This window comes from Prionailurus bengalensis, chromosome A3, assembly GCF_016509475.1.
Source record: "Prionailurus bengalensis isolate Pbe53 chromosome A3, Fcat_Pben_1.1_paternal_pri, whole genome shotgun sequence".
NCBI classification, from domain to species: domain Eukaryota; kingdom Metazoa; phylum Chordata; class Mammalia; order Carnivora; family Felidae; genus Prionailurus; species Prionailurus bengalensis.
Window position 1 is genome coordinate 106,820,279 of NC_057354.1, and position 72,089 is coordinate 106,892,367.

Genomic DNA, 72,089 nt, shown 5'->3' on the forward strand with positions numbered 1-72,089 from the left:
TGAGATCATGACCTGAGGCTTAACCAACTGAGCCACCCAGGTGCCCCTTTAATCCTCCTTTTTTAGATGATAAATCTGCATTTCAGAGAGAAATTATGTAACTTTCTTTCAAATAGTAAATAGTACATTTATTCTTAAACAGTAGATAGTAGATTTAGGTTTCCAGAAAGATCTAACTTTACAGTCCATTTTTCCTAATATTCCCTGGAATTTGAATCAAAATGAACGAGGTGAGTTTTAGTTCTTTTCCCACTTCCTATTGGGTTAGAGAACTTTAGTCCATGAACCCGTATTCAAGTTGGCTTTCTCATCAGTGAAATGGAGATAATAGTATCTGTCTTGTTTATATCATAGGACTTTTATAAAGACTGAATGGACAGAAGATGTGAAAATTTTTATTCTTTAAGTATAAAGCCCTTTTGTGAATAATTCTTGAAGTGTACCAACATATGTTGTCATCATAAATAATATACAAAAATATAATAATCGACATTTTTTTCTAAAACTCTACTTCTGGTACTTTCAGAGTTCCAAGGACACAGCAGAACAAATGATATAAATGAGTTATGTTGTTTGCAGGCTATTAACTGTAAGAAGAAAAGTTTCTTTCCAGAATTGATTTTTAGATGTTGGTGATCTGAAATGTGATTACTAATTTTCCAGGTCCTACCTCCCAACCCAGTATTTCTGAGTATTGTACTCTTAAGGAAATTTTCAGGCTGCTTTATGTGCTATTTATTGTTAGGTGAGGACTGACATGAATTATGGTTAGCCACATCCAAGGATGAGTTTGAGGTAGAGCTTGAAATGGACGCAGTGTGGCTCTGTCCCAAAATTCAAACAGTAATGTCAAGACTTGAAAATGTTTGCTTGAGTCTTTGGCCTACATAAAATGTATACTTCTCTTTAGTTTTTTTTTTTTAATAATTTTCAGTTTTAGTGACAAATAATTGACATGCATGGATAAAGATGTGGTTTATATGTACAATGGAATACTACTTGCCTATGAGAAAGAATGAAATCTTGCCATTTGCAGCGATGTAGCTGGAACTAGAAGGTATTATGGTAAGTGAAATAAGTCAGTCAGAGAAAGATATATATTTTCACTCATATGAAATGTGGAACTTGAGAAATGTAAAGACCATGGGGGAAAGGACGAGGGAAAAATAGTTACAGAGATGGAGGGAGGCAAACCATAAGAGGCTTTTAAATACAGAGGACAAACTGAGGGTAGACTGGGGGTAGGGTGGGGAGAGGGGAAAATGGGTGATGGGCATTGAGGAGGGCACTTGTTGGGATGAGCACAGGGTGTTGTAGGTAAGCGATGAACCATGGGAATCTACCTCCAAAACCAAGAGCACACTGTACTTATTGTATGTTAGCCAATTTGACCATAGATTATATTTAAAAAAAGAAATAATTGACATGCATCATTATATAAGTTAAAGGCATACAGCATGTTGGTTTGATTTACATATATTGTAAAATGATTACCACAATTGGTTCAGCTGACATCCATCTTCTCATATAGGTAAAAGAAAAAGAAAAAGAAAAAAGGAAAAAAAGTCTCCTTGTGATGAGAACTCATAAGGTTTACTCTCTTAGCAACTTTGCTGTCTATCATACAGCGGTGTTAGCTGTAGTCCTTATGCTGTTCATCTTAAAATGGGAAGTGCGTGTCTTTTGACAACGTTCCTCCAATTTCCCTCCCTCTCTTTAGTTCTTAATATCAATATTTAGTGTAATTGGTTTTTTTAGGAAGCAACTTTTTAGAATCCTCTCATCACAGGAAGAAGTTCCTTAGCCATTCTAAATGACATCAGAATATATATCTGCAGCTCAAAAAATGAGAAAATCTAATCACAACCCAAAGATTTCTTTAAAAAAAATTTTAATTCTAGTGTACTTAACAAACAGTGTTATATTAGTTTCAGGTGAATGATACAGTGATTCAGCAATTTCACATATTACTTAGTGCTCATCATGATAAGTGTACTCTTAATCCCCTGTATATATTTCACCCATCCCTCACCTCCTTCCCTCTGGTAGCCATCACTTTGTTCTCTATAGTTAAGAGTGTGTTTTGGTTTGTCTCTGTATTTTTTTCTTTGTTTGTTTGTTTCTTAAATTCCACATATGAGGGAATCCTATGGTATTTGTCTTTCTCTGGTTTGTTTCACATAGCATTTTATTGCCCCATCCATGTTGTTGCAAATGGCAAGATCTCATTTTTTATGGCTCAATAATATTCCATTTTGTATATATACCACTTCTTCTTTATTCATCTCTTGATGGACATTTGGGCTGGTTCCATAGTTTAGCTATTGTAAATAATGCTGCATTAAACATAGGGGTGCATATATCCCTTTGAATTAGTGTTTTCATATTTTTAGGGTAAATACCCTGTAATGGAATTATTAGGTCATATGGTAGTTCTATTTTTAATTTTTGAGGAAAACTTCCATACTGTTTTCCACAGTAGCTATACCAGTTTGCATTCCAAACAACAGTGCGTGAGGGTTCTTTTTTCTCCGTATCCTCACCAACACTTATTGTTTTTTTGAATTTTTGATTTGAGCCATTTAGACAGGTGTGAGGTTGTTTTGATTTGCATTTTCCTGATGATGAGGTTGTTGAACATCTTTTCATATGTCTTTTGGCCATCTGTATGTCTTCTTCAGAGAAATGTCTGTTTCTGTCTTCTGCCCATGTTCTGATTGGATTTTTTTTGGTGTTGTTATATAAATTCTTTATATATTTTGGATCTTAACCCTTTATTAGATATGTCATTTGAAAATATCTTCTCCCATTCAGTCTTTTAGTTTTGTTGGTTGTTTCCTTTGCTGAGCAGAAGCTTTTTATTTTGATGTTGTCCCAAAAGTTTAATTTTGCTTGTTTCCCTTGCCTCAGGAGACACATCTAGAAAGATGTTGTTATGGCTGATACCAGGTAAATTACTGCCTGTGCTCTCTTCTAGGATTTTTATGGTTTTAGTCTCACATTTAGGTCCTTAATCCATTTGAGTTTGTTTTTATGTATGGTATAAGTAGGTGGTTCAGTTTCATTCTTTTGTATATAGCTATCCCATTTTCCCAGCACCATTTGTTGAAGAGACTGTCTTTTTCCCACTGCATCTTCTTGCTTCCTTTGTCAAAGATTAATTGACCACATAATTGTGGGTTTATTTCTGGGCTTTCTATTATGTTCAATTGATCTATGTCTATTTTTGTGCCAGTACCATACTGTTTTGATTACTACAGCTTTGTAATGTAACTTGAAGTCTGGAATTTTGATACCTCCAACAATCCAAGAATTTCTGAAGAAGATCTGGAAACTGATGGTTATGTGTAGGCCGCATTGTGTTTAACAAGAAAACATCTTTGAGGAACAATGCGCAGAATCCCTTGTTGTTGTTGTTGTTATTGTTGTTGTTGTTTTATATTTCATAGCAGCTGAGGACATCTTAGAAATCATTTTAACCATAAAGCACAGAGCCTTTGCAAATTAGCAGAAAGAAAATAAAAAGGACAATCAGAAGGGATTGTTCTATACTGATCTATTCAGTCTCCAAATTTATATCCATGAAAAATACTCTGTCTCCTTTTGACAGGTATTCTGCTCTCCTTGGTTTTCCCCATAGTTCTGGCCATGTGGGCATTTGGAAATAGATAAATCAAAAAGAGCTTAAGCACTGAAATGGGTATTTAGTGTTATAACTGCTACAAGTTAAAGGCTGTTATGCAACTACTTTGTAAATACTGGCAACACTCACCTGTGTATTTTTCATCCTGAGTATGTATTTGTTTGATCAGCATGATTTTCAGCTGCTGCCGTTTCCAGGACAAATATGTATATGTAAGGGTGTGTGTAAGGCACTAAACTATTAATGCTCTGGGTTAGTTAATGATAGACAATGTTAGTAATTAAAGTGCTTGTTAAAATACACTCTAGTATTTCAGTATTACATCATTCTTTTGATGTTTATGAACATAATAGTTTCTTAGATTTGTGGAAAATGCAATGGATTGCATGCATTAATTTCACTGGCCGAAGAAAAGACCATTTTCTACTCTCAAACTTCTTCCGTCTGGCGCTGATGACTGAAATTTCTATCCCAGAAGATAAAATAAGATATTCCAGACACAGAAATACAGGTTTTCAAGATGTAGCTCTGGGAATGCCTATGTAATTTCTCACATTTATTCAGTCCAACATGTAAATATCTGTCTTTTGGGCTTTCCCGAGGCTGGGAGAAAGAAAGAATGAGCAGAGAATAATGGAAAAATTCTAAGATTGTGCAGTGTTGCCTACAACTGTTATACTTCTGTCACTAGCAATGTATGCATGAAGAATATTAACTAAATTTCTCAATGCATTAGTAATTCAGTTTTTTACTAAAATGGCCCGGTGTATTGTATACATGCTTTTTTATACATAGACTTAGAATTGAAAGGCAGGCAGTGTGTTTCTATTTCAGAAGTCAAACAGCAACATCCAGCACTGATGTTTTCATAGTTTTTTAGGACTTTAAATATGTTACAAAGCCAAACAAGCAACATCCAGCCCTGAATTCTTTCAGAAATTTAAAGATATTCCACTCTCATTTTTCCTCTAAGTTTCATATGAGAATTTGACCTTTAATCAAACCTATTTTTGCCTGTATGTAATGTGTGTGTGTATGTGTGTGGTCATGGACATATGTGTTTCTTGCCACGTTTAAACTTTGTTCTTTATCTGTCATTTTCAATAGTATGACCATGATGTGACTCAGTATGGTTTTTTTAGTTATTTTCTTGATGGTTATTGAGAGTTGATGTCTAAAATTTTCTCAAATTTAGCAAATTTTTGATATTATTTTCTGAAATATGTATATCTTTGTTCCATTCTCTCTTTACCTTTTAAGGCTTTGGTTATACATATGTTGGACTGTTTGGTATTATCAAATAGGCCCTGAGGTTCTGTTTACATTTTTCTATCTTTCTCTCTTTGTTTTTATTATTATTATTTATTTTTATTTTTATTCATATATTTTTTGTTTATTTATTTTTGACAGAGAGAGAGACAGAGCAGGGGAGGGGCAGAGAGAGAGGGAGAGAATCCCAAGCAGGCTCTGCACTGTCAGCACAGTGCCCGATGCAGGGCTTGAACTCACAAACCGAGTGTCATGACCTGAGCCGAAATCAAGAGTCAGACGCTTAACTGACTGAGCCACCCAGGTGCCCCCTTCTTTGTTTTTTATGTTGAATTATTTCTATTGAGCTGTATTCAAGCTAACTTACTTTTTCATCTACCATTGACATTAAAAAGTTGAGTCCATGTAGGGGAAATTTGAAATTTCAGATACTATGTTTTTCATTCTAGAATTTCATTGAATTTTTAATCATTATTTTTCTCTGCCAAGGTTTCTTATTTTTTTATTCTTTGCAAATATACATTTGCTGGGTTTTTTTGTTGTTTTTTTTGTTTTGTTTTGTTTTGTTTTGTTTTTGATTGAGGAGAGTTATGCAAGCCAGTTTAAAATCTTTGTCTCTTAGTTGCATCTGATTCGCCTTGAGGTTAGTCAGATAATTTTCTCAGGTAATTCTCCTCTCTAGAATGTGTTTCATTTTCCTGGTTATTGGTATGTTGGGTAATTTTGTATCATAGCCTGAACACTGAGAAAATTAAGTTGTGGAGAAAACAGATTCTGTTATTTACCTCAAATGAGTATTATTTCTTTTGTTTTACCAGGCAGTTATCATGTGTGGACGTGAACTGCAAACTGTGTTTTGGGCAGGAGCTCTAAGTCTAAGTCTGACTGTTTTGGTCTTTAGCTGAGCTGCTTTGAATTTGTTTCTTACATGAGTGGTTCTGGGATCAGTAAAAGATGTGGGTATGCAGAACCTGGGGATCCCTTCTCCGTTCCTGTCTTCAGTTTGATTCCTCTATCCTCCGTGACCATGATTTCTCCAGCTACAGCTGTTTCATTCGCACACTTGCCTGCTTTACCTGCTGCGATTGACCTCAGGTTAAAAGCCATGAACATGGGAATTCACTTATGTAATGCTCCTTTCCAACACAGTTTCTTCAGGTTGCTGATTTTTTTTATTATATATCCACATTTTATAGTCATTTTGTGAGGGGGAATTATTCTAGTAGGATTTTACTCCATTTTTACCAGAAGTGAGATCAATAGTTCTGTTTTGTTTATTTGTTTTGTTGAGTTTTTTTTTTTAGAAGTAATGATTAAAATGTTTCTGTTATGTTGAAGGAACAGATGAAGTTTATTTATTATATCTAATTTGCCTTCTGGATAACATAACATAGCCCCTTGAAATCACAGAAAAATGAGCTGATTTCTAATTCTTTCTCTTTCATAAAAATCAAATGTCAGATATCTCTTCAAGTTTAACAAGACTTTTTAGTACTCTGCCATAATATAAATAATGTGCATCTGTCTGATATGAACATTTTTCATAATCTTTTCTCATAATATTACACAGCAATATATTCTACTTTATTTGAAGGATCTTATTTTTTATAATGTTACCCACATCAGTGATATACTTTAGTATTTTACGTATTCCTGGCTTCAGACAACTTGCTGTAATACTTGGCTATGAATGATAAGTGAATGAATTTTACACTGAATGCTATATCTATAGCCCTATTTTAGATTCTCTTAAGTCCTAGGCAAACAACTTCTCTTTCATGTTTTTCCATGTTTTTGTTTCTCCCAGTAAAATACTGTTCTCATTAAATAAGTTATATATAACGAACAATAGATTTTTCACAATGCTAATGAATATGTTATTCAGTACTTTACAAAACATAATACTTTCTATATTTTGGTATTGAAATAGAATCTAGCAAACATCATAAACCAAGCCAGTTAACAATATCGGTACTTTCATGTAACTATAGAACAAAACTCCCAAATAGTGTAACTTTTTTCCAAATACTTTTTTCTTCTTAATCAGTATTTATTTGAGTCTTCTATGAATATTTCCTGAAAGAGAAGGTATTCAGATGCTGATTTTTCCCACTTTATGATTTCACCCAATTTTAATGTAGCATCAAGAACAGGTGTTTTCTCAGTGATATGTGACTTTTGTTTTAATAAGAAATTTCAGAAGAAATATCAAATTTAATAAATTTCTGAACCATCACATTATTTTAAACACGGATGGGAAAAATAATGATTTTTCTTTATAGCCTAGATGCTTATGTTTAAAATATACTGATAATCATAACGGCTTCATGTTATCATTAATTAGAGCAGAGTAGTTACACTATAATTCTCAGCAAAATATGAACTTTACTTGATGACCATGACAATGCTCTTATTAACCATCTTATTTGGAAATAAGATACATCTAAAAAGTAATAGTCAGTTGTTAAATGAGCCTCCTCATCTGGTTCAAAAATAACAGATCCTCAGGGTCAATAGGTTTCTTCATTTCCTAATTTGATTCAGGTTCTATACAATTTTTTTCTTGATTGTGAAAAAGCAATAAAATATACTTCAGTGGAAGAATCCTTAGGCCTGTTATAATCTTCTAAAAGGTAAGAGAAATCTACATCATTGCCTAGATATAACATTTCCAATTTAGTACTCTGTTGGAACTATCTGGAAGAGAGGTGTTTATCTGATTTGGCAACATGTTTTTCCAAATGTCTTGAATTATGCATTTTTTGATGTAATTAGGCCTTTTGGGGGACCTAGAATATTGAAAATAATTGCATTCAATCCATTTTTAAGGATGCTTTTTGCTGAGATCAAAAATGGCAATAAGCAGTGTCAAGGCAAAGTACACATCAGTTGTCAAATATAATTACAATTTTTTGCAGTGTTAAATGAAGATATTGAAGGTAAATGTTATTTATGCCTTTTTATCCCAAATGAATAAAATTAAATTTAGGTGAAATTATATCTAACTATGAGAAAAAAAATCATAAATTGAAAGAAAAGGAACTTAATTTGGGGCTTAACTGCAGAGGCAATATAGATTCATCTTATTAAAGAAGAGTATAGTTTTAAAATGCAGAGAGCTTAACGCTGGGGGAAAACATAAAGGGTGATTATCCATTAACCTGATGTTGGATATATCAGTCAGGGTCTTTTTATGAAGCAGATAGTACAGTAAACAAAGGGCACTGAAAATAATGTAATGAAGTAACTATTTGCAGAGGAGGAAGCTGTTACTAAAACTTGGTAAAAGCTGATTGTAGGAGAGGGACTACTCATGTAGGAGCAGTGACCAAAGATACTGTGCAGCCTGGTCAGACCAAAACAGTGGCCTGACAGAGGGAGGAGACGGAAAACTATAATCTAATCTCTGTCTTCTGCTTTTGCCTTCCATCGGCTGAAACCATTCAGAAGCTGGGGGATGCAGTCCACTGAGGGCACCTCCTGAGACACATGGGTGGAGAAGGGCAGACAGTGGACTGGAGGGGCAAAAGGGCATTGGTACACTTGGGTCACTTTCTTTTGCTAAGATGGATGTGCATTGAACTTTTTCATATTGCAGCTACCCAATGTTTGCATGTTAGCAAAGTTAAAGTTACCACGGCCAAAGTATAAAGGGCGAAGGGGCCACACAAACCACTGACGGAAAAAATTCTGCCTTGGCTATAACACAATAACTGGATCATCTCTGCTCCACTTTTGTTCTGTGAAGCAAAATCCATAGGTTTTGGTGAATTAGAAGTTTTGAGTTCATGTCCTGGCCTTGTCACTTACTAAGTATATCATCTTGGACACTTACTAAACTTCTTATAACTGTAATTTCTAAGGGTAAAATGGTGACAAGGGGTATTAGGAGAATCAAATGTAGCACTGTATCCATATAAATTAAGGTTTATAAGAAATTCTCAATAAATGTTAGATATTATTAAAGATGTAAGACTACCAATAATGCCATGATTTTCCTAACTTCAATCTTGAGGTTTAAAAAAAAAAATAAATTCGTTGCTATATCAAAACTAAGTCAGCTGGTTCCCTAATGAAAATTGTCTATTTGGGAGTGGAGTTCATATCTGATGCCATTTTGGGGGCCACTGTGGAGAAGCTTTGTGATATTTCTAAACTGGTGGCATGTTGTTTTGTGGTTGATAATTGTATTTTTTGGATATACTTGTGTTTTCTAAATATCACACCACTTTAAGATTTCTTTTCAAACTTAGAATGAGTGGTTCATAGGAAAAATATATTTTTTGTCTAGTGGACATTGAAGTAGATAAGGTTCCAACTTTGTTCTAAGCGTGGCAAAGTTGTTTAATTTTTTTCTAATTTAGTATAATTTTAGATTTATACACAAGCTGCAGAATTATAGAGAGATTTCCTATATGTTATTCACTCAGCTCCCCCTAATGTTAAGCATCTTACAGAATGATGCTGGATTTGTCAAAACTAAAAATTAAGAGTGGTATGCTACTGTTTACTAAACTACAGATTTTTTTTTTTTTGAAAATTTTCAGTTTTTCTAGTAATGCCCTTTTTGTTCCAGGATCCAATGTGATATGCTATGTTGCATTTAGGGCAGAGGTTTGTTTGTTTGTTTGTTTGTTTTTGTTTTCCTTTTACTTCTTATTTGTATTTTTGGGGAAATACATACAACTTCAAATATGGAGAACAGGAAATATGCCTTATTAAGCTATTTCAGTTTCAGTTGGGTGGCTGTGTAACAAATTGCCACAAACGTAATGGCTTAAGACAAGAGAAATTTTTATCTGGTTATTCGTAACGTAGGAGTAGGAAGTATGGCATTGGGTCTTACAGGTGTTAATCCAAAATTCCCTTTCTCTCAGAAAGGCACTAAAGCCTCAGTTCATGTTTTAAATAATTAAACAATATGAATAATATTTTTTAGACATAAATTCAAACTGGAAACTGAAACTGAAGGAGAAATGAATAGTTGTATCCATTTTAAAGGGCCTAGGTAATGCTTGTAATAGTGAAATAACTTCTGTTGCTACACTTTCTGTCTAGCCTTTTATAATCTAGATATGATTAATTCTGAATATTTTAATATGGTCAAATACTTCCAATTTAGCTATGTGCTCTAAAAACATCATTGTAGCTGATAGGGGTGCCTGGCTGGCTCAGTCCATTAAAAGTCTGACTCTGGGTTTCAGCTCAGGTCATGATCTCACGGTTCGTAGGTTTGAGCCCTGCTCTCAGCACAGAGCCTGCTTGAGATTCTCTCTTTTCTCTCTCTCTCGCTCTCTGCCCCTCCCCCATCCTCTCTCTTTCTCTCAAAAAAAAATTTTAAGAAAAATAAAAATATCATTATAACTGGAACAAAAGAAAGAAAAGTGAAACAAATTCCTACAAAACAATGGCAACTGAAAACAAACAGACTCTAGTGGCATGTTTTAACTTTTTACTGCCGTGATCTAAATCTGGAAGCAGAGACTACAGTGTTAGAATGGTGCTTAGAGAATTCTAGTTCACTCTTAGTTCACAGACAGGGAACTGACATCTAAGAAGACTAGGTGCTGTCCCCTCAGGTCCATTCCCAATATGCCACCATCTGTTAAACAGGATTGATCCTGAGAAAGCCCCACAGCACAGGGAGGATAGTGACTGAAAACACAAGTTCTGGACAGAACAGGGTTATGTTCCGACTCCTCCACCTGTGTGATTTCTGACCTCCTTTTATCATTAATATTTTAATTTGTGAGGTCCGGATAACAATTGTTTCTTTTTTTAGGTTTGCTAAAGCGTTTAAGCAGTAGGTACGATTGATGAAATTTATCATTTGTGTAAAGCCCTAATAAAAATTCTAAATTAATGCAATATACACAGTAAGTGGTTAGATTGTAGTTAGGCATTCTGACTCTGGAGTCTAAGAAGACTGGTTTTGAACCATTGTTCTTTTATTTAGCTGTGGAAGAAAAAGAGAGAGAGAGAGATAATGATAGTGCCTATCTCATAGTACTCTTACAAGTACTCCATGAGATAACTCCTGGAAAGCAAGAACTCAATGGACCTACACATTTCACCATGTTCCTATTAATAAACATGAAGATGAAGGGGTGTTGACAAAGGTAAATGACGCAATGGGCACAGTCAAAGGCTTGCACACAAATAAAGGCTTAAACTAGGGCAATTCTACATTTGATAGTGTACGTAATGTCAACAATTGTCTTTGAAAAATGAAGTGTTCTTAAGACTTTCTTATTTTTATTTTAGGGGAGGAAAATCAATATAACATATAACAAGAAATACAGTGATGAACAGATACAGCAACTCATAAGTCTTAGGTTTTATGCAATTCAAGTACTGAAGGTAATTTTTAAACATCTCAGATACCACCCAAGTGTTCTGCTTAAAGGATATCTTTTCTTATTACATTTTGCAGAAAGCAAAATGAGACTACTGGGAATAGTGTACAAGAAAAGAATCCTGCCTGATACAGACTGTCAGAATGTCTTTACTAACCTTATACAAGGACATTGCTTTTTTTAGCAAGAATATATTGCTCCAGAAATTTCATAGCTGGAGAATGTTTGAGGGCAGATTATACTAAGTATAGAATAATACTGTCAACATTAACCTAAATAGCTCATTTTAGAACTTGTAAAATAGTACAGCATATGGTGGTGACATCACAAGACTTCGTCTGTGACAATACTATTTGCAGTAATTAAGGTCACCCTATTTTTTTCTGTAGTCTTATAAATTACCATATTAATCGCTATGGAGGAAAAATGCTTTACATTTGGGGGTAATGATGAGTGACAAATGTGAAAATGATTTGACAAAAAGAACTCTCAGGGATAAAACAAACAAATGCCGTTACAGTACTGGAAAATGTTGATATTTGAGAAGTAAGCTCTTGCTCAGTGAAATTTTTTATTCTAGATACTACATAACTAATAACCTGTACCATGTAGCATGCTTACCTATCACTTTAAAAATAGCACACTCTGACACCATTGACCTTAAACTAATTTTGTATTGCTTATTTAATGAAGTCTCACTAACATATAGGAGTACCTTAAATTTTTAGGCAGAAGTAACCTTTAGAAAGCAAAACAGTTTCTAACTGGCTAGATTTAAAAAGGAATTCGAGAGATTTATAGGAAAATGGCTGGACAGAAAGTAGTCATCTTATATCAGTAGAGGTATAACGTAGTTATTCACTCATTAATTTATTCAATAAATATTTGTTAAACTCTTTACAACATGTCATGTATTATGACAGGAAATGTTTTCAGTGTTGAGTGAGAAAGTTTGCCGTTTTGAGAGTTCACAGATTTTGGCCATTTATGGTTCTTGGAAGAAGTTCTTTCTAAGAGACACCAAACATAGGTTCATTTACACCAGAGTAGTGATATTAATGATAGTGGACTTGTTGGGAGTGTCATGACCATTTTTTCTTTAAAAGATAGGTATAAAGATTACTTGGATATAATGACAGGATTTTATTTTTTACTTTGACAATCTGTAAGTTTACGTGCTAAAAAACAAACAAACAGACAAACAATCAGGATGGTATTTTTTGCTTGGTAGTAAGGCAGGATAGATACCTAGGCTGATCTTTCCAGTAAAAGATTAACCAATATGTTGGGTGAATACATTTTTAAATGAATCAAGAGCAGTCAGGCATGTGCAAATAATCAGTGGCTGAATAAATGAATGAAAGGGGAACAAAGAGAGGTGATCTGAGCACTAAAGCCCTACTTTCCTATGAGGAACATTTGTGAAATTAAGTAAAGTTATGATGCAGTTTGTGTGCACGAAGGTATGTAGGAGATAGGAGTGGTGAGTCTAATAAGAAATCCTGTTTCACAAAGCTGGGGAGAACCTTGAGAAAACAAAATAAAATAGTAGAAAAGTGAAAATGTATCAGAAAGTAAAATAAATGTAAACAGACTAATTGTAGCAAAGACAAACTGGATGAAAATACTCATTTCAGATATTCATTTTCATAAGAATTCATATGAATTCATTTTCATGTTCAAAATACCTTAGGATATTAGGTATGCATAGGATAAAGAAAGTTTGGATAAAAACATAGAAAATGTATGCCAGGTGAAACATATACAAAAAAGTTTTGTAGATGTTTAATTTGAAGTAAGATAGACTGTAAGTCAAAAGTCATTCTGGAGATAATATGTTACTACTCAATTTCAATTGACCAAGAAAATATAGCTACTTAAATTTGAATCCAAGAAATATGATAACCTGAAAATATATAAATTTTAACATGCTAGTGCAATTCAGAGAGAAACAAACATATCTACCATATCGTGGGTTCTTAAAAACACCTTTATTAATTTATAGATAAAGCTGCCCCCCAAAATAGGATGTAGAACATTTAAAGCCCAATTAATAAACTTCATCTAATGCGAGGGCTATAAAATATTGTACTCAGCAAGTTAAGAATACAGTTTATTTTCAAACACACAAAGGATATTTAAAAAACGGCCATGTATTAAGCCATGAAAAATTATGTTATTCACAATAAAAATCTCTGATCACAGTGTAAGAACTCAGTCAAGAAGATGACTAGAATAAAACTGATATGTTTGGAAATTAGGAGACATTTCTTTTTTTTTTTTTTTTTTTTTTTTTTTTTTTTTTTTTCTGAAATTTATTGACAAATTGGTTTCCATACAACACCCAGTGCTCATCCCAAAAGGTGCCCTCCCCAATACCCATCACCCACCCTCTCCTCCCTCCCACCCCCCATCAACCCTCAGTTTGTTCTCAGTTTTTAACAGTCTCTTATGCTTTGGCTCTCTCCCATTCTAGCCTCTTTTTTTTTTTTTTTTTCCTTCCCCTCCCCCATGGGTTCCTGTTAAGTTTCTCAGGATCCACATAAGAGTGAGACCATATGGTATCTGTCTTTCTCTGTATGGCTTATTTCACTTAGCATCACACTCTCCAGTTCCATCCACGTTGCTACAAAAGGCCATATTTCATTTTTTCTCATTGCCATGTAATATTCCATTGTGTATATAAACCACAATTTCTTTATCCATTCATCAGTTGATGGACATTTAGGCTCTTTCCATAATTTGGCTATTGTTGAGAGTGCTGCTATGAACATTGGTGTACAAGTGGCCCTATGCATCAGTGCTCCTGTATCCCTTGGATAAATTCCTAGCAGTGCTATTGCTGGGTCATAGGGTAGGTCTATTTTTAATTTTCTGAGGAACCTCCACACTGCTTTCCAGAGCGGCTGCACCAATTTGCATTCCCACCAACAGTGCAAGAGGGTTCCCGTTTCTCCACATCCTCTCCAGCATCTATAGTCTCCTGATTTGTTCATTTTGGCCACTCTGACTGGCGTGAGGTGATACCTGAGTGTGGTTTTGATTTGTATTTCCCTGATAAGGAGCGACGCTGAACATCTTTTCATGTGCCTGTTGGCCATCCGGATGTCTTCTTTAGAGAAGTGTCTATTCATGTTTTCTGCCCATTTCTTCACTGGGTTATTTGTTTTTCGGGTGTGGAGTTTGGTGAGCTCTTTATAGATTTTGGATACTAGCCCTTTGTCCGATATGTCATTTGCAAATATCTTTTCCCATTCCGTTGGTTGCCTTTTAGTTTTGTTGGTTGTTTCCTTTGCTGTGCAGAAGCTTTTTATCTTCATAAGGTCCCAGGAATTCACTTTTGCTTTTAATTCCCTTGCCTTTGGGGATGTGTCGAGTAAGAGATTGCTACGGCTGAGGTCAGAGAGGTCTTTTCCTGCTTTCTCCTCTAAGGTTTTGATGGTTTCCTGTCTCACATTTAGGTCCTTTATCCATTTTGAGTTTATTTTTGTGAATGGTGTGAGAAAGTGGTCTAGTTTCAACCTTCTGCATGTTGCTGTCCAGTTCTCCCAGCACCATTTGTTAAAGAGGCTGTCTTTTTTCCATTGGATGTTCTTTCCTGCTTTGTCAAAGATGAGTTGGCCATACGTTTGTGGGTCTAGTTCTGGGGTTTCTATTCTATTCCATTGGTCTATGTGTCTGTTTTGGTGCCAATACCATGCTGTCTTGATGATGACAGCTTTGTAGTAGAGGCTAAAGTCTGGGATTGTGATGCCTCCTGCTTTGGTCTTCTTCTTCAAAATTCCTTTGGCTATTCGGGGCCTTTTGTGGTTCCATATGAATTTTAGGATTGCTTGTTCTAGTTTCGAGAAGAATGCTGGTGCAATTTTGATTGGGATTGCATTGAATGTGTAGATAGCTTTGGGTAGTATTGACATTTTGACAATATTTATTTTTCCAATCCATGAGCAGGGAATGTCTTTCCATTTCTTTAAATCTTCTTCAATTTCCTTCAGAAGCTTTCTATAGTTTTCAGCATACAGATCCTTTACATCTTTGGTTAGATTTATTCCTAGGTATTTTATGCTTCTTGGTGCAATTGTGAATGGGATCAGTTTCTTTATTTGTCTTTCTGTTGCTTCATTGTTAGTGTATAAGAATGCAACTGATTTCTGTACATTGATTTTGTATCCTGCAACTTTGCTGAATTCCTGTATCAGTTCTAGCAGACTTTTGGTGGAGTCTATCGGATTTTCCATGTATAATATCATGTCATCTGCAAAAAGCGAAAGCTTGACTTCATCTTTGCCAATTTTGATGCCTTTGATTTCCTTTTGTTGTCTGATTGCTGATGCTAGAACTTCCAGCACTATGTTAAACAGCAGCGGTGAGAGTGGGCATCCTTGTCGTGTTCCTGATCTCAGGGAAAAAGCTTTCAGTTTTTCCCCGTTGAGGATGATGTTAGCTGTGGGCTTTTCATAAATGGCTTTTATGATCTTTAAGTATGTTCCTTCTATCCCGACTTTCTCAAGGGTTTTTATTAAGAAAGGGTGCTGGATTTTGTCGAAGGCCTTTTCTGCATCGATTGACAGGATCATATGGTTCTTCTCTCTTTTTTTGTTAATGTGATGTATCACGTTGATTGATTTGCGAATGTTGAACCAGCCCTGCATCCCAGGAATGAATCCCACTTGATCATGGTGAATAATTCTTTTTATATGCCGTTGAATTCGATTTGCTAGTATCTTATTGAGAATTTTTGCATCCATATTCATCAGGGATATTGGCCTGTAGTTCTCTTTTTTTACTGGGTCTCTGTCTGGTTTAGGAATCAAAGTAATACTGGCTTCATAGAATGAGTCTGGAAGTTTTCCTTCCCTTTCTATTTCTTGGAATAGCTTGAGAAGGATAGGTATTATCTCTGCTTTAAACGTCTGGTAGAACTCCCCTGGGAAGCCATCTGGTCCTGGACTCTTATTTGTTGGGAGATTTTTGATAACCGATTCAATTTCTTCGCTGGTTATGGGTCTGTTCAAGCTTTCTATTTCCTCCTGATTGAGTTTTGGAAGCGTGTGGGTGTTCAGGAATTCGTCCATTTCTTCCAGGTTGTCCAATTTGTTGGCATATAAGTTTTCATAGTATTCCCTGATAATTGTTTGTATCTCTGAGGGATTGGTTGTAATCATTCCATTTTCATTCATGATTTTATCTATTTGGGTCATCTCCCTTTTCTTTTTGAGAAGCCTGGCTAGAGGTTTGTCAATTTTGTTTATTTTTTCAAAAAACCAACTCTTGGTTTCGTTGATCTGCTCTACAGTTTTTTTAGTTTCTATATTGTTTATTTCTGCTCTGATCTTTATTATTTCTCTTCTTCTGCTGGGCTTAGGCTGCCTTTGCTGTTCTGCTTCTAGTTCCTTTAGGTGTGCTGTTAGATTTTGTATTTGGGATTTTTCTTGTTTCTTGAGATAGGCCTGGATTGCAATGTATTTTCCTCTCAGGACTGCCTTTGCTGCGTCCCAAAGCGTTTGGATTGTTGTATTTTCATTTTCGTTTGTTTCCATATATTTTTTAATTTCTTCTCTAATTGCCTGGTTGACCCACTCATTCGTTAGTAGGGTGTTCTTTAACCTCCATGCTTTTGGAGGTTTTCCAGACTTTTTCCTGTGGTTGATTTCAAGCTTCATGGCATTGTGGTCTGAAAGTAAGCATGGTATAATTTCAATTCTTGTAAACTTATGAAGGGCTGTTTTGTGACCCAGTATATGATCTATCTTGGAGAATGTTCCATGTGCACTCGAGAAGAAAGTATATTCTGTTGCTTTGGGATGCAGAGTTCTAAATATATCTGTCAAGTCCATCTCATCCAATGTCTCATTCAGGGCCCTTGTTTCTTTATTGACCGTGTGTCTAGATGATCTATCCATTTCTGTAAGTGGTGTATTAAAGTCCCCTGCAATTACCACATTCTTATCAATAAGGTTGCTTATGTTTATGAGTAATTGTTTTATATATTTGGGGGCTCCGGTATTCGGTGCATAGACATTGATAATTGTTAGCTCTTCCTGATGGATAGACCCTGTAACTATTATATAATGTCCTTCTTCATCTCTTGTTACAGCCTTTAATTTAAAGTCTAGTTTGTCTGATATAAGTATGGCTACTCCAGCTTTCTTTTGGCTTCCAGTCGCATGATAAATAGTTCTCCATCCCCTCACTCTCAATCTAAAGGTGTCCTCAGGTCTAAAATGAGTCTCTTGTAGACAGCAAATAGATGGGTCTTGTTTTTTTATCCATTCTGATACCCTATGTCTTTTGGTTGGCGCATTTAATCCATTTACATTCAGTGTTATTATAGAAAGATACGGGTTTAGAGTCATTGTGATGTCTGTATGTTTTATGCTTATAGTGATGTCTCTGGGACTTTGTCTCACAGGGTCCCCCTTAGGATCTCTTGTAGGGCTGGTTTAGTGGTGACAAATTCCTTCAGTTTTTGTTTGTTTGGGAAGACCTTTATCTCTCCTTCTATTCTAAATGACAGACTTGCTGGATAAAGGATTCTTGGCTGCATATTTTTTCTGTCTAGCACCCTGAAAATCTCGTGCCAATTCTTTCTGGCCTGCCAAGTTTCAAAAGAGAGATCAGTCACGAGTCTTATAGGTCTCCCTTTATATGTGAGGGCACGTTTACCCCTTGCTGCTTTCAGAATTTTCTCTTTATCCTTGTATTTTGCCAGTTTCACTATGATATGTCGTGCAGAAGATCGATTCAAGTTACGTCTGAAGGGAGATCTCTGTGCCTCTTGGATTTCAATGCCTTTTTCCTTCCCCAGTTCAGGGAAGTTCTCAGCTATGATTTCTTCAAGTACCCCTTCAGCACCTTTCCCTCTCTCTTCCTCCTCTGGGATACCAATTATGCGTATATTATTTCTTTTTAGTGTATCACTTAATTCTCTAATTTTCCCCTCATACTCCTGGATTTTTTTATCCCTCTTTTTCTCAGCTTCCTCTTTTTCCATAACTTTATCTTCTAGTTCACCTATTCTCTCCTCTGCCTCTTCAAGCCGAGCTGTGGTGGTTTCCATTTTGTTATGCATTTCGTTTAAAGCGTTTTTCAGCTCCTCGTGACTGTTCCTTAGTCCCTTGATCTCTGTAGCAAGAGATTCTCTGCTGTCCTGTATACTGTTTTCAAGCCCAGCGATTAATTTTATGACTATTATTCTAAATTCACTTTCTGTTATATTATTTAAATCCTTTTTGATCAGCTCATTAGCTGTTGTTATTTCCTGGAGATTCTTCTGAGGGGAGTTCTTCCGCTTGGTCATTTTGGATAGTCCCTGGCGTGGTGAGGACCTGCAGGGCACTTCCCCTGTGCTGTGGTGTATACCTGGAGTTGGTGGGCGGGGCCGCAGTCAGACCTGATGTCTGCCCCCAGCCCACCGCTGGGGCCACATTCAGACTGGTGTGTGCCTTCTCTTCCCCTCTCCTAGGGGCGGGATTCACTGTGGGGTGGTGTGGCTCGTCTGGGCTACTTGCACCCTGCCAGGCTTGTGATGCTGGGGATCTGGCGTATTAGCTGGGGTGGGTAGGCAAGGTGCTCGGGGGCAGGAGGGGCAGGCTTAGATCGCTTCTCCTTAGGTGATCCACTTCAGGAGGGGCCCTGTGGCAGCGGGAGGGAGTCAGATCCGCTGCCGGAGGTTTGGCTCCGCAGAAGCGCAGAGTTGGGTGTTTGCGCGGAGCGAGCAAGTTCCCTGGCAGGAACCGGTTCCCTTTGGGATTTCGGCTGGGGGATGGGCGGGGGAAATGGCGCTGGCGAGCGCCTTTGTTCCCCACCAAACTGAGCTCTGTTGTCAGGGGGCTCAGCAGCTCTCCCTCCCTTTGTCCTCCAGCCTTCCCGCTTTCCGAGCAGAGCTGTTAATTTCTGACCTCCCAGACGCTAAGTCGCGCTTGCTGTCGGAACACAGTCCGCCCGGCCCCTCCGCTTTTGCAAGCCCGACTCGGGGGCTCTGCTTGGCCGGCGAGCCGCCCCTCCGCCCCGGCTCCCTCCCGCCAGTCCGTGGAGCGCGCACCGCCTCGCCGCCCTTCCTACCCTCTTCCGTGGGCCTCTCGTCTGCGTTTGGCTCCGGCGACTCTGTTCTGCTAATCCTCTGGCGGTTTTCTGGGTTATTTAGGCAGGTGTAGATGGAATCTAAGTGATCAGCAGGACGTGCGGTGAGCCCAGCGTCCTCCTAAGCCGCCATCTTGCCGCAACCCTCCAGGAGACATTTCTAAATAATGTATACATGGACAAGAATCTAAAAATACAGTAACTAAAATTAAAGTTTGTAATTAAAATTTAGTAACTAAACAGTAACAAAAAGACCAAATACTTTAAAATTATATGTGTGATGCAGCTAAAGTGATACTTAGAAACAAATTAGAGGCTGCATTAGTTTTGTATTGTGGCCATTACAAATTGCTGCAAAGTTAGTGACTTCAACCAATGCAAATTGATTATCTTACAGTTCTGTAGGTCAGAAGTGTGCTGTGGACTCACTGAGCTAAAATTAAGATGTCAGTGAGTTTTCTCATGTTGCATCTTTCTGACCACGCTCCCCTCCCCCCAACCCCTCACCTCTGCCCTCCTGCCCATTCCTGTCTTTCACTTTTAAGAGCTCACGTGATTAGACCTGACCCAGGATAGATACCTTTATCTATCAATCAAACTGTCCGTCTCAGCAACATTGGTTACAAAAAAAGACAGAAGTCCCAAAAAATAGAAGTAAAAAAGTAGACATAACTAGAGAGCATGTAAAAATTAGAAAAAGGATATGAATAGTATTAAGGACTTTATGCCAGCATGTTTGAAAAACTTAGATGAAATGGCAAATCCCTAGAAAAATGTAGCCCATCAACACGGAGTTAAGGTAAAAGAAAAAATCCAAACAATACCCAAATCAAAGGTAGAATTAGATCAGTAGTTAAAAACTATCCTACAAAGTTAATTTTATATACAAATGGTTTTATATCCAGTTCTTCAGTCATTTAAGTAGCAAATAACTTTAGTTGTTCACAGAGTGTTCCAAACAATAGAAAAAAAAATCACGCTAACCAACATATTTTGTAATGCTTCCAAAACTTAGACACAGAAATGTACCAAGGACTGAAGAAGAAAGAAAATTATGAATCACACATATTGAATATATAGATGAGAAAAATTTGGATTAAAATATTGGCAAATTAAACCCAGCCACATGTAGGAAAGTTAATATATCACTACTAAGATCAATTTATCTTCAGCAATGAAAGATTTGCTTGACAGAAAACCATCTATTACCATTTACCAAATTTTAAAAAAAATTAAAGGAGAGTAAATCATGCAATAATTTCAATATATTCAATATGATAAAATAGAGTATGTATTTCTTAACAGATTAATAAGATAAGGTACCTTTCTTAATCTGTTACAAGATATTTACTATAGGGGCACCTGGGTGGCTCAGATGGTTGAGTATCCGACTCCTGATTTCAGCTCAGATTATGATCTCACGGCTTGCAGGTTTGAGCTTTGCGTCAGGCTCTGTGCTGACTGTGTGGAGCCTGCTCGGGACTCTCTGTCTCCCTTGCTCTCTCAAAAATAAATAAATTAATTTAAAAAAAGATATTTATTCTAAACCTACAGAAAACATCATACTCCCCAGTGTTTTTATAAGAAGTAGAGTGCCTGCTATTCCCACTTTTTTTTCAACACAATCTTTTCCTAAATAATAAGAAAAGGAAAAAAAGAATTAAGAATTGGAAAAGATTTCTAACTTCATTATTTCAGATAATGATTATTAAATAGAAAACATCAAAGTGCACTCAGAAAATGCATTAGATTTAATATGAGGGTATGGCAAGTTTGAATACAAAATCAAAGCATAAAAATTAACCGCATTTATATATTCTAGGAAAAATGATCAGTAAGTGAAATTTACCAACCATACCAATAACATTACAAATAAAATGCCACTAATAAATATAATATGTACAAGTTCTTTATGAGAAAATGATAAAACTTAACTTTAAGCTTTCTTTAAAAATCTATATCAATGGCATTATGCTAATGGCAGAAAAACATAATATGGTACTGTTCAATTATTCCCAAGTTGGTCTATAGAATTAATATAATTCTAAGAGAGGTTCTGACACAGTTAGAAGTTCTAACACAAAAGTTATAACTCAGAAACTTGATTTTAAATTTTATGTGGAAGTTGAAATATAAAAATAGACTAAACGCTCCTAGGAAATAATTTGGGATTACTTGCCTTCTCAGATATCTGAAATTATTGTATGGTAATAGTAACTAAGTCAGCATGCTATTGATATCTTTATCTATAAATCTATATCAATATATAAATATATCAGTGTGTTAGTTCACTAACAGAACCATGTATGCTTGAAATAATGATTTATGACAGAGTGGGCATTCTAGATGAATAGAGAAAGGGTGACTTCTTCAACCAATGGTGATTATATATTTAAAAAATAGATTCTAGGTGGAATAAAGACAAATGTGTGGTGATAAATGTTTAAAAACTAGATGTCCTCTCTGAGAAAAAAAAAACAAACAAAAATAACACCAAAAAAACCAATAAAGAATCTCCTATTTTTAGTGTTTGCAAGTTTCTGTGTTGTAAGTATTACCATTGTGGTCAATTTCATGCTCTCAATGTGGTGTCAGTGAGCTCCCCAAATTTCTAAAAATGTAATAATTGGCTCTTGCAAGCCAGTAAAGCTGTCTCAAGAATACCATTGATTATTAAAGGCTTAAATTTGAAGGAAAAGACTTATAGAAGCCAACGCAAAACCTAATGTCTTTAAAATTGGGATAGCTTAAGACTAAAAATAGAAATGATATAAGATTAATAATTCTGATTATGTTAAAAGAGCAACTTTTAGTTATCAAAGGCACCACAAAAATGAAGACAAACTTTTTTCAAGAGATGTTAACAGATTTTTTTTCCAAGAGAATATAAAGAATTCTCAAAACTCAACAAGACATATGAACGAAAACATGAACAGCTATTTCACAGAAGTAGAAACACAAGTGGTTAATGACCATATAAGATTTCCAATGTCATAAAAATCACAGAAATGCAGATTAGCCATCACAGGCACTATTTTACTTCAACAATGACAAAAATTGTAAGTCTGACAATATCGTCTTAAAAAGATGTGAAACAATGAAAACTCTTATCATATAGTAATTGTGAGCATAAACGGAGAAAATATTTTGGGAAATAATTTGAAATGATTTAGTTAAGTTTTTTTTTCAGATCAGAGATTTTTGACAGATATCCATGGACTCTCAAAAGGTATGTGAATAGATTTCAGAGAGTCTATGGTCTTGAAACATTTCATCTTCATTTTCATTAACTTTTAACAGAAAGTTAGCATTTCCTTCAATTATGAATGAAAGAAATGACCTACCAATAGTATTAAGAATACCTAGGTTTTGTCACCATGGAAATTATAGATATAATTATGTCACATTACAGTCATTGCAATATTCCCAAATATGATTTATGCTAATCGTTTCTTTGAAATTTTAGCAGTCATTACAAAAATGTTAGATTTTTTTAAATGAGGCTAAAGAACATATATTACTCTAACACTTATTTAAAAACCATCTTAATTGTATTTTTTTTAACATTTATTTATTTTTGAGAGACAGAGGGAGACAGCACACAAGTGGGGGAGGGGGAGAAAGAGAGGGAGACACAGAATCCGAAGCAGGCTCCAGGCTCCGAGCTGTCAGCCCAGAGCCCAACACGAGGCTCAAACTCACAAACTGTGAGATCATGACCTGAGCCGAAGTCAGACGCTTAACCGACTGAGCCACCCGGGCACCCCATTAATTGTATTTTCAAACAATTGGCTTTAACTCTACATATTTTATTTTACTTATTTAAAATGTGTAAATTGTTTAATTCTTCATAACATTGTTGTGAAAAGGGCAAGAGAGGCTTCTATGAACTACCAAAGGGCTTCATAACATGAAATAGTTTAAGAGTCATGGCAAACGTGTACCAGGAATTTGTACTAGCACTGTTTATGATTGCAAGAACTGGGGACAACTCAAAAATTTATCAGTTGTGAAATGGATACAAAAATTGTTTATTTGTACAATAGCATACGATATTGTAGTGAAAATTATGAGGTAGGGTTTCATTTTTTAACCATATGGGTAACTCTTAGAAATAAAATGCTGAAGGATATAGTTGCAGAAAATGTAATAAAACATTAAATCATACACAGAAACATTAAAAAAATTAATAGTATCTGGTTTAGAGTTTCAAAAACTGTGGCAAAACTCTTTAAAAGTAAATGAGTGGTAAAGTTAATTTAAGATAGTGGGGACATCTGAGCAAGGGGGGAGATGGATGATGGGGAGGGGTATGTAGAGTTCTTCAAATGAAGGCAACACCCTTTATTTAAATAAGTGTTGTGGGTACAGAGCTGTCCATTGTATGAAATAATTAATTGTAACAACATAGCTCTTGTTTTGTCTGTCCTTTATATAGTTACATCAAGTTTACAGAAGGTTGATTAATATTTTTAGAAAAGCAGATACAAGGAGGGCTTTTGTTCTGAACCCTTGATCTTCTCTATGCCACAGATATAGTAGATGGTATGACTTAATAGATACGTAGATGCTTTCCTTACCTTAAAGAGTTGCAATTCGGGGCGCCTGGGTGGCTCAGTCAATTAAGCCTACAACTCTTGGTTTCGGCTCAGGTCATGATCTCATGGTTTTGTGAGTTCCATCCTGCATCAGGCTCTGTGCTGATGACACAGAGCCTGCTTGGGATTCTCTCTCTCTCTCTCTCTCTCTCTCTCTGCCCCTTCCCCACTCACACCGTCTCTGTCTCTGTCAAAAATAAACAAATGAAAAAAAAAGAGTTGCATTCATGAAAATGCTTAGAAAATTAGGAAGAATGCTATTTGAAAAGAGAATATGGCAAATACGAAAAGTCACCCAATGAATGGAAGAATGGCTTAACCGTCTTTACTTTTATCTAAGGATGAACTTTTCATCTACAGGTTGGTTTATTGCTTCTCTGGCTCCTAAAAATATATTAGGAAGGCTTGGTATCTTAAAAAGAATTTGGGGGAACTTTCAAAAACTAGTGTCAAAATAAGTTTCTTTGCGATAGTGGTAGGTTAATTTCATTTGTAAACAAAGGTGAGAATTCTATGAACTTTCATGTATTCTCTTGAATAAATATGACACAAGGTCCAAATTACGTTGAGAAATATAGAAAATAGCAAAGATACATGCCCGGAGCAGACCTTTGAGAATGAAAAGAGGGCAAAGTTTACATATGAATAATTAGTAAAAACTTTGCCAGGTCAATGAGGATGGTGACTGACTCCAAAATGGCTCTGATCCCACATGTCGTAACTTAGAATTTGGAATAATCTTACTTTTCTGCAATACTTACTTTTCTGCATAGGAACCATAGGGAAGTTTCTGATGGACATTTAAAGCAGAGAGTCATAATATGAACCGTCTTTAAGATGGAAATAAAGCAATTGGAAATGTAACGAATTTTTCCTTTTTTTGGTAGATGAAGTAATAATAATAATAATAATATAACAAAAACTCATTAATTATCATGCTTGGGAAAGTCTGAAGACAAAAAGAGTGTTTGTTTTTTTCCAGTGGGAGTAAGTTAATTTTAAGAAAAACAAAGATATATTAGATTTAAGAGTTGTTGTTGTTTAAGTCGGAATGGTAGATCAAAAACACCTGAGATAGATGGCTGTGTGGAGAAATCTAAGAAACATTTATTTCTTCAGAGTTGGATATACTCTTAGAGAATATTTTTAGCAATAGCACTATTTTGTGTTATTTGAAACAGATGTACATCTAAGCATAGTTGTTGGCTTCATGTCATCAAAAATATGGTAAACATGATAATTATATACTCAACCTTAATTCTAGTATGTCCTGCTTTTCATTTTATTAAAATGATTTTGGTATTTCATCCCGTAGTTTATGCAAATTCGCACACACCTGTGGTAAAAATGTTGTCCTTATTTAGTGTTTGAATATAAACAGAATAAAAGAAATACTTCACTCATTGAAAGAAAGGTGTCATTTTCCTAAGGAAAGTGGCATGCCTTATCATTTGCACTAATTATGCACCTTCACATTAAAAGCATATTTCGAGCAGGTAGGTCGTAGGCATTTCTTTTCCTTCTGAAATATTGCAATGATAGTACTTAGGCTGCTGATCTTGAGGCTTTCGTTTTTATAATATACCAGAAACTGCTCTTTTCTCCAAATACCAATAAATTATTTAAAAATTATTACCAATAAAAGTGAACCCATTCAGAATATTGTTCTTGTAATTGTGGAATAAGAGAGGCAAACATTAGAGAACGTAACATGAATAATTCTTAAAGCACGCACAATTCTGTTTATTCTGTTAATATTTTTGTGGTATGGATTACCAAACCTTAAGGAGATTTTTGGTTACCATCAGCATTCTAATTTTTTGTTCAGAGGAACAGGCACAAAGAAAGGGAATAAAGGTTTGCCTAAAGACTGTCAATGTGATGAGGATTGAGACCTGACTACCTTAAACTTAATATTGATCGAAAATCCTTGATCAGAGATGGGAAAATTAAAAAACAACTTTCCTGAAAAGGGAAATAGGAATTGACCTGTAAAGTCAAGAGTTGAATATGAAAGACTCAAATCAGTGTGCTCAAATGATTTGAATCTTGTGTACTAATAGCACATAATAAAATAATTCCTATATAGCACTTACAGCCTTGTCAGTATCTGTGACTCTACATCTAAGACATATTTTAGAATAATGACTTCTAAGGGTCTTGACATTGTCAAGTTTACTAAGGAGTCCATTGTCTGGAGGCAGGCTCTCGGAGTTTGCTGCACTAGCTAACAGATGGACACAATGTCCATAAACAGTGTATAATTGAGATATCCCTTATGTCAATTATAAAACAAAGATTTTAGAAACTGTGATATTGAGCCTTCTTGCCTCTTCTATTGTAAAGAAATATGTGGCAGTACTCCAGAGTCTAAAGATTTGGAAACCCGTCATAGGAAAAAAACCCACAAACAAACCAAAAAAACAATTATAAGTTTATATGTTCTCAGAAAGGACACTGAAAGTCAAGAATCTTTTGAACAAAAACTTTTAAAAAAGAACCAAGTAGGAAACAACTGCCTGGTCTACAAAACTCTAGATTGAACTGTTGCTAGATTATTAGATCTGTAAAGAAAAAATTTCCCTATTTTAGGGTGTACAAATTGTTTGCCCTTTGTCAATAGCATGTCTCAATTTAATCTGACTTGGAGGTTTTCTTAGAATTCTGTCAGCATTTTATCTGTTTGCAGCATGACTACTATAAAGAAATGGTGCTTGGTGGATTGATTCAGAAATATGTTTCCCTAACTCCCATGTGATTTCAAGTCTGGAGACTAGACAGGGACAAAAATTTGAACTCCATGGAAGTCTTTTGAAGTATGTAAGTACTTTGAAGAGAAATAGTCTTGTGATTTTAATCTGCAATAATGTGATTTATAGTTTTTACAAAACTATAAATAGAGGTTTACATTTTAATATTTCCAAACAAAAGCAAGTATAGCACCGATTTCACAAACTTAAGAGCAGCATTTGTCTTTCTCAGATATTACTAACACGTAAATGTCTTTGTTACATGGTGAGATTAATACGGAGGACATAAAAATCAGGACTAAAATTTGTAAAGGACGGAATTGAATCTATGTGGCTGTAACCTTACTGCAATTCTGAGTCAATCCTCTTTTATCATGACATGACTTATGAGGATAAGTCACAATATTTGAAAGTCACAATATTTTTTCTCTGAAAATTATTCTAACTTATTAAAAAAGTCCTAAATAGGCTTTGATTGCATTTATTTGCTTTTCGCCCTTAATTACTCATCAATTTACAGTTTCAGCTCATGTGTTTCAAAGAAAAAAATTTTTAACATTCAAATTTGAGAGACAGAAACGTTTTTTAACATTATTTAAATTTGAGAGACAGAGACTGAGAGGCAGAGGGAGTGGGAGACCAGGCTCCAGGCTCTGAGTTGTCAGCACAGAGCCCTGTGGAGGGCTGGAACTCACAAACTGTGAGATCATGACCTGAGCCAAAGTTGGGTGCCTAACTGACTAAGCCACCCTGGGGCCCCAGTAAAACAACTTCTTTTTAAAAATTTTTTTTTCAACGTTTATTTATTTTTGGGACAGAGAGAGACAGAGCATGAACGGGGGAGGGGCAGAGAGAGAGGGAGACACAGAATCAGAAACAGGCTCCAGGCTCTGAGCCATCAGCCCAGAGCCTGACGCGGGGCTCAAACTCGCAGACCGCGAGATCGTGACTTGGATGAAGTCCGACGCTTAACCGACTGCGCCACCCAGGCGCCCCAGACAACTTCTAAATAAAACATTCCAGGAATGCAGTGCTCAGGGAACAACAACAACAGCAACAACTAAAGTATTTCCATGCACAGTTTATCATTTCACTTTATAAAAGAAGTAGTTGGGTATATTATTTCTATCATAATTTGAGTCTTATGCTCTGAATATCTATTCCTTCTTCCACAATGTCTTTCGGGCTGCTGGGCATATACATTCTTCATTCTTGCTGATGCTCTCACTATATGTCTCATAAGGAAAAAAAAATCATTCATTCTTCATTTAACTTTTTAACCATTATAGACCTCTATTTTAGAGAATAGTCTTTATCCTTAGAAATAAATATAAAAACTCAAATGCTGGGTGTTCTTTGGAGATAAGGTACCTCCTTGATTGGCAAAGGCAATGGATAGTGCTTTTACATTATAATACAGAGGCAAGGCTAATGGCCTTGGCTTTGAGAACTTTATAAAGTAAAAAGTTTAAAAAATAAGATAGGAGAAAGAAGTTCGTTGAAACACTGAACAACCAGTATTACAAATATTGCAAAGTTGCTCTAATATAATTCTGTGCCGGCTTTATCAGGGAAATGCCTTCTAAGCCTGATTATATACTTTCCTTTCTTTTCTAACTCGGGGTAATTAGAGCTAGAGATAGAAATGACAGAGTTGGAGATAAAGACATACTTTTGTGATTTCCCAAAAACTACTTTTTGCAATGAGAGGTGAAATATGTTATTTGTAATACAGATTGAATTTACCCCACCACCAGTGACATAAAAGGACTTACCATTACTAGGGGAGTACATGATCCCCCTCTAGTTCAGGGTGTCTACACTGATCTGCCTTGACAATGTTCACCTTCTGAAGATCTAGTAGAATCTTGCAGAATACCCTCAATTTTCAGGCAAATGCCTTATACATATTTTTTTTTCCAAAGGAGATCCTGGTGCCTGTGTAAGAGAGAGTTGCCTCTTATGTCTTGAATAAGGTGCATAAAGTGATTTATATTGACAATCAGAAATGCAATTGCATCACAGCGTGTTTAAGTGAAATTAACTTAAGGGGCAAAAAACACACAGAGGGAATAATAAGTTAAATTATGTAAGTATAATTATATACAGTATATTAAGCAAGCCTACTTAATCTGTGTACCCTGGGAATGACTATAGGGTGGGGAATCCAGCTTTCCTTCCCTTGGTCTCCATTCTGCCTAAGTGTGAACATCTTGCCAGGCTGAGAGTAGCTCTAGTTGTTCAAAATACATAGATTTTTGTATCAGATGGATTCTCTGATTGGGTATGACAAGTAGGAAAGTTATTCAATTTCAGAAACTCCTGGATGTTATTTGAGAATTGCAATGTTTATTATTTATAAAGCATCAGATGCCTTTGAGAGTCATCATTGTGCAGCAGAGGGTAAGACTGAGCGGTTTACTTGTTCTAAAATATTTTATAGTATTTGTATAAAATATTTCTCCTTACATTTTTTCTCATTTTATATGACTGGGTTAACGTGTAAAGTAAAATACCTCTACCTAGACTCATCTATAGTATATTATGGTTTTTCTTCTTAATGATACCAGCTAGCTCTACAAAAGGACACCTCTGTTTGATGTTAATGGTACTGATTGTTCAGACATGAGAGAGAGAAACTCTATATGTTGACTTTAAAAATTAAAGCCAAACCCAGGTACAGCAGCATAAAGATATTCCTCTGCATAAAGATTGGAAGTTCTGACTAATGCAACTATTTCTAACTAATGAGAAACTCCTTAAAACAAAACAAAACAAAACAAGACAAAACAAAACAAACAAAACAAAACTCCTGGTCCTCTGAACTGCTATCGAAGCCATCTTATCTCTTAATACTAGGTGAATAAAAAAACCTTTAATGGGACAATAATTAATGACCAGAGTAGCAATAAAACCCCAATGGCCATTATTGTCCCACTAAGAGGATATACTGGGTGCTGCTGAAATTACACCGGTGAACAAGACAGGGTCCTCCTGGAAGATATCTTAAAAAGTCTTTTAACAGAAATAAATAGCAGATGTAGACATTTTTGTCAGGGGAAGGGGCAGTGGGGGGTAGGAATGGGGGTTGGAAGAGGAGGCCATTATTCTAACTGCTACGGGTACCGCATCAATTTCTTTTTTAATAAAATCTAAGGTCTGGTTGAATATGTGACATACTGTAGATGTTCAATTAACATTTGATAAGTCAGTATATGAAGTCTAACACAATGTCCTTCAAATGATAAACGTCATAAAACTGTGATCTGAAATTTCACCCAATTATCCACCTTTCTGATTACAGTATTTTTAATACAATAAAGATCTGTAGAGGGCCACCAGTGTCAGAGGTTACAAAACCCTATGGTGACTCCACTCTGTGAAGCAGCTCAGATACCTCACAGTGGATTTGTTCTGTAGGAAATGAAACAGGAAATGACATCACATTTAGCCCACTCAGCAGAAGAGCTTTGTTTTAAGAGGAATGATGCCGGGGGCTGTTTCCATTCTTCTCACCTTTACTGTCTGCCTTAGTTTCTCTTTCCTAGGGGTTTCTTACCTATAGTTTCTTACCATGACTTTTAAAATTATAGAGCATAAAATATTAAAATAAAAATTATGATTATAAAGCATTAAGGTTTCCTATATCAATGGTACTTTATCTAACTTTTCTTTTTAAAATTGAACTTATATACTTCATTTTCCAAACTGCCTGTTTTGGAATCTAACCAGTATCTCTCTCTAACCTGGAAACTCAGTTGGTCTTTGAGGCTGAGTAACCACAAAACCAAAAAAAAAATCTCCTGAGTTCTGTGGTTTGCTAAAGGACTACCGGAGCTGACAGAATAGTTGCAGCAGATAAAATTCTCTCTATGCTTATATTCTCTAAAAAACACTTAGGCCTCCTTTTATTTATTTATTTATAAATGTTATTTATTTATTTATTTCACAATCCATAAAGACAAAGGATTAAATCATTCCCCGGCACACTGTTGTCACCTTTCTGGCAGAGCCCATGCCTTATTTGATCAATTGATTCACTTTTATTTTTATTCCTCACTCCCATTTTCCTCCCTTTATAGCCTGTGACTGTGCTTGATTTGTGCTTTTGTGTTTTTATGTGTCCTTTTAAAATCATTATTACAGTTTTGCCTGTACAGTTTGGCCTATACACATTATAATTTATGTAACATGCAGTATTTTTACCTTTCTCATCAAACACTGGCTTTTTGATAGCTATCCATGTTATAGAGGATACATATAATTATTTGCTTCTAACTGCTAGATAGCATTCTACAGTATATGCCCACTATGCGTTTTGTATTTATTTACCTACATAGAGGTTTATATATTGCCTTCAGCTATATAATTTGAGTAAACATAACAATGAATATCCTTGATAATCTGGTGATTCTAGATTTTTGTGAGGATTTCTTTTTTGATATGAACCCTGTAGTATCATTACTGGGTCAGCAATCTTGACTCAAGTAAGTACTTCCAGGGAACTTTTCAGTCTGTCTGTAATTGCCTACCCTCCCCCCACCCCCCAGCAGTGTGTGAGTGTTTATGCGTCACGTCCTCACCGACATATGGCATTCTAATATTTGCTAATCTGTAAGGTGAAAGTAGTATCTTACTGTTTTAATCTGTATTCCTCTGATTACTAGTGTATTTGAGCGTTCCTCATACTTGAGTATTAACCATTTTGCATTTTCCTTCTGTGGATTGCCATTTAACATCCGCTCCCATTTGTCTGTTATGTTTACTGTTCTCTTTTGTTGATTTCCTGGATAGTTTTATCATAGATACTAATCACTTATGAATCTTAGATGCAAGCTCTGTCTCATTCTTCCAGATTTATATGCTGTACTTGGGAGTTCTACAGTGGCCTTCGCTTAGTAAGACATTGGTTACAGTTTTAAAAAGTTCAAATAAATAAATCTGTCAATATAAGCATCTCATAGTTTACAGTAACTCAAGGGAATAGACTGTGAATAAACGATTGCCCTTGTTTTATGGCTTTGGGAAGTAAAAGCATTTCTCCCCCCATGCCTGTATTCAGTCAAGTACTGTGTGTGTGTGATAGCTTTGGACTGTGTCAACTAAACCTAGCTGGAACTGTGTTTCCCAGAATTCTCTTCTCTTTGGGTTAGGGTTGTCCAAAGAAGAAATTTTATGAGGTTTGGAGGGTAGATGTAAAACAGCAGTCATTTCTGCATTCTAAAGGTCAGTGTTCCTGGAACAGTTCCAGGAACTGCCACACGTTGTAGGATTGTTACTGATTTGCTGGCTCCCTTTGTTGCTTTAGAGGAACATATGTGCCTTCAAGCCTTCTGGCTCTATGGTGTCTTCTTCAGAGCTTCTCCAAAGCGCTGGATCTCCTGATGAATTTCCTTCTTCAACTTCTATGCGATTTGTGTATCGGGCTGTGGTAGAGGATGCCAGCTTTACCTGTGGTCACCTGCATTATCAAGGGTGAAGGGAACTTGAGACAGATGTGGATTCCAGTTGCTTAAAGCTCTTTTACACTTTCACATTTAGATTTTCTTCACAGCTGCCAGCCAAGAAACTTCAGATTCAATACCAGACACAGAAGCAGTAGATTTATATAGACTTCTCCCCCAGTTGCCATAATTACATAAAAGTCTAATCCCCATAATAAGTCCCTTATTCCAAATTACTTGCAGTTTTTTTGGGTTTTTTTTTGCTACTCTGGCCAAATTTTAGTACAATGTATGTACAATAAGGATGGAAATATACACTTTTATGTAAATTTATGAACAAAGAAGTTTACTTATCACTGAATCAGACTTGGCACATAATTTTGAACAGGCAAAATATATGCTTTATTTATGAAGGCAGATAGTTTGGTAGAAAATAGAGTCAACTATGTTAATTAAACTCTTCAGGGGCAATCCTTTTTTTTTTCAATTTCAATTCCGGTAGAGTTAACATACAGTATTATATTAGTTTCAGGTGTACAATATAGTGAGTTAACAAATTTATACGCTTATTTGGTGCTCATCACAATAAGAGAACTATTAATCCCCTTCACCTAGTTCACCCATCCCCGTACCCACCTCCCCTCTGGTAACCATCGGTTTGTTCTCTATGGTTAAAGGTCTATTTTTGGATTTGTCTCTTTTTTTCTTTCTTTGTTTTATGTCTTACATTCCACATCAGAGTAAAATCGTATGGTGTTTGTCTTTCTCTGACTTATTTGACTTAGCATTGTACTCTCTAGATCCATCCGTGTTGTTGCAAATGGCAAGATCTAATCTTTTTTACAGCTGAGTAATATTTCATTGCACATATATACCACCTCTTCTTTATCCGTTCCTCTATGGGTGGACACTTGGGCTGCTTCCTTCCATGTCTTGGCTATTGTAAATGATGCTGCAATAAACATAGAGGTACATAAATATTTTTGAATTAGTGTTTTTGTATTCTTAGGGTAAATATCCAATAGGGTAATTACTGGTTCATATGGTAATTCTATTTTTAATTTTTTGAGGAACCTCCATACTGTTTTCCACAGTGGCTGCACCACTTTGCATTTCCACCAACTGTGCATGAAGGTTCCTTTTTCTCCATATCCTTGCCGACACTTGTTTCTTATGTTTTTTTATTGTAGCTACTCTGACAGGTATGAGATGATATCTCATTGTGGTTTTGATTTGCATTTCAGTGATGATGAATGATGTTGAGCATCTTTCCGTGTGTCTTTTGGCCATCTCTATGTCTTCTTTGAAATAATGTCTGTTCATCTCTTCTGCCCATGTAAGAGCAATCATTTTTTAACCTATCTTGGATAATTGACCACTTTGGGAATCTGTTGAGAAGTGGTGACTTCTTTCTTTTTTTTAGAAAAAAGGTACAATGTTTTGTGTACTAGTTTAGTATGTTCACAGATCTCCTAAAACTGGTCAGTAGATGCCTAAATCACTGAGGGATTATGAATACCAGGGATTATGAACACCAAGGCACACATTGTGTTTCTTGCCAACTTCGTTTGTGCCTGATTAGCTCATTTCTTTAGAATGTGGTTCTAAAATGGATGAGATCAGGGTTGCCTGGGGGGACTCAGTTAAGCATCCAACTTTGGCTCAGGTCATGGTCTCATGGTTCATGAGTTTGAGCTCATCATCGGGCTCTCTGCTGTCAGCACGGAGCCTGCTTTGGATGCTCTGTCCCCCTCTCTCTCTGCCCCTCCCCCACTTGCATTCTTCTCTCTCTTTCTCTCTCAAAAATAAATACATACTAAAAAATAATAAAATAAAGTGGAGGAGATCACATATTCAACCCACATATAGGCCAGATGCCTTAGCACTTCTAACCAACCCAGGTCAGATGTTTTTCACGTGTGTGCTATGCGTCACAAGCAGGATCTAGTGAGAACGTAGGATGTGAACATTTATTTCACATAAATAAATGAAAATTTATTCCTGCTAGCCGTAATGAACCATTGAAATTCCTGCCAATGGGTGTTTGATGGTACTATTTCATACTCCAGGTAACAAACTTTAAATTATGGTCTGAACAATAGTGTCTTGCTTTTGAAGCCAAGAGTTGATGATAAGCAGTTAAGCGGTCCCGTGTTCTTTGATAATGTTCTCCTGTTTATGTTTCTTTTTTTTTAATTTATTAAAAAAATTTTTTTTAACGTTTATTTATTTTTGAGACAGAGAGAGACAGAGCATGAACGGGGGAGGGTCAGAGAGAGGGAGACACAGAATCTGAAACAGGTTCCTGGCTCTGAGCTGTCAGCACAGAGCCCGACGTGGGGCTCGAACTCACGGACCGTGAGATCATGACCTGAGCCGAAGTCGGCCGCTTAACTGACTGAGCCACCCAGGCGCCCCTCTCCTGTTTATGTTTCTGTGTGACTTCCAGAGTCCAGAAATCCAGAAAATTTCCTTCTATCACTGTGGAACAGCAAGCAAACATGGCGAATGGCAAGAGTTTGGTAATAGCAAAATTCGGTTAAGGCAGATTCAAATTTAAATTACTGCTCTTTCAAGCCAAGAACAAATAGACACCAGACATTGATGTGGAGGGAAACACAGCTGATCAAACAGTTTTCTAATAGCTTTTGTTTAGAGTAAAATATTTACATTTAGTTTTTTTTAAATGATGAGCAATCATTTCTAATGAAAAGGTGAATAAATTGCATACTCCTTAATTAATTTTAAAAGAGGCCACATAATATAAGGTTACGAATCAACCTAATAATTCCAATTTCTACTCTCAAGGAAATGAAATGAGATAGAGAGCGATGATATAATCCTGGAAAATATTAAGATCTAAAGAAGAGCTAAGAAAAGCTGATTACATAACCATGACTGTAATTTTCTCAAGGTTTTCATGACATCAGTTACCAGTTCCCACCAGGTTACTTCCTAACCAACAGTAGATTTGGGGAAATAAAGTAAAGAGATTGTTCATTAAAGGATTCAGATTGATTTTTCCCTTTCATAATGTGGCTATGTCAAACACACCAGCTACTTAAGCCCTAACATACTCTGGGTTCTGTGCGTGCCTTATTACTTATACTTTTAAATGCAGAAAATTCAAATCACCTTCTTTTAAGATGCTAGGGGATGAGTCAGAGGGGAAATTGGAGGTGATTTGTAATGGATACAGGTTTCTTTTTGGGTTGGTGAGAAAGTTCTGGAATTAGATAGTGATGGTTGCATAATCTGTTACTAAAAACCATTCAACTCTGTGCTTTAAATGGCGGATGTTATGATATGTCAATTATATCTCAATAAAACCGCCCAAACACCATCATCAAGAAAACTATGTGAAAATAAAATTCCCGCCCAATAAAAACTCAAATTAAGGCCTGTCTCCTTCTCTCAGCATCTGCTTGTTCTGCCCCTACCACCCTGTTAACATCCTCACCCTCCAAATACGATCACTGAGACCTGCCATAGTGTGACCAGTCATCTCTGTTTTCCTGACACTGTCCAATTTTATTATTTATTTATTTATTTATTTATTTATTTATTTATTTATTTTGTCCAATTTTAGTACAGATAATCCTGTGTCCTAGGAAATCTCTGAGTCCCGGGCATACCTGGATGCTTGGTCATCATATTTGTCAACAGGCAGTCCCTTTCTGACTACGGCCTGTGTCTTTTTTATATTCCCCAAAACATTTCCATTTTCTCTATTGTCCATATACTGTGTCTTGCCCTCCTTCCCCTTGAAAGGAGCAGGCAGGACCTTTGTGAGCGCCTGGCCTTGTGCTCCTTAGTTCAGTAGTTTAGCTGAAGCTGTGATTCTTTACATCAGAGCTTTGGCCTGGACTCACTTCAGCATTAGGATACTTGAGTGCATTTAACTAATTTTAAAAAATCCTAAAAAGATAAGAAATGAGAAACATGTCAACTACACTTCAATAAAAAAAAAAAAGAAATGCGAAACATTAGTTTTTCCTTAAAAGAAAATAATCAAAATTCTTTTTATAGCCATTGAAACTCAGTTTTCTTGTTCCTTAAATACGTTTCTGCTTTAGAAATAAAGACTTAATGGAAATGTCTCATTACATATTTTAGGTTGACACAGATCCTGTCAGCACCCACAGCAGTTTGGGTTATGAATACACATTCACTTCTCAGTTCAGGGTCTCAGCACCACACAAAGTCTGAAATACGTTAGGAAAGGCTTAGCCCCAATAGTACTGTAACTCACTTGTGTTTTCCTTTGCTCTGCAAGAATGGAGAAAGGACACAATTCTAGACTGTCACCTCTGATTTGTCCTACGTCCAGAGAAATACGTGGAGACATCCTGTTTTTCTGAGACCTTCAGGACTGTTGCAGTTAATCGAGTCAATACTTACTCTTTGTAATCACTTCTCTTACCTTAATCTTGGTCAGTCCATTGCAGAAGATGAAAGGGAGGGTGTGATGCATCACAATGACTGTGGCATAAGAAGCATCATTGAGTGCTGGAAGCTTTCCATTAATTAGCATATTTAATCTTCACAATTGACCCCAAGAAGCATGGAATAAATTATTATACCGGTAGTACAAAGTAAAGAAAAAGTAATGGTAATTAAAATAATGCTCCTAAGGTCATACCTAGCAGGTGTGGCTGAATCAAATTTCGAGACCAGTTTTGTTTGACCACAAATTCCATGCTCTTTCTGCTGTATTGTGGCTGGGCAGTGAACTACCTGTCTGGGATTTGGAAAAAATATCTACCGCTTTCATAATTAACCTTGCTTCTCTTTGATTAAAATCCTTCTGATAATACCTTTTGCTCTGTGCAATATCTAAATAAAACCCAAACCTAATTGCTTAAACTCGTCCAACACTTGTATAACATAAGGAAGTAGAAATAGCATGGGGCTTCTGAAAGATGCAAGGCTTTTGCTCAAGTGTGGCTCAAAACCAGCCCTAGGAGATTCACAACTGCTGCCCTACCCACTTCTCTGTTTTATTTTTATCCAAAGTGGTTGCCACTTTCTGACTGACCACGTATTTTACGTATTTTCTTACTGTCTTTCTCCTGATTCCAGTATGCAAATTCCACGGGAATAGGGGTTTTGTCCGGTTCCTTGTACTATCTCCAGTGTTTTAGTGCCTGGTACCCAGTGTATATTTTTGAATGAATAAATGAATGAATCCCTCAATAGGACACAAAGGTAAAATATGGTGGAGTTGCATCTCATGGGAAATTAGGGTAGAAAACCCCTTTAAAGTACAGTACATATACAGAGAGACCTGCTGTACCCTACTAAATCCAACAGGTAGTTGTCCCCCCGGCACTGAAAGAGATGTATGTTTCTTTAATTGGACTTGCCTTGCTAAAAGTTCAGTTACCATATTATATTGAAAATGCTTATCTTTAATGACTGAAGTCACAGTAATCACAGGATTTCTGTAGTGGAACACAGATAAATGAAATAAATGCCCCACTAGTATCATCAAGAGAGATGCCCTTTCCTAATCCAGCCAGACATCAATACCAGATGGTAAAATTCCTTTGCCTCCAGCAGACTGAAGTAGAGTGAAGATTCTTGCTGGCTAGGCATGAAATCTGGGCTAGTTAAAAAATCTAGCTTTCGGTCTAGAGTATTGTTTAGTGTTCCGCTGGAATGCCTGCAGCTCTGAGTGAGGTCTGAGAGTTGCTGGCAGTGCCATTTTGCATTTTTCAGAGCTGGGAGGGTGACACTGGCATGACATTTATTTTGCAGTCACTGGGGAATAGTACTGCCCTGAGTGCTTCCAGTTCAGCTAAAAGTCAGGATACATGTGGGAATTAAAAAAAAAAAGAAAAAAAGAAAAAAAAAGATTCGTCCGTCCTTTGGATTTCTATTCATTCTTGAATTTCTTGTGTGGCTTTGGTCTCCCACTGCCAGGTGGGATGACCAGATCATCCGAGTTCATTGTCAGTTTGGGTTTTGTGTATCACACCTGTTTGGCTTGGTATCCAAGAGAGACGTTCCAAGTATTACTTGAAGCCTTATGCTCTGCATTTTTATCATATCATAATGTACTCAGGCAGATGATGGCTTTTGGCAAATAGGAGGACTTTTCTATTTGCAGATCATCCATTCACTTGCCATATGACTAGGGAAAGACATTGAAAATCTATGTCTATTTTAATGTCTGACTTGTTCCAGTGGGAAATAAACCAAAGAAACAAATCCCCAAACTTTTCAGTGCTCTTTAGAATATTGTCTTTAGTCTTAAATATTCCCAGTGGGTTTAAGTAAGGTCCACAGGTATGATGGACATGCCTGAAGCACAGGGAATGTAGGGAGAAGGAAGTGACCAGTCAACCTTGGTTGCCTGGGACTGAAGGTTTTCCCAGGAAGTGGAGCTTGACGGCTAAAAGTAGGAAAGTCTTCAGCAAAACAGAATGGTTCATCACCATAGATGAGAAGTGAGAAGAAAGGAGAGAAAGTAGTGGACATTGTTGTGCCACCCACATGCAATTCTTTTAGTCACTCACTGAGTCAGTCAGTGCTTTCTGAGCATCTGCTGTGAGCCCAAACATGTGCTGAGCTCAGGGCATACAGTGCTAACTAAGCGTCCTGGTGCATAGAGTTTATAGAATCCACTTGTCTAGTGGAGTTTGAAAGGCCAAAACTGAATAGGAACCTAAATGTGTTGTAGTCGAAACCATCCTGCCCTGATTAACAGATGACTCTTACAACTCAGAGGTTTCGAATAGCTGATGCTCCTATGGTGAGGTAGACTCTCAGTTCTAAGAGATGCTCTCTTCACTGCACCAAACTGTCTCCTTCCCTGTCCCCCATGCTGCTTGCATTTCAGACCATGCCAGAGCTCCTCATTATATTCCACCTGTGCCTACCCAGCATCTACATTTACACTCTACCTTCTCTACATCAACTTCTAGGTGTCAGGTTAAATTACAACCCATTACTGAAATGAGAACAATAACTTACAGAGAAATGCTGACTTTGCATAATTACAAACAAAAGAGGGAGAATACCCACATGGAAATATACATGTTGAAATTTTGTGTCTATGCACTCGGGTTAATCCTATATATTTTCGTCTCTAAGACACTTGCCACTTTCTACTTTGTGTCACAATCATTTGCAGGCACACACTGTATCCTCTTGGGAGGGGTCCATAGCCTATCTATATTTTCACCTCTAATCTCAGCACTTTTATTGGTACCTTGAACATAGTAGGTTCTCTGTAAATGGTTGCCAAGAAATAACCACATGAATGGAAACATACATTTCCTCAAAGTCAAAGTCAGTTAGTTTGGGCACTTTCTTTCCTTAGCTCGAGGACAACTGGCTTGACCTTGATTTGAAGCAGTCTCACAAACAGGCTTTTAGCTTACTAAATCCTTGCATGGTTGGGGTTTTTTAAAAGGATTTACTGCCACAGGTACGTTCTATTTATCTTTTCCATTTCAGATAGCTCTTAGTGGTATGGACCAGTATCTGAAGTCTCAGAACATAGGGAAAGAGCTGGTAGAACCTTACTTGGAAGGGGATTTGCCAAGTAAACTTGTTTTTTTTCCACCATGTGCTTGGTGCGTTGTAGGTCTTTAAGAAATTCTTACTGGATGAATATGGTAAATCAGGTAAACATCACACATGTATGAGGTACAAAGAAGGAGAAAGACTCAGCACTTCAGGAGCAGGAGGTGTCTAGTTTAATTCAATCAAAAAGGAAAGTGATTTTCCTCCAAGTGTTGGGAGCACAGGAACTGTGGAGATGGTAACTTCCGTTTGAATTAGAATAAGAGTAGGAATAACTTTCCTCATCCCTAGGAGAAGAGAGTTTGACCCAATCACACATTTAAAGTATATGTTACTTTCTGGGTTGGTTCCATCCATTAGCTGTAGCTCCACTTCAGTGTGGGGTCAGTTCATTAATTCTTACAAAATTCAAGTTTGTTTACAATGCATCTTTCAAGTTAACCAACAAATTATTCTTAGTATCAATCCGAGAGTACCTGTTATTTCTAGGCAACCTGATTTTTTATTGTGTTCATTACTCTCTGGATCTCAAGTTCACCTTGTAACAAGAAGTACTTGACTTTATGATTTCCCTCCCAGCAGGAACCAGAGATCTTCCCCACAGCTGTACTTGAGACCATTCTCAAGGAGTTCTCTTCCCATTTTCTCTACCCGCAGGCTTCCTCTCACTCATCAGACAGATGGCTTAAAGATTGAACTCTCTTTATGCATTCTTTTGCCTTCAGAGACCTTTTCCCATTTAACTCATCCTGGATCCAACTATTCTTTGTAATGTCTTTTTTTTTTCAAATGAAATATCACATTAAAAGTGAGATAGCTCTTGGTTGTTGGCACTGATAAGTAATATTATTACGAATATTTGTCCCTGCTCGGAGTTAGTAGACTAGCACATAGAGCTGATCCTCACTTTGCCACATGCTTCTGATTTAGGCATGCTGCTACCACACTTATAATTAATAATTTCTATCAAAAGACTTGTCAAAGTTCCCATGTAAGCAGACTGCCAATGAACTGAGTTTCTTTTACTAATCCTTGGTAACATAGCAATTAATTCAACTAAGGGAGTACTTTTAAAAATTTTATTTATTGCTCAATAAATTCATTAATATTACTTTGCATAATACATGCTTACTCAGCTAGAAGTAAAATTTCAAATCCATTGACTTGCCAGAACACATGAAATAGTAAGTATAATTCAGAGCACTTGATTGGAGTGTTTTATTAATATTACAACAGACAGAAATTTTGAATGAATGAGTCAGGTATAAATGTATTTCAGCCACCCAAATTATTCCAAAGCAATCCCCTAGAAATAATACTTGTTCATATGCTTTCTTTCTTTCTTTTTTTTTTTAAATTTACCTTTTATTTTATTTGTTAGAGAGAGAGTGAGTGGAGGAGAAGGGCAGAGAGAGAGAGAGAGAGAGAGAGAGAGAGAGAATCTCAAGCAGGCCCCATGCTCAGTGCAGTGCCCAACAAGGGGCTTGATGCAAGGCTCAAAGCTTGATGCATGACCCTAGGATCATGACCTGAGCCGAAATCAAGAGTCAGATGCTCAACCGACTGAGCCATCCAGGCAACCCTGTTCATATGCTTTCTAAATGCCTTGACATTTAAAAACCAAAGGTTATACAAGAATAATTTGATAGTTTTGCCACTTTTCCCCCCCTTAAGCCTCGAATATTCTCATTGTATCTCATTGTTGTAAGAGCCAATATCAATGGTTCAGTTTAAAATGATAACAACTATGGTGGGTGTGTAGCATTTAGTTATGGGGACATAAAAAAATTGATATCAAAGGAATATCAAAAGTCTCCTTGATTGTAATAGTTTTAAGTTCAAAGTGCGATATATTGTCTCATCCTAAGTAAGTAGCCCTTAATAAGTGCTTTTCTTGGTGGTCAAGACCATCACCAAATAGTGTCACAGATAGTGTAATGTGGAGAAGTAAGCATGTATTATGAAACACATACATGCATTGATTTTTATTTCCTTACAGAGCATGTTCAGAGTTGTATATGACTTTTTGGTGCTATGGTATAAGATGAAACATGTCGCATAGGGTTAGGGATGGGATCTTTGTAATTAGATACCCTAAGTTTGGATCTTGGTTCTGCTGCTTACAGGTGTATGTCCTTGGGCAACTCATTTAGCCTATCTGAGCCCTATTTTTTAGGATACAATTATCTCAGATAATTGTGAGGAAGAACAAAATAGATTAGACATATGGATATTTATTATGGTAGGGTCTCAATAGTTTCATCTACCTTTATGAAAATCTATGAAGATAACATATGATGAAGTGATAATTGTAGAGTTTATATTTCTAGTTCTTGAATTGCTCTATTCAAATCTTAATCCTATTAAGATTTTGATATTACATGACAACTTGTTCTTATTTGTCTACAAAAGTCTTGTAAAAACCTTATGTCAGCTCCATCATCCTGATTTCATTATGATCATGGTTCTGAGTCATTTCCCCTGCTACTCTGTTTTATTTCTTTTGTATATTTTAAGATAATTTCCAGCTAAACATCATATGAACCACATCACTGAAATCTAATTAGTAGATCACCTGCTCCAGCAGCATGTGCCTTTATCTCATTACTTCTCCCCTGTGAGCCATATGTCTGCTTCCAGCATCAATCTTTCTGTGTGATTATTGCAGCAAGGAATTTTTTTGGTTTTGTATCAACTGTCTCACCTCCTTGCAAGGCATCTCTGGTCTTAAGTTTCCCAAAGTAGACATCCTGTAGTTGTCTTTTTCAACGCCATGCTGTGAGTATGTTCAAAGTAATACATATCCCATGTACTGATAATTCTATCCCATGTACTGATTTTTTTTTAGTTCACTGATATTAAAAGCTACTAACTACTTAGTGATTGTTGGCTTTATTTGTTTACTCCCTTTGGGCCTTCCCTCACCCCTGCCCCTGGCCTCGGAAACAATTGTATTCCCATCATGCTGAACTTCATGTCCAAAGTTTGGAATGTGCCTTGATGTAATAGGGAGAAGTCAGAAAAGAAACTGGGAAAAGAGTAGGAAGTGAGTTGAAAACATTGACCAGTCTTGTGTTTTGTTGTTTTTTTAAGTTGGATATTATCCAGTTTGAGCACCTAACTTTTCTTCATTTGGAAAAAGCTCTTCTGGGAGAAGTCTTTCAATAATTTAATAAAACCAGGATACCAATTGGTTTGGATAATCTTATCTTAAACAGTCCAGGAATTTAATGTATTGAAATTAAAATTGAAACTTTGCTGTGAATAGTGTGCGCTTTTCTATGTAATCCACGTAATCCACTGTTTTCTTTTAATATTTAACACAACAGAATTGATTCACTCAATATACCTTGGTTTAATGCCTGGTATGTGCTAAGCACTGTTGTAGAAACCGGGAATATAATGATGAACAAGACATACATGATCACTGCCTTTATGCCTCTTCTAGGCTGTTGAGGAAGGCAAACATCAAACAAGGAAACAGAGCAAATAATGGTGAGTGCTGAGAGTGGAACAGGACACCAGAGATTCCTAATCTTGTATAGAGGGCTACCCTGAGAGCACAGCATTCAGACTGATGCCTGGGAAGTGGATAGAACTGATTGGAATTTCACAGAGGTACTATTTCACAAACAGTGGAAGGATGTTAGGATGTAGATATCTTTGAAGTTAGAGGAGAACCACTTCTAGAAGCTATTCATTTTGTAGCCCTCAGCAGATTACTCAAGAAAAATGGAAAACTTACTACTTTTAAAATAATTCCTCCTGACTCCATCAAATCTCGTAATTATATGCTTTCATAACACATTATATCTTCTTTTAAAGTCCTTACGTAATTATAATGTTTCCCAAAATTTTATGAAGAATTTTAAACATACATAAAAGTTGAAACGATTTTACAGTGTGTGCACACATGTTCAAAACGAGGATTCTGCAATTAACATTTGACTCCGTTTGCTTTTTCACATGTCAGTCCATCTATCCATCCCTCTATTCATCAGTTTGTTTTTTTAATGCAATTCAAGATTAGTTGCAGACATTAGTACATTCAACCCCTAAATAATTTCAGCATGCGCACATCATTAACTAGAGTTCAATATTTGCATGTGTCTGAATGTGAATGTATATGTGTGTATAAAAACAAGTATATATTTGTGTATTTTATTTATTGAGAGAGAGAGCGTGTGCACACACAGGTTTGCATGCACTAACAGATGGGGGAGGGGGAGAGGGAGAGAGACAGAGAGACAGAGAGACAGACAGACTCTCACACAGGCTCCATGCCTGGTACAGAGCCTGATGCATGGCCCGATCTCACAACCATGACATGATCTGAGCAGAAATCAAGAGTCAGCTGCTTAACAGACTGAGCCACCCAGGTGCCCCATATTTGTGTATTTTAAGTATACTATACACATGATGAAATGGATGAAACACAGTTATATTATTCAATAAGTCTTGAAAAATGCACACACTCCTGTATGACATAGAACATCATCATCACCTCAAAAAATACCCCCATACCCCTTCCTAGGCTTTTATTTTTTCATTTAGCAAATTGATTTTGAGATTTATTTATGTGTATTACTTGTTTGTTCCTTTCATTTGTCAAGTAATGATCGTTATATGAATAGATAGCAGTCTCTAGTCATTTTCTGATGACAGACTCAGGCTTTTCCCAATTTGGGAATTTTGTGAACAAAAGGATCTATGAATATTCTTATACAGTGTTTTTGTGGACCTATGGTTTAATCTCTCATGCATAAATTCCTAGAAGTGGAATTGCCAGGTCATAGAGTTAGGTGTATTTTTAAGACTGGTATCTCAGGATCCACATAAGAGTGAAGACCATGGGGGAGGGGAAGGAAAAAAAAAGTTAGAGAGAGAGCTAAACCATAAGAGACTCTTAAAAACAGAATAAACTGAGGGTTGATGGGGGTGGGAGGGAGGGCGGATGATGGGCACTGAGGAGGGCACTTGTTGGGATGAGCACTGGGTGTTGTATGGAAACCAATTTGACAATAAATTTCATATTAAAAAAAAAAGAATGGTGTCAGCATTTTGAAATAAGTACAAGTTATAAGAAACTTAAATTATTTTTTTAAGTGGTTATACTTCATGTTCTCATGAGCAACATATGAGAGTCCTAGTTACTCCACATCCTAGCCAGTTTAGGGCTTGTCAGTCTTTGATTTTAGCCATTCTTGGGGGGTGTAACAGTATCTCATTATGATTTTGACTTGCATTTCCCTAATGATTAATGATGTTGAGCACTTTATCATATACTATTAATCATTTATATATCTTCACTTGTGAGGTGTCTAAATCTTTCAACTATTTTTTAAAATTTTGTTGTTTTTTAATTACTGAATTATAGAAGTTCTTCATGCATTCTGAATTAGAATTCTTTGTCAGATAAGTGTTTTGTGAGTATTTTTGGCCTTTATGGCATTGGTGATTCATTTTCTTAATGGTGGCTTCTGGGGAAAGTTTTAATTTTGATGAAGTCTAATTTCACATTAGACTACCTCTAATTAGTGAATATACTCTTTCATGTATTCTTCCAAAAATTGTTTAGTTGTAGTTTTTAAGTTTAGGCCTGTGTATCACTTCAAATTTATTTTTTGTGCATGTTGTGAGGCAGAGGTTGAGGCTAATTTGTTTTTGTTTTTGTTTTTGTTTTTCATATGGATATTCAGTTTTCCACATTGGATTGCTTTAGCACATTTGTCAGAAATTAAATGATCCCATGGGTCTATTTCTGGGCTCTAATTTTATTCCATTTGTTGTTCTTTTTGTCTGTCTTTAGACTATGGTTTTGATTACTATACTGGTAAGTCTTATTATCAGTTAGTTGTAAGTCCTCCGACTTGGTTATTTTTTTCAAGATAGATTTTGCTATTCTGTGTCATTTGAATTTCATTCAAATTTTAGGATCCAATTGTCAATTCCTACAAAAAGTGCTGGTGATATTTTGATTTAGATTGCATTAAATACATTGATAAATTTGGGGAGAATTGATAAAATCTTAAAGTAGCCTTTTAATCTCTGAACAGCATATAAATCTTTAATTTTCTCTTCAATCTTTTGTAGTTTTTGGTGTGCTGTTAACTAAATGTTTATGCTCCCCCCCCCCCAATTTATATGTTGAAACCCCATTGTATTTTTAAATAAAGTTTATTTTGAGGGGGGTGGAGGGGTAGAGAGAGAGGGAGAGAGAGACAATCCCAAGCAGGCTCTATGGGGCTTAAACTCATGAACTGTGGGATCATGATCTGAGCTGAAATCAAGAGTTGGATGCTTAACTGACTGAACCACCCAGGTGCCCCACCTCATTGTATTTTTTTAATTAGTTGCTAAATTGCACAATTTCAAGGAAAAAGGGGAAGACTCTGATGGGGGAGTGACAAGATCCTATAAGAATATATGGCACCAGAAATTGTGTAGTGACTATTTTTGGAAACACAGTTTACCACAGTTCTAGTAGTATTTCTGTAGATTCCTTAGCATTGTCTAGATAAATATTCACATTATTTGCAAGTAGAGATAATTTTACTTTAAAAAAATCTTTCTGTATTTTATTTCTTTTTCTTATTTTATTGCAATGACTAGGACCTCCAGCACAATTATGAATAAGAGTAAGCCTCCTTTTCTTGTTCCTACTATAAGAGGTGTTTTGATATTTCCATTCAATGTTAACTGTAGTTTTTTATAGATATTTTTTATGAAATTGATTTTCCCAATTTACATAGAGCATTAATCATGAATAAGTGTTACATTTTGTCAAGTGCTTTTTCTGCATCTACTGAGATGATCACATGGTTTTCTTCTTTAATCTGTTAATATGATAAATTACAACAATTTTTGAATATTAAACAAACCTTGAATTTCTAGCACAAATGCCACTTGTTTATGATATATTATCCTTTTTATAAAGTGCTGGAGTCAAGTTCATAACATTTTATTAATGATTTTTGTGTCTGTGTTTACAATATACATTAGTCTATAATCTTTTTTTTTGTAATTATTTTGTTACTTTTGATATCAAGGTCCTACTGATCTCAATAAAACAAGTTGCAAAAAGGTCCTTCTGTCTGTTTTCTGAAAGATTTCGGTCAGTTTCTTCCTTAAAGAATTCACCAAGAAAATCATGTGGGACTAGAATGTTATTTCTGGGACACATTCTCAACAAATAACAATTTCTTTAATGGGTATATGATTATCTGTATTTTGTATTTCATTGTGTGGTAGCTTGGTAGGTTATACTTTTAAAGAATTTGCCCATTTAATCTAAATTGAGTATACTAGCATAAAATTAATCATTGTGTTTCCATATGGAGCCCAACACAGGGCCTGAACTCATGACCCTGAGATCAAGACCTGAGCCTAGACCAAGAGCTAGATGCTGAACCAGCTGAGCCGCCCAGGTGCCCTTCCATATAAAATTTTAATGTCTTTTATTCTTGATGGTGGAAATTTATGTTTCATCTCTTTTTTCTTGTTTAATATTTAGCCTAGAATTTATCAAATTTCCTCTCTTTTCAGAGAACCAACTTTAATTTTTAGCACAAATGACATCTATTAGGTGTCATTTTTAGCACAAATGACATCTTTTTAGGTAATAATTATTGACCTCAGATGCTAATGGATTACTTCAGATATCTGAGGTATCAACAACATTTACATAAAACAGGTAGCTATTAAAGTAGAACAAGTTAATTGTGTCAGAGCGCTTGAGGAAATATATTGCACAGGAAGCTCATCTTCCGTTGCGAGCCTTCGCTCTTGCTTCTTAACTTCCACATCACCTCCACATTTCTCTTAATCTAAGTATGCTCTACTCTAAGTATACTTCTTTTTCCTCTCCATTCATTAAAACAGGTCCTCAAAACCTGAGTCAAGTCCCAAATTTTCCACATTTTTCTTTTAGTTACTGAAACATAGAGTGATTACTCCCTTCCAGTGCCCATGGCACTATTAATTTTGCATTTTAAATATTCTCTAAAATTACTTTCTGTTTTATATATACAAACCTCTTTAGCCCAGAAGGTCTATAAGCCTTTTGGGGGTAAGTACCATGTATAATATTTCTAAAGTATATAACTTTTTCTCCCTTAAAATTTGGTTATGTTAAAATTAGATAAACAGTTAAGTAACCACACTTTGGTCAAATAAACTTAAGTTCAAATATCAAGTCCCCTATTTAATAATAAAGTTGTCATAGGTAAGTTACTTAACTTCTCTAAACATCAGTTTGTTTAATTTTATTTTTAAATAAGATAATACAAGTGTAAATTTGGAATAGGAATTTTATAGTAAGAACTCAACGAGATACTCTGTATAATGTGCATGACACATAGTTAAGAAATGCTAGTTCTTCTTATAATGTCATATTTTTTAATGTGAGCTATCTTTACCAATATCCTTTTTTTAAAAGTTTATTTATTTATTTTGAGGGAGAGAGTGAGAGAGAGAGAATGGGGGGGCAGAGAGAGAGGGAAAGAGAATTCCAAGCAGGCTCTGTGCTGTCAGTGCAGAGCCTAATGTGGGGCTCCATCTGAAATACTGCGAGATCATGACCTCAACTGAAATGTAGAGTCGGACATTCAGCTGACTGAGGCATCCAGGTGCTCCTAACAATATCCTTTTTTGAACTGAGCCATTTTGAAGTGTACAGGACTATTTGGCTCTACCGTAAAGAGCCCCAAATATTATTCTGACCTTAGTTATTTATCTGTTCCTTACGTCTTTTGTTCTCTACCTCACTTTAAGGTATTGGTTATATCCTTTCTTTGATGCCTATGTCAAGGAGCCTCTCATTCTTTTTTTGCTTTTAATCCTATAGGCTATCATGCTAGGTTGGCCCTACAACCTAGTCTAAGGAATGGAGGTTTTGGTTAAGAATCCTGGCCTTTAAGTTATGCCTAGCACACACCAGTGATTTAAGAAGTATTTTCTTTAATTTGTGAGTTAATCAGCATATTAAAAAATGAATGCATGGACATATGAACTGTATTAAGAATAACTAAATTCTTACAGCTGCCCCTATTTGCTTTCAGAAACAACTTCTCTCCTAACTTCTCTGATCCCATTCTTTCTAGTTACTTAATGACACCAAGCTTCTACTTTGTTTAATTTACCCAGTTTTCATCTTTTGGCTTGAGTTCTCTTTAGCTCCACATATTGTCCTTGCAATTTCAGCTTCTGTAACATCTCTTTGCATTTGGAATCACACTGACATAGTGCATAGTTCCTTCTGTTTTTTCTATTATTATTATTATTATTATTTCAGTGCCTTGTCCCTGTCATATCTCTCTTTAAATTCAGATTTCAGTCATAGACCTGAATTCTGTGCTCGAGCTTGTCCAAACAATGAAAAGTAGATCCTCTCCTGACACTTTCTGAATTCCCTGCTTCAGTCCAACTTCTGTCATAATGAACACATTTCTTCCAGCCAGCCTAGTTCCAGCTACAGAATTTGTTGTTCAAGATATTCCCTACTGCTGGCCCTGGTCTTTGGTCTACTGTTTTCTTTCTTTCTTTCTTTCTTTCTTTCTTTCTTTCTTTCTTTCTTTCTTTCTTTCTCTTCTCTTCTCTTCTCTTCTCTTCTCTTCTCTTCTCTTCTCTTCTCTTCTCTTCTCTTCTCTTTCTTTTCTTTCTTTTTCTTTCTTTCTTAGGTTCCATGCCCAGGGAGGAGCCCAACATGGGACTTGAACTCACAACCCTGAGATCAAGTCAGATGCTCACCTGACTGAGCCAGGTCTATTGCTGGTGCCTCTGGTCTATTGCTTTCTCTTGCACACTCTTGAACATGCTCGGCTTACTATCCCTATGTTGTTTCTTTTGTTTTTGTTTTGTGTTTTATACCATGTGATATAACAAGTGGACAAGCTGGCTAGATATAATATTGCAAAATATACATTAGCCTCCAAATTCTTTTTCTCAGTCCATGGTATAGTATTTTTCACAGAAAGAGTTCAGTGCTTACCCTTTTTGATAGTAACTTCAGCTTCACAAAGATTTTTAAATACTTACGTTTCATATCTGGTCATGTTCTAGATCAGTGTTTTACAACCATTTTTAAAAATCTTAACGCACAATAAGAAATTCAACACTAAGACACTATATGCATATATACTTACCATTGCTATGCAGTGATACACTCTAATATTTTCCAGTCTGTTCTATTTTATCTCATTCTACTGATTTTTAAATAATGCTTGTTGCTTCCACTAATGGTTTAAATGCCTTATTAAATATGTTAGGTTCTTGGACTGCCTAAAAATGTGGCATTCCTCAAATTTCTTTCAGGAGCAGTAGCTGGCTTATTAACTTTCAGTCACAGTGTTCTTCACTTAGGGAAGTTTAAAAAAAATTGAGTGTGGAAAATATATTGTATATCATAGGGTTTTTTTTTTATTCTCCCACTGACTTGGTGTTTAATGTCCCTGCCAGTCTCATTGAGAATAATGCTCAACCCTTTTCAAGTATTCATTGATGTTAAAATATTTGAACTCCCAGTTGGCCAGTTTGAAATGCGGTAGCCACTAAAAGTCAAAGGAATGGGAGATGGTTTTTTTTTTTTTTATTTTTTTTATTTTTTTTTATTTTTAATGAATTATACTATGTTAAATTTTTTTTTTTCTGAAATTTATTGACAAATTGGTTTCCATACAACACCCAGTGCTCATCCCAAAAGGTGCCCTCCTCAATACCCATCACCCACCCTCTCCTCCCTCCCACCCCCCATCAACCCTCAGTTTGTTCTCAGTTTTTAACAGTCTCTTATGCTTTGGCTCTCTCCCATTCTAACCTCTTTTTTTTTTTTTGTTTCCTTCCCCTCCCCCATGGGTTCCTGTTAAGTTTCTCAGGATCCACATAAGAGTGAGACCATATGGTATCTGTCTTTCTCTGTATGGCTTATTTCACTTAGCATCACACTCTCCAGTTCCATCCACGTTGCTACAAAAGGCCATATTTCATTTTTTCTCATTGCCATGTAATATTCCATTGTGTATATAAACCACAATTTCTTTATCCATTCATCAGTTGATGGACATTTAGGCTCTTTCCATAATTTGGCTATTGTTGAGAGTGCTGCTATGAACATTGGTGTACAAGTGGCCCTATGCATCAGTGCTCCTGTATCCCTTGGATAAATTCCTAGCAGTGCTATTGCTGGGTCATAGGGTAGGTCTATTTTTAATTTTCTGAGGAACCTCCACACTGCTTTCCAGAGCGGCTGCACCAATTTGCATTCCCACCAACAGTGCAAGAGGGTTCCCGTTTCTCCACATCCTCTCCAGCATCTATAGTCTCCTGATTTGTTCATTTTGGCCACTCTGACTGGCGTGAGGTGATACCTGAGTGTGGTTTTGATTTGTATTTCCCTGATAAGGAGCGACGCTGAACATCTTTTCATGTGCCTGTTGGCCATCCGGATGTCTTCTTTAGAGAAGTGTCTATTCATGTTTTCTGCCCATTTCTTCACTGGGTTATTTGTTTTTCGGGTGTGGAGTTTGGTGAGCTCTTTATAGATTTTGGATACTAGCCCTTTGTCCGATATGTCATTTGCGAATATCTTTTCCCATTCCGTTGGTTGCCTTTTAGTTTTGTTGGTTGTTTCCTTTGCTGTGCAGAAGCTTTTTATCTTCATAAGGTCCCAGTAATTCACTTTTGCTTTTAATTCCCTTGCCTTTGGGGATGTGTCGAGTAAGAGATTGCTACGGCTGAGGTCAGAGAGGTCTTTTCCTGCTTTCTCCTCTAAGGTTTTGATGGTTTCCTGTCTCACATTTAGGTCCTTTATCCATTTTGAGTTTATTTTTGTGAATGGTGTGAGAAAGTGGTCTAGTTTCAACCTTCTGCATGTTGCTGTCCAGTTCTCCCAGCACCATTTGTTAAAGAGGCTGTCTTTTTTCCATTGGATGTTCTTTCCTGCTTTGTCAAAGATGAGTTGGCCATACGTTTGTGGGTCTAGTTCTGGGGTTTCTATTCTATTCCATTGGTCTATGTGTCTGTTTTGGTGCCAATACCATGCTGTCTTGATGATGACAGCTTTGTAGTAGAGGCTAAAGTCTGGGATTGTGATGCCTCCTGCTTTGGTCTTCTTCTTCAAAATTCCTTTGGCTATTCGGGGCCTTTTGTGGTTCCATATGAATTTTAGGATTGCTTGTTCTAGTTTCGAGAAGAATGCTGGTGCAATTTTGATTGGGATTGCATTGAATGTGTAGATAGCTTTGGGTAGTATTGACATTTTGACAATATTTATTTTTCCAATCCATGAGCAGGGAATGTCTTTCCATTTCTTTAAATCTTCTTCAATTTCCTTCAGAAGCTTTCTATAGTTTTCAGCATACAGATCCTTTACATCTTTGGTTAGATTTATTCCTAGATATTTTATGCTTCTTGGTGCAATTGTGAATGGGATCCGTTTCTTTATTTGTCTTTCTGTTGCTTCATTGTTAGTGTATAAGAATGCAACTGATTTCTGTACATTGATTTTGTATCCTGCAACTTTGCTGAATTCCTGTATCAGTTCTAGCAGACTTTTGGTGGAGTCTATCGGATTTTCCATGTATAATATCATGTCATCTGCAAAAAGCGAAAGCTTGACTTCATCTTTGCCAATTTTGATGCCTTTGATTTCCTTTTGTTGTCTGATTGCTGATGCTAGAACTTCCAGCACTATGTTAAACAGCAGCGGTGAGAGTGGGCATCCTTGTCGTGTTCCTGATCTCAGGGAAAAAGCTTTCAGTTTTTCCCCGTTGAGGATGATGTTAGCTGTGGGCTTTTCATAAATGGCTTTTATGATCTTTAAGTATGTTCCTTCTATCCCGACTTTCTCAAGGGTTTTTATTAAGAAAGGGTGCTGGATTTTGTCGAAGGCCTTTTCTGCATCGATTGACAGGATCATATGGTTCTTCTCTCTTTTTTTGTTAATGTGATGTATCACGTTGATTGATTTGCGAATGTTGAACCAGCCCTGCATCCCAGGAATGAATCCCACTTGATCATGGTGAATAATTCTTTTTATATGCCGTTGAATTCGATTTGCTAGTATCTTATTGAGAATTTTTGCATCCATATTCATCAGGGATATTGGCCTGTAGTTCTCTTTTTTTACTGGGTCTGTGTCTGGTTTAGGAATCAAAGTAATACTGGCTTCATAGAATGAGTCTGGAAGTTTTCCTTCCCTTTCTATTTCTTGGAATAGCTTGAGAAGGATAGGTATTATCTCTGCTTTAAACGTCTGGTAGAACTCCCCTGGGAAGCCATCTGGTCCTGGACTCTTATTTGTTGGGAGATTTTTGATAACCGATTCAATTTCTTCGCTGGTTATGGGTCTGTTCAAGCTTTCTATTTCCTCCTGATTGAGTTTTGGAAGCGTGTGGGTGTTCAGGAATTCGTCCATTTCTTCCAGGTTGTCCAATTTGTTGGCATATAAGTTTTCATAGTATTCCCTGATAATTGTTTGTATCTCTGAGGGATTGGTTGTAATAATTCCATTTTCATTCATGATTTTATCTATTTGGGTCATCTCCCTTTTCTTTTTGAGAAGCCTGGCTAGAGGTTTGTCAATTTTGTTTATTTTTTCAAAAAACCAACTCTTGGTTTCGTTGATCTGCTCTACAGTTTTTTTAGTTTCTATATTGTTTATTTCTGCTCTGATCTTTATTATTTCTCTTCTTCTGCTGGGCTTAGGCTGCCTTTGCTGTTCTGCTTCTAGTTCCTTTAGGTGTGCTGTTAGATTTTGTATTTGGGATTTTTCTTGTTTCTTGAGATAGGCCTGGATTGCAATGTATTTTCCTCTCAGGACTGCCTTTGCTGCGTCCCAAAGCGTTTGGATTGTTGTATTTTCATTTTCGTTTGTTTCCATATATTTTTAAATTTCTTCTCTAATTGCCTGGTTGACCCACTCATTCGTTAGTAGGGTGTTCTTTAACCTCCATGCTTTTGGAGGTTTTCCAGACTTTTTCCTGTGGTTGATTTCAAGCTTCATGGCATTGTGGTCTGAAAGTAAGCATGGTATAATTTCAATTCTTGTAAACTTATGAAGGGCTGTTTTGTGACCCAGTATATGATCTATCTTGGAGAATGTTCCATGTGCACTCGAGAAGAAAGTATATTCTGTTGCTTTGGGATGCAGAGTTCTAAATATATCTGTCAAGTCCATCTCATCCAATGTCTCATTCAGGGCCCTTGTTTCTTTATTGACCGTGTGTCTAGATGATCTATCCATTTCTGTAAGTGGTGTATTAAAGTCCCCTGCAATTACCACATTCTTATCAATAAGGTTGCTTATGTTTATGAGTAATTGTTTTATATATTTGGGGGCTCCGGTATTCGGTGCATAGACATTGATAATTGTTAGCTCTTCCTGATGGATAGACCCTGTAACTATTATATAATGTCCTTCTTCATCTCTTGTTACAGCCTTTAATTTAAAGTCTAGTTTGTCTGATATAAGTATGGCTACTCCAGCTTTCTTTTGGCTTCCAGTCGCATGATAAATAGTTCTCCATCCCCTCACTCTCAATCTAAAGGTGTCCTCAGGTCTAAAATGAGTCTCTTGTAGACAGCAAATAGATGGGTTTTGTTTTTTTATCTATTCTGATACCCTATGTCTTTTGGTTGGCGCATTTAATCCATTTACATTCAGTGTTATTATAGAAAGATACGGGTTTAGAGTCATTGTGATGTCTGTATGTTTTATGCTTATAGTGATGTCTCTGGGACTTTGTCTCACAGGGTCCCCCTTAGGATCTCTTGTAGGGCTGGTTTAGTGGTGACAAATTCCTTCAGTTTTTGTTTGTTTGGGAAGACCTTTATCTCTCCTTCTATTCTAAATGACAGACTTGCTGGATAAAGGATTCTCGGCTGCATATTTTTTCTGTCTAGCACACTGAAAATCTCGGTGCCAATTCTTTCTGGCCTGCCAAGTTTCAAAAGAGAGATCAGTCACGAGTCTTATAGGTCTCCCTTTATATGTGAGGGCACGTTTACCCCTTGCTGCTTTCAGAATTTTCTCTTTATCCTTGTATTTTGCCAGTTTCACTATGATATGTCGTGCAGAAGATCGATTCAAGTTACGTCTGAAGGGAGTTCTCTGTGCCTCTTGGATTTCAATGCCTTTTTCCTTCCCCAGTTCAGGGAAGTTCTCAGCTATGATTTCTTCAAGTACCCCTTCAGCACCTTTCCCTCTCTCTTCCTCCTCTGGGATACCAATTATGCGTATATTATTTCTTTTTAGTGTATCACTTAATTCTCTAATTTTCCCCTCATACTCCTGGATTTTTTTATCTCTCTTTTTCTCAGCTTCCTCTTTTTCCATAACTTTATCTTCTAGTTCACCTATTCTCTCCTCTGCCTCTTCAAGCCGAGCTGTGGTGGTTTCCATTTTGTTATGCATTTCGTTTAAAGCGTTTTTCAGCTCCTCGTGACTGTTCCTTAGTCCCTTGATCTCTGTAGCAAGAGATTCTCTGCTGTCCTGTATACTGTTTTCAAGCCCAGCGATTAATTTTATGACTATTATTCTAAATTCACTTTCTGTTATATTATTTAAATCCTTTTTGATCAGCTCATTAGCTGTTGTTATTTCCTGGAGATTTTTCTGAGGGGAGTTCTTCCGCTTGGTCATTTTGGATAGTCCCTGGCGTGGTGAGGACCTGCAGGGCACTTCCCCTGTGCTGTGGTGTATACCTGGAGTTGGTGGGCGGGGCCGCAGTCAGACCTGATGTCTGTCCCCAGCCCACCGCTGGGGCCACAGTCAGACTGGTGTGTGCCTTCTCTTCCCCTCTCCTAGGGGCGGGATTCACTGTGGGGTGGTGTGGCTCGTCTGGGCTACTTGCACCCTGCCAGGCTTGTGATGCTGGGGATCTGGCGTATTAGCTGGGGTGGGTAGGCAAGGTGCTCGGGGGCAGGAGGGGCAGGCTTAGATCGCTTCTCCTTAGGTGATCCACTTCAGGAGGGGCCCTGTGGCAGCGGGAGGGAGTCAGATCCGCTGCCGGAGGTTTGGCTCCGCAGAAGCGCAGAGTTGGGTGTTTGCGCGGAGCGAGCAAGTTCCCTGGCAGGAACCGGTTCCCTTTGGGATTTCGGCTGGGGGATGGGCGGGGGAAATGGCGCTGGCGAGCGCCTTTGTTCCCCACCAAACTGAGCTCTGTTGTCAGGGGGCTCAGCAGCTCTCCCTCCCTTTGTCCTCCAGCCTTCCCGCTTTCGGAGCAGAGCTGTTAATTTCTGACCTCCCAGACGCTAAGTCGCGCTTGCTGTCGGAACATAGTCCGCCCGGCCCCTCCGCTTTTGGAAGCCCGACTCGGGGGATCTGCTTGGCCGGCGAGCCGCCCCTCCGCCCCGGCTCCCTCCCGCCAGTCCGTGGAGCGCGCACCGCCTCGCCGCCCTTCCTACCCTCTTCCGTGGGCCTCTCGTCTGCGTTTGGCTCCGGCGACTCTGTTCTGCTAATCCTCTGGCGGTTTTCTGGGTTACTTAGGCAGGTGTAGATGGAATCTAAGTGATCAGCAGGACGTGCGGTGAGCCCAGCGTCCTCCTAAGCCGCCATCTTGCCGCAACTTTGGGAGATGTTTTGAAAGAGGGCATGATTAGGTACTTCTGTCTTTTTGGCAACGATTTTCATTAGTTGGATCCTTTTTGTGATTTTGAATGATGTGGGACAGATTTTTCCCCAATGGTGTTCTACAAAGTGGTAAAAGTAACACTTCAAAAAAAAAAAGTCCCATGATATCAGTTACCTTAGAAAATTCAATTTTAAACAAAGTTGCTTTAAAAAAAACCCAAAAAAACAAAAAGACGTATCCCAGTCTTTCTATGCTAACATGTTTTCTAAATCTCTAGTTCATCTGTCATGGAGATCATCTTCTAAATCCAGTTGTAAAAGATATATTGAGAGAGAATGCTCTCAGCTAGGAGTTGGGAGACTGTAGTTCTCATCCCAGCTCGGTGTGCCCTTTGTGCAGAACATCTGACCTTTCAATTTTAACATCTGTAAAGTTAAGAAAACAGAATAAATAATCACTAAAATCTCTTACGGTTTTATTAATCAAAGATGTGAGGAGTTTAAGAAGCTTCCAAAAGGGATTTGGAAACAATGTGGTGCTGATGAGCTGGGGTATAGGGCTTTAGTTTAATAATGTCTCATTTGCCATGGCTCCTCAGCCTTCTTACTCAACAAACAGTCATAGCTCTGTTCTGTTTGTAATGAAAACTTTGCATATGGCTTAATTTTCATTTCAAGCTCAATGAAACCTCCCACTAATAGTGGTTTGGGGTTGGAGCCATAGACACCTAATTTGCAGGCACCCAGGCCTAGTTGCAAACTTGAACAGGCTAAAACATACCCATCCAAGATTTGCAGTTATTTCCATTTTCTTAGCCAGACCTTGAGACTTCATATCTAAAATTCAGACTTGAAATTTGAAATGAAAGATTAAGTTATCATAGATGAATGGGTCTTATGTATTCTAAGTTGAAACAAAGGAATAAAATAGTCATTGGAAGAGGAATTGTAATTTTTAGAGTAATTTCTAACCATTTGGATTAACTCCTAGAAGTTGGTCTTGGGTAAATCATTTTAGTAACTAAAAATATTAGTTCTGAATAATTGAGAAAGCACAAATGGATTCTTTTGACCCCAGGAAGGGAGAAAATGGTATAACTTTAATTCTGTATTCAAATGTTAGATTTGAAAATGCCTTTCTATCTCATTTTATAAACATTGTAGAATAATTTTAATGGCATTTCAAATGTAAATAATATTTTAATAAATATCTAGCGAGTCATAAGACCAAATTCTAGAATCTGTCACTTTAAAACAACTACTTTAGAACATTTAATTAAAGAAACTCATTTTTTCAGAGCACATTTCTAAAATATTTATCCTGTTTAGCTTTAATTTCCAACATTTATGTTCTGCCTGAAGAGTTCTATGTGTGAATAGAATTTTTTAGATAGGAAATTTATTTTGAAGTTTTTAAAAATCTTAAATTTCATGACTAAGTGAAAGTTCTTTGGCCTGCCTTATGTGGTTTCTTTATGTTCAAATAATTTGCTGGCTAGCCTTTTTAGTTTAGAATACCTATAGCTTTTAGGAAAAATAGTGTAGAGAGTTTCCATGTATCCCACCCTCACTTTTACCCTATTATTAGCATCTCACGTTAATACATTTGTCACAATTAATGAACTGATAGTGAAACATTTTTTTTATTAAAAAAATTTTTAATGTTTATTTTTGAGAGAGAGAGTGAGTGCGGGAGGGGCAGACACACACACACACACACACACACACACACACACACACACACACACACACACACACAGAATCTGAAGTAGGCTCTAGGCTCTGAGCTTAATGAGCTTAATGTGCTGTCAGCACAGAGCCTGACGCAGGGCTCAAACGCATGATCTGTAAGGTCACGTCCTGAGCCAAAGTCGGATGCGTAACCAACTGAGCCACCCAGGTGCCCTGAAACATTGTTTTTAACTAAAATCTGTATTAGCTTTTACTGAATGTCCCTTTTTTGTGTTCCTGAATTCTATACAAGATGCCACATTGCATTCAGTATTCATGGCTTCTTAGGCTCTTTTTTTACTGTGAGAATTTCTTACACCTTTTTCATTTTGCTCATCTTGACACTATTGAGGAGTACTGGGCAAATATTGAGTGGATTGCCCCTCAATTGGGAATTGTGTGTGTGTGTGTGTGTGTGTGTGTGTGTGTGTGTGTTTCCTTAGGATTTTGAATTTTTTGGAGGAAGACATCAGAGGTAAAGTGTCATTTTCATTACATCAGATCAAGGGTACATACTATCAGCATGACTTATCACTGTTGATATTAGCCTTGGTCTCCTGACTCCAGTAGTTTTAGTCGTCTTTCTCTACTATAAAGTTACTCCCCTTTTCTTTTTCATACCAAATTCTTCATAAGGAAATCACTTTGTGTAGCTCACACTTAAGTAGTAAAGATGTAGTGTCTTTTTAAAAAATAATGTAAAGGTAACATGGGATGTAATGATGGCATATAGATTTATATTACCCTTGACGATTAACACAGTGACTTTAGTTATATGTGACTTAGTCATCAGTCCTACACAGTAGGCATGGATGAAATCATAGAGGTGAGAATAATTTGTAAAGCATCAAGGATATATATGTTATTCCTTTCAGGAAAATCCATTGAATGACGGCTTCTTGGCTTCAGGCTTCCCAGAATGTTCCATTGTTTCTTGCTCTTATCTTGGATCTTTTACAACTGCCACTTAGAAGTCATCCTTTGAATGTCTGGCCATCACCAGAAAATCAGGGTTCAGGGTGAAAACCATTGTATTGTCTTTCTTCTACCACTTTCATTCCATCTCTTTCACTCTCCACCTCCACCTCCACCCCCCTCCTACACACATCCTTGTTAAAACAACTCTTTGCCCAAACTCTCCTGATTCTACCAAGAACTACCTTTGCTTCTGTTGCCTAGCCTGAATTCTATAAAATCATCTTGATGTAATTCTTTTATTTAATTCCCCATATCTCCCTCATCAAAATGTCATTCATTTCTATCTGTTTTGGTTTTTTGTTCTTTAAGCCAGAACCCTAGTTATGCTTATATTTCTTTACGCCTGGACTTCTATGAAGTTCTATATTTCTTTGTTTACAGTAATTCTTTCTTGCAATTATCCTTAAATGTCAATTTTTTTGACCCATTTCCCTGCTCAAAACATTCAGTAACCCTTTGAATCGTAGCACATCTCTCTACACGTCTTCTGGATTCATCATAGCAGACGCAAGCTAACTTCCCATTCTTTCATGACAAGCATGCACCATTGTAATCAGGGTGAGATAATGGCCCTAAAAGTAAGCCTGTTGTTTCCTCCTCCTTGAATCTTCTCGTAAGGTTGCCCTGCCCCCCATCTATTCAGACCCTAGACATCCTTCAAAGGTCAGTTTAAATTCTATCTTTTCATGGAAGTACCTCTTAATAAAATCTTAGGTTCAGAGCAAGTTGAGGTCAGGAAGTGTTAGGGTAAAAATAAGCTAGCTATCTGAATCATTGGATGTTGTCTTACAATGAGGCAAAGCCTCTGGTTTCTTATTCTTTTGTACTCTCTACAACACATAGACTAGTGATAGACATATAATTGATTGCACAATCAATGCTTCATGTTGATTGATTGTGAAATTTCTATTTCTCTTTAGAGAAGTGGCCATTGAAACTTGGCTGCTTTCCTCTTGCATTTTGTGCCAGCATTAAACATTAATTAGGCCATGTATTCCAATTTTCAAATATAACACTTTCTGAAAAAAATAAATCTTCTTAAAGTGTTTTCTCGGATTTTAACTACACTCTGCTGGCTATTTTCCAAACTTGGGACATTTTTTCCTTTTGGAAGCTTTCCATACAAAGTGGATTTTTAAATTTTCTTTTAAAATTATAGACTTATATCACAATTATGGTTTTGTTGACAATATAAAAAACTCTAACAAGGAGGAAGAGTTGAATAGAGAGCCAGTTTTTCTCTACCCAAAATGGAAAAAATGATATTTGGAGAATTTATATTTGTTTTCCTCCTGTGGAAAATTTAAAGAATTATTTTTAAGGTCGTTTTAGAAACAGTTCCAAGTGAATGCAATAAAGGCCTCCCTAGTGAGTTGGAGTGGTTTCCAAATCAATCCCATCAAAAGAAGATCTTACTTAGAAGCTTCAGAACAAACTCTCAAAATGCCTCTGTCCTGTGCTTTCCAATAAGAATGAAACAGAACAAATTAGAGAGCGAAAGTGGCTCTGGAGAGTTGTTTGCTAAACATTAAAACAATTCAGGATAGTGAACTGAAGGAAATTATTATTTTTATCATCAAAGTTTATTTCAATAGAGGCTTTAAATGGAAGCATAATTGCTTTAGAAAGTGCTTGGGGGTGGTAGTGAGTGGGCATCGGAGGCCTGGAACAGTAAATTAATTCAATCAGCAAAGGGAGAGGCACCCGGCCCATCAACTCTGTAGGGATTGCCCATTCATTCATTAACTATGAAATATAACTGCTTCAGCACAGCTAAAAACCAAAACATCCATGTTAGTTACCAAACGTTGGTATACATTATTAAAGCCAGGGGGAAGAGGGAGCTTTGTATATCTTTAATCACTGTATAAAATGAACTTCCCTAAAGGCAACTTGTATGTATTATACTATCACACTGAAATCCGTGTTATTTTTAGAAGAATGTATTTTGCTGAAAAGTCGTAATAAATCTTCCTGTCTTTCACTGATCATTATTTTGCAAAGACTGACAAGGCCATGCTTATTATAGTCATAGATACTTCCTGTCTTTATAAAAATGAAATTCTAAAGGAGGCAAAACTAGTGAAGGGAGAGATACAACTACATCCAAAAGCCAGTATAAAACTCAGCTTCTCTCGTCTCTCTATCCTCTTCTCCTTCCATCCATTGTCTTTATTTCTTTAAAGAAATTTTGACTCTGTCTTTGGGAACTGGCCAAATTAAATTAAAGATGCAACTGTGTTTGGTGAGAGACATTGTGCCTTGTTTACCAGAAGCCTGTCGTGAGAAACTTGTCCGAGCAAGAGAAAGGACTCACGTGGTCTGCTCTTTCTTGAGAGTTTCCTTCGGTTGTCAGCATTGGAGATCATTGGTTCAGGTGAGGCATTCTTAAGAACTAAAACCTCTCAAGAATGGCTCTTTCCATTCACAACCCCATTTTTGTTTTTGAAAATCTGTCCATCTTAAGGAAATTGAAGATGACTTTAAACTTTTAACTCACTTAAAATCTTCCTCTATTTCTCTTTCTCTCTTTTAAGGAAATGAAAATAATAAACTAGTGTGGCACCTTTTCATAAGTAACCTTTTGAAGGTCATAATGTAAAACATCAGTAAAGATTCTAGATAAAATATACCAAATTTGTAACGTAAGAAAAATATGAAAATATGAAAGCACTAAGTAAACAATAATCCTAAGGAATCTCAATCCTAAATAGGTAACTTTTGTTATGCATTAAAAATGCTTTCACATGTGTTATATCAATTGATCTCAGTTCATCCTTTCAGCGGACCTTAATTTACAACATACCATTGAGCTAAGTGAGGTCATATTCTCAGAGGAATAGGACTGGCCAGTTGAAATAAAGGGAAGTTGGAGAAGTGAGGTATTGTTCCCTATTTCTGAGTCATTGGGGAATTTTTTTTTCCTTCTTACTTTTTACTTCCTTTCTTGATATGGTTTCCTAAGGTCTGATGTCTGGGGCAAGGGGAAATTGTTATTATTCAAGGACAAAATGGTTGTCTTGGTAGAAAATTACCTTAAATACAAAAAAGCTAGTAGAACTAATAATTTTTTCAATGTGTTACAATACTAGTTCAATATACAAGAATCAATTGTAATTCTATATATTTGCATCAAACAATTGGAAATTGAAATTAAACAAAATTGAAAATAACAATAAGAAATATTCAGAGGTCAGTTGTATAGAAAATACATATTTTAAAATATTTTTAAATATTAAAATATCCAAGAGTAATAAAGGATTTAAAGAATGAAGAAAAATAGTTATTGAAGAAAAATGAAATGGGGCGCCTGGGTGGCGCAGTTGGTTAAGCGTCCGACTTCAGCCAGGTCACGATCTCGCGGTCCGTGAGTTCGAGCCCCGCGTCGGGCTCTGGGCTGATGGCTCAGAGCCTGGAGCCTGTTTCCGATTCTGTGTCTCCCTCTCTCTCTGCCCCTTCCCCGTTCATGCTCTGTCTCTCTCTGTCCCAAAAATAAATAAACGTTGAAAAAAAAATTAAAAAAAAAAAAGAAAAATGAAGTATTCAAAACAATTTTGTTTTCATCAACCATCCTTCAAGATAATAGATTTGATAAGAATGCTTTAAGAAGACTATACCTGTGGTTTTACATATACAGTGACTAAAATTTAAATGAAACATGTTGAAATAATTGCTATAGCTACTAACTTTTTTAATAAACATGAAGGATTTTTGAGATCTGTTTACAGTATGAATTTTTGGTACAATGTTACATCTGCAAACTTATTGAAAAACTTCTTCCTGAATTATATTCTGCTGTATACCTGAAGATTAGTGATATTAGTAATTTAATTATTTCTGTTTCTTGTACGTTGCACATTTGGTCATGTCAAAACAATAAGAATTCATCTTTAAATCTGACAGCTCAGTGGGTAACAGTGAATTGAATCTTGCTTTGACTGGCTTGCTAAGAGATTTCTTGGTCTCAAAAAGCTAGCAACATAGTGAATTTAACTGAAGAAATATTTATAGAAGACTAAGAAAGTTGTCATGAGATTTCATGACAATTGGACAAATGGAGATTTTGAATGATTTATGCATTGCAGGCATATGATATTTTATTTCTATCCTAGAGTTGTGTGTTTAGAAAATAATGATAGCACCATGGAATGGAATGGACTTACACACTGCAAACAGAAAGAGTGTGGAACCCTTTGATCATTCTTCTTCAACTAAGGACAAACCATATGATGTATTAAAGGTTTTGGAACCAGTTTGTCATGTGTTTATATCAGATGTATAAATACCACCACAAGTTAAAAGTCTGCTAGAACCAAAGAAAAGGTTAATACTTTGCCAATAGTAGTATTGAGAAGCAGGAGTACAAGAAATAGTCCCTTACAGAGAAGGTCGGGTGTTTCCAGAAACCAGTTGAAGTATACAAACTCAAGTGCTTCAAGAGAGCAACTATACTTAGATGATACCTGCTGAAATATTCTCACATCATTCTATTCCAGGGTAGATGCTGCAATTGTAGTGAGGGGAACAAGAGTAGAAAAACAAATAGAAATTAAGATTTGAGAAATTGATATGCTCCATTGTCACATTTCAACAGTCAAAATGAAGAATAATTTTTCTCGAGATTTTGTGAAGGAGTAAGTATGTGAACAAACTTTAGAAATAAAAATGTTATAAGGAAGAGAGGCAATTTTAAGTTTCCTTCTGAAAATATTTAGAATGCATCTTGAGGGGCACCTGCGTGGCTCAGTCGGTTAAGCATCCGACTCGGCTCAGGTCATGATCTCACAGTTCATGGGTTTGAGCCCCGCATCGGGCCCTGTGCAGACAGCTCAGAGCCTGGAGCCTGTTTCAGATTCTGTGTCTCCCTCTCTCTCTGCCCCTCCCCCACTCACACTCTGTCTCTCTCTATCTCAAAAAAAAAACCAATTAAAAGAAATTTGGAATGCATCTTGAAGCTTCAGTTCATAAGATTATGAAAATATAGGGGCACCTGGGTGGTTCAGTCGGTTAAATGTCCGACTCTTGATTTTGACTCAGGTCATGATCTCGGGGCTCCTGAGTTTGAGCCCCATGTCAGGCTTTCTGCTGACAGCACAGAGCCTGCTTGGGATTCTGTCTCTCTCCGTTTCTTTCTCTGCCCCTTCACTGCTTGTGCTTTCTCTCTCTCAAAATAAATAAATAAACTCTAAAAAATTCTTTTTTTAAAAAATTTTTTTTTCAATGTTTATTTATTTTTGGGACAGAGAGAGACAGAGCATGAACAGGGGAGGGGCAGAGAGAGAGGGAGACACAGAATCGGAAACAGGCTCCAGGCTCCGAGCCATCAGCCCAGAGCCTGATGCGGGGCTCGAACTCACGGGCCGCGAGATCGTGACCTGGCTGAAGTCGGACGCTTAACTGACTGTGCCACCCAGGCGCCCCAAAAATTCTTTAAGTATAGGGATTGAAGAGGAGATACTAGTTCAGCTACTTTTTACTGGAAAGGGAGAAAAGCTTAATTTAATGGAGGTATTTATTGATTTAGTCTTGTTTTCTGTAAGGAAGAATTATTCATACTTCCACATTAACTTACTCATTCGGTTATATATTCATATCAGTTGAACTGATTATAGGTATTTATTTTAGTCTTTGAATTACAATTTGACACTGTTATTCATTACTGTATTGCTTAAATTTTTCTAACTTTGGCCACTGGAAATTACTTCATGCTAACACTGTCCATGACCCTATCTTCCCTCTTCGTCCCGGTCATTTGGGAATCATACTTTCAAAACACAGAATTGGAGTGTTACTTATGCTTGTTAATGAACTCATTTATCAGTGCTTAGAGCTATATTATTTAAAATTATCTACATGCTTGGCAACCATGATATCTGCAAATAGAGGCAGCCTTATTTCATTTTGAAGAAATATATGGTATTTTGAAGAAAAATATTCTTTGTATTACTTTTTCTTGCTTTGTTATGCTAGCTAAGTATGATCTTGACTAGAAATGATGACAGAGGCATCTTTGCTTTGTTTTCATAGTCAACAGGAAAGCAGTCAGTCTTTTGGCATCATGAATGATGCTAGCTCTGGGCTTTTTGCAGTTGCCCTTTACCAGGTCAAGGAACGTCTTTTTCTGTTCCTAGTTTTCAGACTGCTTTTTTGTGGATGGATGTTGCATTTTGTCAGGTGTTTATTTTGGTTTCTTTCTTTTGAGATCATCATGTGTATTTTCTCCTTTATTCTGTCAATGTAATGAGTTGCATTGATTGATTTTAAATGTTGAACCAATTTTGCCTGCCTGGAATAAATCTCACTTGATTGTGATGTGTTCCCTTTCTATATATTGCTGGATCCAGTTTATCAATATGTTTTTGAGGATGTTTTTGTGTCTATATTCGTGAAACATATTAGTTTATAATTTTCTTCTCTTACGTTTTTCTGATTTTAATTTTAAGAAAAAATGTCCTCATACACTGAGTTGGAAAATACTCTCTACCTTTGTATTTTATGGAATGGATTATGTAGAAATGATATTTCTTCCTTAAATGTTTGATGGAAGTTATCAGTAAAATCACGGAGTTTCATGTGAGTGTGGCAGTGCGCATGCATGCATGCGTGCGTGTGCGTGTGTGTGTGTGTGTGTGTATTTAGAAGATTTAAAATTTTGCATTTAATTACTTTGATAAACATAGGATCATTCAATCTATTCTGAGTCATTAGTAGTTTTTGTAATTTGTGTCTGTCAAGGAATTGTTCTGTTCTGAGTTGTGGAGTATTTGGGCATAAAACTGTAGTATTTCCTCATTATTTCTTTCATGGCTTTGGTGTCTATAGGGGTATGTTCTACTATTATTGGGTGAAATGCTCTGTAAATATCAATTAGGTCTAATTGGTTGGTAGTGTTGTTCAGGTCTTCTACATTCTTATTTATTTTCTACTTGTTCTAGTAATTAATAGGTTGCAGATTCTAACTATAATTTTGAATTTGTTTCTCATTTCAGTTCTATCAGATTTTGCAGCATGTATTTGAAACTCTGCTATTAGCTGTATACATTTTAGAATCATGTATTTTTGGAGAATTGATCTTTTTTCCTTATGTAACATTCCTCTTATCCTTAACAGCATTTCTTAATCTTAGTTCTATTTTGTCTGTTATTAATATAGTGGTTCCCACTTTCTCTCCACTAATAATCACCTGGTAAATTATTATCTATTGTTTTACTTTATACTTACCCGTTTTTTATACATAAAGCTGGTTTCTTGTAAGCAGCATATAGTTGGATCTTGCTTTTATTTGCAATCTGATGATCTCTTTTAATTGGTCTGTTTAGTAGATTCAGATTTAATGTAAATATTTATATGGTTGAATCAGATCTGCCATTTTGTTGGAAGTTTCCATTTGTTCCTTGTTCTTTGTTTACTTTTTTCTCTGCTTACTTTGGGGTTATTTGATCATTTTCATGATTCATATTTATCCTTTTCTATTTACTTTTGTATTGTCCTTTTTTTTTTTTTTAACCTGATCTGAACAACTTTTGAAAATAGATTGAAACAAGTAAGTAGACCTTCAGGGTCCTATGAGACTCTTACAAAAGATCTAACATTGTGTCATCACAGGCTTGAAAGAGAAGAGAAAGAGGGTAGGGTTTAAAACTACTGGAAGGAATAATGGCTGAAAATCCTCCAAATTTGGCAAGAGATATGTCTATATATTCAAGAAATTAAGTGAGCCTCAAATAGGATAAACCCAAAGAGATCCATATGCAAATATAACATAATTAAACTTTTGATTAAAACAGACTAAAAACATCTTGAAAGCAGCCACAGAAAAAAAAGATACCTTACTTACATGGGAAAAACGATCAAAGGGACAGAGGATTTCTTATCAGAAACCATGGAAGTCAGAAGGAACTGATAAAATGTTTGCAAGTACTGAAATGAAGCAACTGGCAACCAAGAATCCTCTGTCCAGCAAAAATATCCTCAGGAATAGAGGAGAAATCAACACATTATCAGGTAGAGGAAAATTAAGAGAACTTAGTGCCAGCAGAGATAGCCTAAAAAAATGACTAAAAGAAGTTTCCTAAACAGAAGGGAGACAATTAAAAAAAAAATGAAAGAAAGAAACTTTGGCAAATGAGGAAGCAAGGAAACACATAGTGGGCAGTATTTAGAAGATGTGATAATTTGGCAAAACTAGGTACATGATATGTGGGATCTCAGTCTTATGTCTTACAATTACATGTGACTACAATGACCTCAAAATAAAATGGTTAATTGGGACAAAAAATTCATGAATTAGCTCTTTTTCCTTGTAAAAGAAGTAGGGACTTTCCTTTTAGCTCACTATATCCTAGAGTTGAAGCTGAAAGTCTAGAGAGGTATTTTTATTATTACTGTGTGATTGGAAGGAAGGAAATCCCTAAAGAGATGATATAGTCTCTACTGATTTTATACATTAATGATAGTTTAGACAACATCATAGAAGTCACATTTACTGGGTGCCTGGATGGATCAGTCAGTTAAGCATCTGACTCTTGGATTCAGCTCAGATCATGATCTCACAGGTTTGTGAGATCGAGCCCTGCATCAGGCTCTGTGCTGACAGCATGGAGTCTGCTTGGGATTCTTTCTCTCCCTCTCTCTCTCTGTCCCTCCCCCACTTGTCCATGTGCACTGTGCTCTCTCTCTCTCTCTCTCTCTCTGTCTCTCAAAAATAAATAAATAAACATTAAAAAAAGAAGTCACATTTACCAACTTTTTTGATATCTCAAATGTTCCACTCTCTCCTTCTACTCTCCCTCCTCCTACCCCCTCCCTCCGTGGCTTCAAAGATACCCTCCTCTTTTTCCCTCTCCATCACAGTGAAAATTCTAGAGATGTATAACTGTCTGTAGTGGTTGCCTCCACTTATTCACCTCTGACTCTAACTTCTTTCTATACCAATCTAATATCCGACCTCAGCACTACAGTGAAACTTCTGTTGACCAGATCACAAAACATTGGCACGTCACTACTGTCAATCTTTCAGTCTTTATTTTAATTGACCTCCCAGCAACATTTAACAATGCTATTCACTCCCTCCCTGAAATTAATTTTTCTTTTGCATTTCTTGGCATGATAAACTTCCAAATCCCTATTACTTCTCTGACAGTTCTTTTTTAAGGCCTTGAAAGCCAATTATTTTTCTAGTCAACTCTTAAATGTTGGTGTTTCCTACAATTCTTTTTATGATCCTCTTCTATCACTGGATTGGTGATAACTTTATTATCATTTATATGCTGATGATTTTTGAGGTGTAAATTTCATTATCTGTAGTTTTGACCCTATGATAAAATGAATATATTTACTGAGATATTTTAAATTATTTCAAAATTAATATGTCTAAAAACAAACTCACCAGCTTTCCCCTTCATGCACTTTTTCTGTGTTCCCCAAATAAGTGAACAGTACTATCATCCATGTAAGTTTTTAAGCAAGAAGGTTGGTGTCATTGCTTTCTCCTTCCTCTCACCCTTTCTCTTGTCATTTGCTCTGTCGTGTTCCACCATTGTTACTTCCCATCCCTACTGCCATTCCACAATGTATGTCATAATCATCTTTGCCTGCATTGCTGCAACAGCTGTTTATCACGTTTTCCTTTCTGTAGGCTTGTCTCCTCCAGTTGTCTCTGATGGGAGATTCATATAAGGATATGGTCCAATATGTGCTTGGGAACATAGTTTTAAAAATTAATTCGCTCACTCAATTTTCAAATATTTGTTGAGTACTTGTATGGAGCAGCCACTGTGCCAGGCATGGGTGTTGGAGTATACGGACAGGGTTTCTGCCCTCATTGACTTCATGGATGCAAATGTCATCTCACCAAAGAGCTCTTCCCTGGCCACCCTATCTAGAATGGTACTCCACTTCTGTGTACTTTTCTTTCTCTACTTTCTTGACATATTACACATTGAATTTTTCCATTTGTTTATGGTTTTCCCCGTCTAAAATAAAGATACCAAGAATGCAAGAAACTTAAGTCTGTTTTGTTCATTGTTATATCCCAAAGCCAAAACAATGCCTGCTATACTTTATAAATATTTTTGAATGAAAAAATAAATCCTAGTTTGGGAAAAATAAACAAGAATCAAAATTTTAAAAACAGTTAAAAATTTTAGGTATTATGTAGGAAATAGCAGAATGCCCCAGAAAAAAGTACTTTAAGCAGTGACTTACTTAAAAATTTTTGTTTATTTGTTTTTGAGAGACAAAGAGAGTCAAGAAGGCAAGCAGGGGAGGGGCAGAGAGAGAGGGAGACACAGAATCCAAAGCAGGCTCCAGGCTCTGAGCTATCAGCACAGAGCCCCACATGGGGCTTGGACCCATGGACCGCGAGATTATGACCTGAGCTGATGTCAGATGCTCAACCGACTGAACCACCCAGATGTTCCAAGGAGTGATTTACTTTTAGACAGGTGGTTGGAGAGAACCTCTTTTAAGCTGAGACTTGAACCATGAAAAGGACCCAGCCTTTCATATGAATGTCATGAGACAGAGCATTCTAAGAGGGTGAGGTGACTTGTACAAAATTCCTCAAGTGGGAAAGTGCTTTTGCATACTCAAGCAATAAAAAGAGGTTACTGCTGCTGAAGTGTGGAGCATGATACAAGACAAGGCCGGTCATGGGAAGGCATTTGGATCTTATTGAGTCATTGAGAAAGCTAGTGGCAATAATATTTCTTGATTGTACCTATCCCAAGTGTAATTATTTGTTAAATATCTCCCTCTCCTGCCAAAAGCTCCATAAGAACAAAGGGCACATTTCATTTATTCTGGGTGCTCATGTCTTAAGCAATACCTGGTGTATGGCTAGCACTTACTGAATAGATTGATTGTGTGAAGGCCTGGAATCAACCACACTGACTACATGCCTTTTCATTGCCAACCTTAATAAATACTTAAGTAGGACCTGAATATATAATCTCAACAAATGTTCTGTTGAATCTGTATTAGTCTCTAAGATCTTATCAAGAGTCTTTACATAGTTGAAGATTTATTATTTAGAAGTAATAAACTTTTCCTTTTTGTATGCTTGCTTCCTTTTTCCACCCAAAATGAAAATTAGGATTAATGGGTAGAAATTTGCTCTTTGGTGGTTTATGAGTTCTCTCTAGTTTCCTTTCATTGGGAGTGTTCAAGCCAAGTCTTCAATAAGTCATAATTTATCAATTATTCCAAAGAAGTAATCATTTCTATTAAAAGACTACAAATAAATAAGCAAATAAACAAAGAAATACAGTGAAGGAATAAAATTAAAGGAATAAAATAAATAAAACTTTCTATTCAAAAGAAAGGAAGAGTTTCAACGACTAGTGAACACCAACATTCCCTCCCTACAAATATCAGATCTGAGTGTTAAATGGTTGCTGTAAATACATTTCTAACAACTCAATGAATAAATTACAGTAGATGACTTAGGTAAAAAGAAATTTTGTCTTGCCTCAGTAGCTCCTAACTTAGGGTTTGACTTTGAGAAGATACATTTTTGGCCTCTGGTTACACTTATGGTATACTGCCAGTAAGTATTTTGTAAACAAACTATGTGTGCAAATACTTAACATTATAATACCAACAAATTGGGGATATAGTTGAATGTGAAATGGAAGGCATGGAAATCCATTACTTGGACCAAAGTTTTTCTCATACTATAACTGAATCCATTTTAATGTATTCTCCCTGGCTTTCTTTTGGGAAAGAAGGCTTAAAATTTTGTAGGCTGTGGTCTTTTGACAGCTCTTATTTAATGGAGCGATAAATCAAGTTACATGTGGTGATGAGTTTCTATTTTCTGATTTTTTTAAGGAAAGAGCCTTCAAAAAATTATAATAGAAATAACCAGCATAAAATAACTATATTCATACTCACATTCTATATGCAGACTCCCAAGATTTACCAGAATCACAGTGTTTAGGATTAGCAGGACTGTTTATCTTCTCAGTCACCAATATGATTGTGGAATAATTTTCTGTCCCCCTTCCTGACCGAGGAGCTTAAAGCAATGTGTATGGATGATTTGGTTGTTAGCTTGGTGTCGGCCGCTTTTTCTTTCTCCTTTCTTGCTGCTCTTCTTTTTTCTTATTCCATGTAAATGTTAGTTTTCTAACTGCATATAAAAATAAGCATGACATTAATCACAGCCTAATGAGTAACCCAACTATAAAAAAAAAAAAAAAACCTCACTCAGTAAAAATATACTCAGTAGCTTGAACACACCCAAATTTCCATATAAAGTAGGCTTATTTAAATATCACCACAAAGATGTGCTCTTTACAAGCTAAAAATGTCCACAAGGTTGCTGTAGTTTGGTTTATTCCCTTGATTTAAGGCACATTAATGCATGTGTGAAATATGCTAAAGCTCAATAGAAATGAATCTCATTAGTATTTAAATACAGCAATTAATTTATGTTGTTATTTATTGGCCAATTATATTAGAAATTATAGTGTTTAACAGAGGACAATCCGGTTTCCAAGAGCTGTAATTTGCCTGCAGTGTTAGAAGACAGATACAATCAATGCTTCCAGCAATAGCATCCACTGTGTTTTCCCCGTCCTCTTCTAAATATATCTAATTTTATAAATAAGAAATGTTGTGCTAAACTACACTTTCTCAAATTTTGCATTAGGGTTTAGTTAGAGTAATTTTAAATCTTTCTCCCTACCACTTTTTTTTTCCTTTCCCCTTATCTGAACCTATAGGTACAATAACCTGAGTTCCTTAAAAGGTCTATATTTCATTTAAATCTTTTTCATTCAAGTATTGCATTTTCACTTTGAGGGACAGGACAATGGCAAATACATTTATACAGGTTCTCGTTCATCACAAATCCAATCTCATAAACTTTAAACACAACACTGCTTTCATTATATGTTGGTAAAAGCAGTGTAGCAATGACCTCTTGATTATGTCTCAGTTCATAGGAGTCCTACTCACTCTTTAATGTCCTGTGCATATATTAACTCTTGTAAAAATTCTTCCCTGATTTTTCTAGCCAGGAATAACCTCTTTCTCTGTTCAACTTCCATAGTATTACGTTTAGATTTATCTTATGGAATTTACCACATTCTGTCTTTTGGTATGATTTTGAAACAAACCAGAAGTTAGTATT